This window comes from Suncus etruscus, chromosome 5 (genome assembly GCF_024139225.1).
Source record: "Suncus etruscus isolate mSunEtr1 chromosome 5, mSunEtr1.pri.cur, whole genome shotgun sequence".
NCBI classification, from domain to species: Eukaryota; Metazoa; Chordata; class Mammalia; order Eulipotyphla; family Soricidae; genus Suncus; species Suncus etruscus.
Window position 1 is genome coordinate 136,087,700 of NC_064852.1, and position 72,089 is coordinate 136,159,788.

At 37.3% G+C, this 72,089-nt stretch overlaps 1 non-coding gene and 1 pseudogene across 1 annotated transcript; one reads left to right on the top strand and one right to left on the bottom strand.

The window, feature by feature from the left end:
• The first annotated feature begins 5,845 nt into the window (after positions 1–5,845).
• Positions 5,846–59,035, top strand: LOC126008705 (pre-mRNA-splicing factor RBM22-like; annotated as a pseudogene).
• LOC126010486 (U6 spliceosomal RNA) lies at positions 8,957–9,063 on the bottom strand. The gene has a single exon (XR_007496513.1). It is a non-coding gene; the product is annotated as a U6 spliceosomal RNA (small nuclear RNA).
• Positions 59,036–72,089: the final 13,054 nt, after the last annotated feature.

A 72,089-nucleotide genomic window follows, 5' to 3' on the forward strand; every position in this document is an offset into this window, starting at 1 on the left:
CCCAGCAAATTAAGATAGACATGGGGTTATAAAAATTCAACATTTCTAGAGCAGAAAAAAAATTAACCTTGGAGACCAATTAGGCCTAATATTAGCTTGACCATTGAATTTAGTTATATTCCTTCATCCACATCAAATTCTCAGCTCCTCCTCTATGAAAGGAGGCTAGTGCTGGTCAGCTATGTGATGGAGAGGTCAGTGGCATAAGTCTGAAACTTGATTGCCCAAATTCCAGTTCCTTCTTAGTACATGATTTTGAGAAAATAGTTATAACCTCATCTTATTTTCCCATGTAATATTTGTAAAGTAGGACAAATACTAGTATCTACCTCAAATGAGTTGCTATAAAGATTTGGTGAGTGGAGATTTTCTGTTTGTTTGTTTGTTTAAGGGAGCACTCCTGACCATCATTTCTTGTATTTGTTCAGAATCTACTTTTAGTTTAGCATTTAGAGATCACTCCTGGCAGTACTTCAGGGAATATGTGGTGCTGGGAGTATAGTTCAGAGCTTTCACATGCAAAACTGGTGCTCTGACTTGTTACCTGAACACTCTGGCCCTCAAGGAGAGATTTTAAATCACATAATAAATACTATAAAAAATACCTGTTAACTATTTACCAATAATATCAAAACAGGTAAAGAAGAAACAACAAATGTTGTGGATTATTACTAGATGAGTGAAGAATTAGAACTGAATAGTTTTTTTAATCAAATCATTCTATCTTCTACATATGGCCTTTTTTTTATCACTTGTGCATACATTACTTGGATAATTTTTAAATACTTAAAAAATAAAATCCACAGTAAAAGATATTGGTTGTTCCTTAATCCTGCCAACCCAGATTTTTCTCTCATAAATATTAGGACAATAACTTAGTTTGTTATTTGATCCTTTCATTTTGTTTTGCAGATAGAAACTCTCTTAGTGAAATACATGAGCCAACCAACCAAGTCATGTCCCTTCCTCACCTTGTCTTCACCTGGACTTTTGAAATTCTCCACAAAAAAGGAGACCAATAATGATGCTTTCTTGCTTAGAAAAATACAAGTATAGCAGCCAGTTCTGTAGGTTAATAAGGTATTATTGGACTAAAATCAAGGTGTTCCTTTTTGGAAGTTCCAGGAGAGAATAACTTGACTCCTTTATTTGCTTCTATAAGCTGTTCCACACTCCATGCTTCTAATTTCTTGCCTCTTCGTGTTATTATCTACTGATTCTTCTTTTCTCACAATGTATCACTCTGACTTCCACTTATATTTGTTTTAAATTTTAAGCCCGCACCTACATCTTTTTTATTTCCAAAATTGAATTGAGATGCTATTCATATAATATAAAATTCATTGTATTAAATTGATTATTTCAATGATCCTTGGTTTACTCACCTTATGGGATGCCCCAAACTGCTCATCACTCCAAAAAAAAAAAAAATCTATGTTCAGGGAGCATATGATCCACTTTTCTTGACCTTCCTTTATTGGGGGCCAGGAAAGGAGGGGTCAAGAGTTGGTTCTCTGGCAAACAAACAAAAGAAATTAGGAATGCTCCATTTAACTCTAAATGCTGAACTAGCTGAAAGAAAAGAAAAAGAAAAGGACAGTCCCTAGAATAGGAATGGGCAGTTGGAGAGAAGACTATTGCGATGCATATGCAGGTTGACTGCGTTCCCTTCTACATTGAGGGGGCAGAATATTTGATTCAAATATGGGTTGGTCTTTCTCTGGAAAGCTCCACTCCCTAACCTGGAAACAAATATCTACCCCTTTTCATCCTTTTATGGTTGATTGTGAATTGTCAAGGTTTTTAGGATCGGACACCTGGAAGGTGGAGCAGTCCCTGGTCTGAAGATAAAGGGGAAAAAGTTATCAAGCCTATGTGGTGAGATACTAATTTTTATCATAGAAAAGTGTATTAAGGGCCCGGAGAGATAGCACAGCGGCATTTGCCTTGCAAGCAGCCGATCCAGGACCAAAGGTGGTTGGTTCGAATCCCGGTGTCCCCATATGGTCCCCGTGCCTGCCAGGAGCTATTTCTGAGCATGACAGCCAGGAGTCACCCCATGAGCACCGCCGGGTGTGGCCCCAAACAAAAAAAAAAAAAAAAAGAAAAAGAAAAGAAAAGTGTATTAAAAACTATCAATTAGTGAGCATGAGAAACTTTTGGCACTTTCAGTTTAACAGTCTCCTAGTCTATGGTTTATTTTTTTTTTTTCTGGAGATTAAGATTGAGCAACTCCTCTATACTTAAATTCTTTTGCTGTTTGAGCTAAACAGGACTTATTTTTGCTCAAGGGACCATTTTTCTCTTCCTAACAGCCATCAATTTAGTTTTATTTCTATGGACTTACTTCTGAGTATTTCACAAAAATGGAGACATCTGACTTTTTTCACTGAATATTTTTTTTGATCAGTCGATGTTCTAGCATTCACTGGCACTTAATTTTCTTTGGTGATGGAGTGATATCTCATTGCAAGTAGATAAAAGTTTCTTTACCTATCCAGTAACTGATGCATATTTGGATTTTTATAACTTTCAGATATTGTGAAAGTAGTTATAAACAATGCTGTGGATATATTTGAGTACCTGATTCCAAGGAGTAGAATTTCTCCTAGTCAGATGACTGTTCCATGTTTAACTCTTTAAGGGTCCTTTCAGCTGTTTTCTATAGTAGCTGAAGAAAGTCACCTTTTGTTTTAATACACCTTCAGAGAATTATAGTCCCTCTCTTTCATCAGAGCCCCCTCTTTCTGTAACACCTCTCAGTATTTCAGGGGTCCCTTTGACATTTGCCCAAGTAGGGAGCCCACCTAACAAATGTTCTAATGTGCAAAACTGCCAGAAATGCTTAGAAGTTTGGCAAGGCTTTCTAAAGAGCTTTAGACCTTTAGAAATTTTAATGAAGTTCATCTACAGCAGACACATGCTCAAAATATGTTAGGTGTTTTGTAAATGTGTGAGAAATAGTGTAAGGTCAAATGAGCCAGCTGGTTTTCAGAAGTTGAAAAGCAAAACAACTACAATTTCACAGTCCTTAAAAAGTATTTCTTTATATCAAACCTTTCACTTGACAAAAACGTATTAGCTGGTTGCTATGTTCCTAACATTGGGCACTGATTAAATAACAAAATCCTTGTTATCAGAGAACTCATGATCTAGCTAGGAAAACAGGTGGCAAGAAAATAATCATGTTAAAATGTGACAAGTGCTAAGAATGGGGTGTGGGCACAACTTGAAGTTAAGGAGGACTTTATTATGCTAAGAAGCTGGCTGGCAGGAAAATAAATTTTCAGTGATATAATAAGCACCAGTAGAAATACGGTCAGCAGAGATGGGCTGAGACCTAGACCATTACCATAGGCTTACAAGCAGACAATTACAGTGCTTATTCAGAGATGCCTTAAATAATCCAGCGGGGGTTAGAGAGAGCTCAACAGGCTGCAATGCATGCTTAGTATAGAGGAGTGACCTGACAATGTTCAGCACTACATCGTCTCGTTCATGACACCAAGAGCAAACTCCAAACATGGAAGTGCCCCAGAGCACTGCTGGTGTGGTCCAATAGTCAAAAATAAGGGAATAAAATGTTTCAGTCTATCTGAGAATAATAAAATGTGTGAAGGTGGGTAAAAGGGAGTACATGTAGAGGGATGCTGAAACAATGGCACAAGTGGTAGGGCATCTGCCTTGCATGTGCTAACCTAGGATGGATCGTGGTTCAATTCCGTGGCCCCATATGGTCCCCCAAACTAGGAGCGATTTCTGAGTGCATAACCAGGAGTAACCCCTGTGCATCACTGGGTGTGGCTCAAAAAAAAATCAAAAAAAGGGGGGAATTCATTTAGTAAGGAAATATTTGTCTTATTACCTTCCAGAAAGTACTTCTCTCAGCCTGTGACCACACTTAAGGAGAGACAATGGGTGTCCTCCTGTATATCAGCAGTTCACACTGGTCTATCATTGGTATCAGTTATTCAGTAATGCATGATCTATTTCTGAGGGTTTTGCAGGGAAGATTTCAAGATCTCAGAATGGTATTTTGTAAAATTACCCACACACTATATCTTCAACTCAAGGTGAACATACAAGGGTCATACAAGAAATAATCCAGACCAGGCTGAGGGTGAAATATTTGTAGTCTGACAAACTTCTACCTCAAATGGTGAGCCAACTACCTGCCAGAACTACCATTTTTATTGAGTATAGAGACATCCCTAGGTGGACAATAAGGATAGAGTAAGGACAGATAGCTCAGGCTATCCTGAGCCAGTCCCATCCAAGTTTACATGTAAGACAATCTCTGTTTGGGGGTAAAAGGAAGCTGTAAACAAATAAATACAAAGGGATGATCTTTGTTTTGTGTAAAATAAGGTGTAACCTAACAGTATTTCTCTAAATTTTGATATTTATTTGTCCAAATCTTAAACATCTTTATTTTCATGTGTACAAGAATATGTGTTTTAGAATCAAACATCCTTGAGCAACTACTTTTTGTCTCAAATACCATTCTTCCTACCTGTAAAATGAATGGAACTCAGTGGGGACCAGAGATAAAGCTTTGCATGGGAAGGACCTGAAAGGATCTACCACTGAGGGTCACTCCTAAACACAGACTGAGCACAGAGCCAGAAATAGCCCTGAGAATTTTTGGGTATGCTTCCTCCACACAAAAGGGACTTGGAAAATTTTATGCCTTATAATATGGGCAAGAATGAAATGTGCGGGGTCAGAGAGATGGCATAGAGGTAAGACGTTTGCCTTTTATGCAGAAGGTCATTGGTTCGAATCCTGGCATCCCATATGGTCCCCCGAGCCTGCCAGGAGTGATTTCTGAGCATGGAGCCAGGAGTGATCCTTGAGCACTGCTGGGTGTGACCCAAAAACCAAAAAAAAAAAAAATGAAATGTGCATTTATCAAGGTGGCCCAATGTTATTCTAAGTAAGACATTTTAAGAATGCAAAATTTGGTACCTGAAAAGTAAAACCCACAAACCTAAGTGCATCAACTTTTTTTTTTTATGAACATTCATTCAAAGGGTCAATTTTGGCCTCAGAATTATAATTACCAACATCCTAAAAAGGTCTGGATTTTGTGTCGGTGGGTTTGGGAAGAAAACCCTGTGTTTGGGCAAGATAGATAGCACAATGGGTATAGCTTACATAGAACTAACCTGGATTTGATCCTGGCACCTATGTGTTCCTATAAGAAACCCCAGGAGAAATTCCTGAGCTCAGTTTCAGAAATAAACCTTGAGCAACAAAGGGTGTGATGGTGGTGATGGTAATGGAGGAGGAAGAGATAGAAGGAGAAGGAAAAGAAGAACAAGTAAAAGAATAAAAAAAAAACAAGAAGAACAAGAACAAGAATAAAAAAAAAAAAAACAAGAAAAAGAAAACGAAGAATGAGAAGAAAGAGGAGGAGGAGTAGAAAAAGTAAGAAAAAGAAGAGAGGGGGGAGATCAAGGAGGAAAGGGAGGAAAAATAGAAGGGGGGGTATAAAAGAAAAAGAAGGAAGAGGAAAAATTTTGCTTCTGCTTCCTCTATAGGCCTCTAAATAGACTGTTCCTCTTTATAGTCTTCCAAGATTTTCAGCTGTGGGTGTGATGATATTCCTCTATACTTCACAGGACTCTGAAAAAGGTGAATAGTGACTAGGGGGCATGACTCAAGCTTTTATAATAGGATACTCCTATTGGTGAACAGAAGTTCAAGTATATTCCATTAGTGTTTGTTCTTTAAGTCCTTGAAGCTTTCCAAAGTTTTACCTTCCAGTCTATCAAAATAGCTCAGTAAAAGCTAACCTTGTCTCAATGAAGCTCTATCATCAGGTAAACTGAAATTCAGAACAATGGAGATTATTCTGACACAACCTAACGACCCTTATTCCAAATCTGTCACAAAATTTAACAACCGTGTCCAAGAAGATATTTACTCCTTCTGGTGTGACAAAGAAGTACTTGGACCAAAGAGATCAAGGTCTGACATTGAACATGCCTTGGCTTTCCTCAAAAAAGAACTGGTAAGAACAATATTGTTTTTTGGATTTTGGGGGCCACACTTGGTGATGCTCAGGGGTTACTACTGGTTCTGCATGCAGGAATCACTCCTGGCAGTGCTTAGGAATGATGGTATGTGGGTGTCAGGGATCAAAACTAGGTCAGCCACAGCCTTTCTCACCACATTTTCTCGCCAGCCCTGACATTGGCAATATTATGCAATTAATATATAGACAATATGGTGGGGAAAACCAACAGATCACATGATACTGGGATTTAGGACATATACCTCGTCAATAATAAGTTATAAGTTTCAGAGAATAGAGCACAGTTTACATACTTGCCTACAAAGAGTACCTCTTCCATTGAAAGTATTCTTTGTTTTTTATTTATTTTGCTTTATTTTATTTTACATAAATGGTTGGTTTTACCAAAAATATGATGATTTATATTGCCATTAGCAATGTACAGGAGGATAACTATATTTTCTCCGATAAACCAATAAACTCACAACCACATCTGTATTTTGCTCTAATGCTGTTCCCAGGCTATTCTTAGAATTAAGATCTGTGGGCAGTTTCCTGTGCTCTCAAAATGTCTTAATCTGCCCTTATTAAACGCTGCATTTTCCTCAAATTTTAAAATGGGGCAGATGGTCTTCAGTTTAAAAAATTAAGCAAACACTGTGAGCTTTAGGAACTTCCATACTTTAAATCTTGCCACTGTATTTAGAAAGACTCTCCATTCATTTTGTTTAATAGCCAGTTTCCAAGTGACTGCTCAAAAAAAAAGAGTGTTTCTTTCAGTGTCAGACAAACTGACATTGGATTAGGTCATTTTGAATCTGTTCACAGTATTAGATGACTCCAACTAAAAAAGAAAACTGTACAGAAAGGGGGGGTGTCCTAAAATTAGTTTTCTATTTAATTCTGGTAATTTTTTTTTATTTAAACACCTTGATTACATACATGATTGTGTTTGGGTTTCAGTCATAAAAGGAACACCACCCATCACCAGTGCAACATTCCCATCACCCAAGTCCCAAATCTCCCTCCTCCCCACCCAACCCCCGCCTGTACCCTAAACAGGCTCTACATTTCCCTCATACATTCTCAATATTAGGACAGTTCAAAATGTAGTTATTTCTCTAACTAAACTCATCACTCTTTGTGGTGAGCTTCCTGAGGTGAGCTGTAACTTCCAGCTCTTTTCTCTTTTGTGTCTGAAAATTATTATTACAAGGGTGTCTTTCATTTTTCTTAAAACCCATAGATGAGTGAGACCATTCTGCGTTGGTAATTTATTTTTTTATAATTATCTCTTATTGTAAGAGCTGTTTGTCTTTAAGTGAGAACCATTAACTATCTTAGTAAACAAGTATGAAGTGAGCTGGGATTATTATGACTACAAGTTGATGAATTCATAAGTTTCCACCTTAATTTTCATAGCTAGTCAAAATTATATGGGCAAAATTGCTTCTCTAAAATCTCCTTTGTAAAGATTGTCTTTACTGGTCTAACCTCAAAGTGAATTTCTGATTGTATCTTATTCCTCTTTATAAAATGAACATTGCAGAGTACTTGTCTTGCATAAAATTCACCCAGTTTAATTCATAACAATGCATATTGTCCCCTGAGCACCAGAGAAGCACCAGGAGTGCTCACTGAGCACTGATCCAGATGTAAGAACTGGACCCAGCTGAATATGGCCCCAAAACTCAAGGGATAAAGAAAAAGAAAGCATATATATTCTAAAAACACCAAAATCCCATATGTAGAGTGTAAAAAAATCAACACAACATAGTATAGGGATATCAATGTCAATTTAAGGGTGTTAGTGCTGGCAATATGTCACCCTTTAACTAATAAATAGATACACAATATTTAAGATAATCAAACCATTGCAAAGATTGTACCTGTGAACGGTGCAAACATAGTGAGCAATCTTGGTAAATTACATGGAATTCACCTCAAGGAAACAAATAGCTCAACACATGTATAAGGGACATCAGTCCCAGAGAAAACCATTAAAAATAGCAGTTTTGCCCTTATTAAGCCTTCCTATGTGGTCTGTGTTTAAATGAAAGTGCTTCTTCCTTACAACAAAAAATTATTTTATGATAGTTTATGGGAGAGAAACTAAAATAAAATATAGCATTTGCATGCTAGGAAGTAATAGGTCACGAGGACAAATGAAAACAAGACGTGATGCCTGGTATCCCTTCATTAACAATAATGTAAGCCACAATGAGAGAGAGAGAGAGAGAGAGAGAGAGAGAGAGAGAGAGAGGGAGGGAGGGAGGGAGGGAGGGAGGGAGAGGGAGAGGGAGAGGGAGAGAGGGAGAGAAAGAGAGAGGGAGAGAAAGAGAGAGGGGGAAGTAAAAATGTCTGTCCCAGAAGCAGGCAGGGATGATAAGTGGGAGGGGAGAAGGGTGAGAGGGAAACTTGATATTGATAATGGGAAATGCACGCTGGTGAAGGTTCTTGTATATTGTATGACTAACTCAATCATGAACAACTTTATCTGTGAAAAAAAAAAAAAACCTGTAGTATGAACAACCTTATAACCATAGTGTTTTAATTTTAAAAAAATTTAGAATAAGAAAACAAGTCTTGATTTTCTTTGTGATAAGTGTCTGTCTCAACTTGTCCTTAGTTATATCTTTATTAGACAAAATTATTAATCCTTCAGTAGCTTTAGTCTATTACTTTCTGATTAGAAATGTATATCACAGACATTTTTTATAGGTCTAAAGAAAGACAAGTATCTTCTATATTTTTTCCATCTGCTGAGTTAAATTCAGAGGTGAAAAAATCAGAGGCTTCAGAGATTTTCCAGCTTTCCATAGGCTTAATCAGGTAGATTTTTTTTTCTGCTTCAATAGAAATGAATCCTTCCTTGTAACAATCTTCTTCTTTTTTTTTTTTTTTTTTTTTTTGAGGGGAGAATAAGTTTATTTTACAAAAAATATAGAACACTTCACGAATTTGCATGTCATCCTTGTGCAGGGGACATGCCAATCTTCTCTGTATCGTTCCAATTTTAGTATATGTGCTGCCGAAGCGAGCACGTAACAATCTTCTTACAGCAGTGCTAGTTATGGGAATAAAAACTGAAAGTGTTTCTAATTTAATGAAAGAGAGCCTTCCATATATATCATAAAATCCCCAGGAAAGCACTAAAACTGATCATCTTGCTTTTCTATTTTATTGAATATAACATATTAATATATGTGTATGTATGTATATAAGGTACATGCATGTTTAACATATACATCTTGATATTTTAAATGCATGCACACACCTTGAACACATAATTACTCAGTCACTGGAACATTCTAGCAAGGCTTATACTTAGAAATTGTTCCCTAAGACTGGGGTCAGTAGTGTGTTTGTCCTTTTTATGAAATGTTTATTGTATTCATATTTCAGGGTAGTGGACAAAGTGGTTCTTCATATAAAGCATCAAAAACTTATTAATCAAAAACTTATTAAAATTCTGTGCCTAATATATCTAGAAAGTATCAGTGATTTAGAAATGAGATCATACAAAAATTCTGGCCTTCCTGGAGATCACATCTAATTAATCTACCACTGTTCCTTCAACTTCCTTTACTTCCAACACCAAGAAATCAAATGGTTTTCAACTAACAGGCAATATTCTGTAAGACCAAGATTTATTTCTAAGAAAGTTAAATGCCTAGGGAATAGGAAAATGCCACACACTGCTTTAAATTCTTTGCAAGTTTCTTGTTTAAAATTGAATAATCCTGTGATGTAATTTATCCAAGAAGAAACTTAGGCTCAGAGAGTTTGGACGACGTGCCATGGCCACACTTGGCCCGCGGGCCACGTATTGTATTTGTATCTGTTTTGTTTCTTCATTGCAAAATAAGATATATGCAGTGTGCATAAGAATTCATTCATAAGTTTTGTTTTTACTATAATCAGACCCTCCAATGGTCTGAGGGACAGTGAACTGGCCCCCTGTTTAAAAAGTTTGAGGACCCCTGGAATAAGGTTTGTCCCCTGTTCTCTCTGTTCCAATGCCTACATTTTTTTCACACAGCTTACACCTTTCCCAAAGACAGGCAAACAGACTTAGGAATAGAAAGAAAACCTATTGAAATGTAATAAGAATTTTTTATTTATTTATTTTTATTTTAAATATGACAACAAAGATGCAAAGAAAGAGGACAGGGTAAAGTTACAGTGGAAGCACAATCACCCATAAACAGAATTCTCGGTAGTCCCATCGATGATATCCCAGCCTTGAACTTTCAGCCAAAGAACATTAAGAAAAACAAAACTGAACCCATGTACAATACAATTACTTTGTCCCTCAAATCCCCAGTTGTAGTACATACTATTTCTTAGCAGCACACAATATAATCTAAAGACATTAGACTTATGTAACTCCTTAAACATTGAGGGCAAGGTACATTTATCTAGTTCCATGCACATGCTTACTAGTTTAAGTTAACCTCAAAAGTTTTAGTGGATTTTTATTATTTAGTGGAATTTTATTATTTTATTAAATAGAATTGAACACAAGGAATCACAGTGAAACTCTATGTACAGGTTACCGATAATCACTCCCCTGCCTGGTTTCTCTGCTCTTTTCTATAGCACAGCCATGATCTCTTCACTCAATGTGAACTCAATGTGTACTTACTGAGGGACTATTAAGGGATATATATAATATATAAATAATATAATATATTATATATAATAATATAATATATAAATAAAGAGCAAAATGTTTGGCCCAAACAACTGACATATGTAAAACATTTTCTTTTTTTTTTTTTTTTTTTTTTTGGTTTTTGGGTCACACCCGGCAGTACTCAGGGGTTATTCCTGGCTCCAGGCTCAGAAATTGCTCCTGGCAGGCACGGGAGACCATATGGGATGCCGGGATTCGAACCAATGACCTCCTGCATGAAAGGCAAACGCTTTACCTCCATGCTATCTCTCCGGCCCCGTAAAACATTTTCTATTAAAAATAAAACCTAAAGCCTCATGCAAGTACTTAATAAATTTTTAGCTTAACCAGAATTATGTTTCTGTTTTCAGCAATAGTATTTGAACAATCTTCTACTTTTGGTTTAACTTAGGCCCCAAGAAGGCTTTCTAGTTTATAAGAGGGCCATTAAAGGCAATTTTTCTAACTGTTGTTTTCCCTTGTGCTCACATTTATTGGTAATTGGCTTCTATTATCTTCTACCCGACTTGTGCCTCTTCTTATCTGCCTGGTTCCTGTAAGATTTTAGTCTTAGCCTTTCTAACAGTTATAAATTGTGTATCAGCCCTTAAGTCCTTTGATGGTGTGTGTGTGTGTGTGTGTGTGTGTGTGTGTGTGTGTGTGTGTGTGTGTGTGTGTGTACTAAACCTGATCTAGGATTTCATTGGTCTGACTCTTCTGTACCATATCAAACATTTACAATTTCCAGAATCCATCTTGACTACTTAAACCCATTTTCTCACCATTTCCTCTGCTTAAAACAGTCTTTTAACACAATGTCCCTCTGAGGTTCTTACATAGTCTGTAATAATTGTTTAGCAATTTATTTAACCTAGCACAGTTTTGGGGCCACACTCAGCAGCAGGGGTTACTCCTTGCTCTGTGCTCAGAAATTACTCCTGGCAGGCTTAAAGGACCATGTAGGATGCCAGGGATCAAACATGGTTCAGCTTCATGCAAAGCAAATGCCCTACCCACTGTAGGGCATAGTTTTTTTAAATCAATATCAATAACAATAAATATCAATCAACATAGTTTTATATAAATCAATTCAACTGTTGAAACAAAAAGGTGATCATTACCTATTTCTAGGCATTGCGATGCTGATATAATTCTTTAAAAAAGGGAAACAATAGGATCTGGAAAACCTATCTGTATTCTGTCACCAGGGCATTTCCTATTGCTTTATTGACTGTAATGGTCTTTCATACTGTTCAAATTTCCTTATTTCATAATTTTTCTGTCACTTTAAACCAGAGTGTCAGTTCTACAAGTGAGCAGTCTTTTTTAATTCTTTTAGTGTGGCTGTCAGTTGAGTTACCCTTTTAATCTGGCTTCGGCATTACTTCCATTGGATCTAAAACTCTCTCAGATACAGAATAAGTATTTAACAAATATCTTTTTTAATATCTTTATTTAAAACACAATGATTACAAATATGATTGTAGTTGGGTTTCAGTTATGTAAAGAACACCCCCTTCACTTGTGTAACATTCCCACCACCTATGTCCCAAATATCCTCCTCCCCACCCAACCCCCACCTATACTCTAGACAGGTTTTCCACATCCCTCATTCATTCACATTGTTATGATAGCTCTCAGTGTAGTTATTTCTCTAACTGCACTCACCACTCTTTGTGGTGAGCTTCATGTCATGAGCTAGACCTTCCAGCCCTCCTCTCTTTGTCTCTGAGGATTTTTACAAAAATGTTTTTCATTTTTCTTAAAACCCATAAATGAGTGAGACTATTCTGTGTCTATCTCTCTCCTTCTGACTTATTTCACTCAGAATAATAGATTCTATGTACATCCATGTATAGGAAAATGTCAAGACTTCATCTCTCCTGACGGCTGCATAATATTCCATTGTGTATATGTACCACAGTTTCTTTAGCCATATATATGTTGAAGGGCATCTTGGTTTTTTCCAGAGTCTGGCTATTGTAAATAGCGTGGTAATGAATGTATGTGTGAGAAAGAGATTTTTGTATTGTACTTTTGTGTTCCTAGGGTATATCCCTAGGAGTGGTATAGCTAGATCATATCAGAGCTCAATTTCCAGCTTTTGGAGGAATCTCCATATCACTTTTCATAAAGGTTGGACTAAATGGCATTCCCACCAGCAGTGAATAAGAATTCCTATCTCTCCACATCCCTGCAAGCACTACTTATTGCCATTCTTTGTGATGTGAGCCAATCTCTGTGGTACCGCATACGTGTTTTGATTTGCATCTCCCTGATGATTAGTGATGTAGAACATTTTTCAGGTGCCATTTGTATGTCTTTATCAAAGTGTCTGTTTATTTCTTCTCCTCAATTTTTGATGGGATTATTTTTTTTGTAAAGTTCTGTCAGTGCCTTGTATATTTTGGATAGTAGCCCCTTATCTGATGGGCATTGGGTGAATAGTTTCTCCCACTCAGTGGGTGGCTTTTGTATCCTGGGCATTATTTCCTTTGAGTGCAGAAGCTTCTTAGCTTAATATAGTCCCATCGATTTATCTCTGTTTCCCCTTGTTTGGAGAGTGCTGTTTCCTCCTTAAAGATACCTTTAATCTCAATGTCATGAAGTGTTTTACCTACATGTTGTTCTATATACATTATGGTTTCAGGTCTGATATCAAGGTCTTTAATCCATTTGGATTTACTTTCGTACATGGTTTTAGCTGAGGGTCTTAAATCACTTTTTTTCAAGTGGCTAACCAGTTGTGCCAACACCACTTGTTGAAGAGACTTTCCTTACTCCATTTAGGATTTATTGATTTTTTATCAAACTTCAGGTGATTGTATGTCTGGGGAATGTTCTCTGAGTACTCAAGCCTATTTCACTGATTTGAGGGTCTCTCTTTATTCCAATACCATGCTTTGGGAAGTATTGCCATTTTAATTATGTTAATCCTGCCAATCCATGAGCACGGTATGTGTTTCCATTTTCTAGTGTCCTCTCTTATTTCTTAAAGCAGGGTTTTATAGTTTTCATTGTATAGGTCCTTCACATCTTTAGTCAAGTTGACTCCAAGATATTTGAGTTTGTGTGACACTGATGTGAATGGGGTTGCTTTCTTTTCTTTTTTCTTTTTCTTTTTTTATTTATTGGGCCACACCCAGCAGTGCTCAGGCATTATTCCTGGCTATCTGCACAGAAATAGCCCCTGGCAAGCACGGGGGACCATATGGGACTCCGGGATTTGAACCAACCACCTTAGGTCCTGGGTTGGCTGCTTGCAAGGCAAAAGCAGCTCTGCTATTTGTCTAGCCCATGTTTTCTTAATGTCCATTTCTCTCCTATCATTATTGGTGTATAAAAAGGCCATTGATTTTTGTTTGTTAATTTTGTAGCCTGCCACCTTGCTATATGAATCTATTGTATATACTTGATCGTATTGAATGATCTTCTTGATGAGGCATTGGATCCTAATTGCCAGGATTTTGTTGAGGATCTTTTTGTTTTTGTTTTTGTTTTTGTTTGTTTTTGGGCCACACCCAGTAACGCTCAGGGGTTACTCCTGGCTATGTGCTCAGAAGTTGCTCCTGGCTTGGGGGATCATATGGGACACCGGGGGATCGAACCGCGGTTCGTCCAAGGTTAGCGTAGGCAAGGCAGGCACCTTACCTTTAGCGCCACCGCCCGGCCCCGGTATGTAATTTTCTTTTTTGGCAGCATCTCTGTCTGGTTTTGGTATCAAGGTGATGTTGGCTTCATAAAAGCTATTTGGAAGTGTTTCTGTTTTTTCAATTTCATGAAAGAGCCTGGTCAGAAGTGGTAGTAGTTCCTCTTGAAAGGTTTGAAAGAATGCATTAGTGAATCCATCTGGGCCTGGGCTTTGTTTTGGGGCCAATGTTTGATTACCATTTTAATTTCCTCAATGGTGATGGGGGTGTTTAGATATGCTACATCTTCCTTATTCAACAATGGAAGGTTATAAGAATCCAAGAATTTTTCCATTTCTTCCAGATTCTCATATTTGGTAGCATAGAGTTTCTTAAAGTATTTTCTGATTACCCTTTGAATCTCTGCAATATCTGTAGTGATCTCCCCCTTTTCATTTCTAATACTGGTTATCAAGTTTCTCTCTCTCTTTGTGAGTTTTGCCAATAGTTTATCTTTCTTGTTTATTTTTTCAAAGAACCAACTTCTGCTTTCATTGATCTTTCAGATTGTATTTTGGGTTTCCACTTCATTAATTTCTGATCTAAGCTTTGTTATTTCCTTTTGTCTCCCTATTTTTGGTTTATTTTGTTGATCATTTTCTAATTTATTAGCTGTGTCATTAGGCTATTGAGGTATACCCCTTCTTCCTTCCAGATGTGTGCTTGCAAAGCTATAAATATTCCTTTCAGTACTGCTTTTGCTGTATCCCATAGTTTCTGATAGTTTGAATCTTCATTGTTATTTGTTTCCAGAAAAGTTTTATTTTATCTCTGAGCCACTGATTTTAGTAGCAAGCTGTTTAATTTCTAGTTGTTAACGTACTTCTTCTGTGTCCCTTTGTAGTTCACATCTAATTTCAGAGCCTTGTGTTCAGTGAAGGTAGTCTGCAATATTTCTATCCTCTTGATTTTATAGAGGTATGTTTATGTGTCAGTATGTGTTCTATCCTGGAGGATAACCTATCTACATTGGAGAAGAATGTATATCTAGGTTTCTGTGGATGAAGTGTCCTGTATATATCTACTAGGCCTCTTTCTTCCACTTCTCTTTTCAGGACTAGTATATTTTGATGGATTTCAGTCTGATTGACCTATCAAGTGTTGACAGGGCCATGTTGAGGTCTTCCACAGTTATTGTGTTATTATTGATGTCCTCTATCAAATTTGTCAATAATTGTATTATATAATATATATAATAATATGCTGGTCTCTCATTGGGTGATTATATGTTTAGTAGTGTGAATTCTTCCTGTTACACATATCCTTTGATTAGAATGAAGTGTTCATCTTTGTCCCTTACAACTTTTCTGAGTCTAAAGTTTGTGTTGTCTAATATTACTATGGCCACCCCCACCTTTTTAAAGGTGTTTGCATGGATGATTTTTCTCCAGCCTTTGATATGAGTCTATGTTTTTTCTGACTATTCAGTTGTGTTTCTTGTAGGCAGCAGAAGGTTGGATTCATCTTTTTGATCCATTTAGCCACTCTGAGTCTTTTAATTAGTGCATTTAGTCCATTGACATTGAGGGAGATGATTGTCATAGGATTTAATGTCATCTTTGTTTATAAGTTTGGCATGTCTCTTGCTCTGTCTTATCTTAAAGGAAACCTTTCAGCTTTTTTTGAGGCTGGTTTTGCATCCATAAAGTTTCTGAGCTGTTCCTTATCCATGAAGCTATGTATCCTTCCTTCAAACCTGAATGTTAGTCAGGCTGGGTGCAATATTCTAGGTGAGGCCTCCATTTCATTTAGTCTTGTCACATATCCCACCACTGTTTTCTGGCCTTGAGAGTTTCTTGTGACATGTCTGCTGTAAATCTTATGGATGCTCCTTTGAATATACTTTCCCTTTTGAATCTTCCTGCTCTCAGTATTCTCTCTATGTGTAGAATTTGTCATAGAGACTACAATGTTACTTGGGGTGTTTTTCTTCAGGTCTGTTAGAGCTGGTACTCTTTGGGCATGCAGGATTTGACTGCATGCTGTCTTTAGCTCTGGGAGTTTCTCTGTGATAATGTCTTACATTGTTTCTGTTGAGTTTATCAAAGACTTCTATTTTCATCTGTTTACATTCTTTAAGTACTTTTTCCATTGTCCGGTAGTTTGCCTTAAGGTTCTTTTCCAATCTCTTCTGCTGTATGGTGGTGTTCTGCATTTCATCTTCCAGTTCACTGATTCTGTCTTTGGCTGCTGTTACCCTGCTGGAGAGGCTTTCCATTGAGTTTTTTTTTCAGTTCAGCTATCGTGCTTTTCAGATCTGTTATTTCAGTTTGGAGTTTTCTGATTTCTTTTCTGTGTTCTGTTCAGCTAGAGCTATGTTTTCTTTGATTTCCATGAGAATCCTCCATATTTCTATTCTAAACTCCTTATCTGAGAGATTAATCTGATGATTGGTATTTTTGGGTGATCAGAGCTATCATCTTCATTCTCTGTGCATGGTGCTTGCTTATGATGTTTCCCCATTGTCATGTTTGCAGTGTGATTTTTTTCTGCGTGTTATGGTGGGGTTCATTCATTAGAAAGCACACAGCTGAGAAGACTAGCAGAGTGACCCTGCTCTTCTGGAACCTCTAGGAGAGCTATATTGCTGGGTCCTTCTCAGCCCACTCAGGAGTGGTTCAGGACACAGAACAGTAGAGAAACACGCAGAAGCAACACACACAGTCTCTGCCAATTTGTAATCTCACAGCAGGGCAGATTCCTCCCACCTGACTTCACAGACAAAGGACCTGGCTTTCTGCTGATAGCCGGTTTTCACTCATGGACCCAGTCTTCCTTGGCTTTTTGGCCCCGGGCAATTCTAAGAGAGCGATTTTGCTGTGCCCTTCTAGGCCCACTCTGGAGAGTTTCAGGACACAGAACAGTAGAGAAATATGCACAGGGAACACGCACAGTCTCTCCTAATTGGTAATCACACAGCAGGGGCAGATTCCTCCTGCCTGACTTCATGGACAAAGGACCTGCCTTTCTTAACAAATATCTTAATTGAACAGAAGAACTGTAAACATGAAAACATAAATCTAAACATAAACTCTATTAAAGTGACAGATATTAATATCCATTGGAAGAATAAAGAATCTCTGCATGATTGTATTGGCCAACTTTAAAAACTGAAGCAATAAACATGTAGGCAGCTTAATATTAGAGCAGAAATAAATCCAACCAAATTCATAGGGCTCCAATGACTGCGTTTTTGAATCAGAAACTATACTGGACTGAAGAGTCATCCAATGGTATGGTATATGCCTTGCAAGTATGAGATTTGTGTTCAATATCTAGTATTGCTATAAAACAAAACAAAAACACTTGAGGCATTTATTTTGTTGACTTAGATCATCATGCTTTATATATACATATGTGTGTGAACTAATTTCTTTCCTATATAGCCTATAATGTCTCAAAGGAGACACTATTATTATTCACTTTTTTTTACTATTAAAAATCACAAGCACCGAAAGGAAAATTATTTGAAAGAAAAATACAGCAGCTAATCTCACTGTCAGGATATAAAGCCAGGCACTCTGACAACACTCTTTTTGCCAAATGTTATTATTTTACCCTATTGTGAATATATTAGAGCCCGTCACATAGTATGTGTTAGAAACAGCAATCATTTTAGATCTATTCTAACAGTTGATAAAAGTACCATCACAATGACGAGCTGTAAAATGTTAGGATAAGTGGATGAAAAAGAAAAACTGTTTCTTTAACTATTTTAAGAATCTGGCCTCATGCCATGAAATGAGGAAACCAGTTTCTCTTCAGCCTTAAATGAATTTGTACATTTTAATCTCTTGCTTTGGTACTCATGAAAGACATCTTTTATTGTTTGTAATTTCTGTGTGAATTTATATGAAGTGTCTACTATCTATAGATAGTCCCTATTAAAGTTATGATTATATCTGTTTTCAATGACAAAACAAGAAACAAAGTGTAAACCAGACTTGCAATTATTTGAACACATTTTAATGGAATAAAGACATCAGAGAGATCTATTCATTTGCAGGTCTGCAGCCTCTTTTTTTTACAAACTCTTTCAGTTGAGGTAACCTAAATTTTTATCTCCTAGAGGGTATAGCTCATCCACTATCTGATATATGTTTTTTAGCAAAAAAGAGGGAGCTTTATGAAAGTTCTCTTAATTAAAAAAATGAAACATATATCATCTTCCCTTAGCTGTCGAAGTTTATGTTGTGAATGAATATGACCGAGCACAGGTTAGAAAAAGGTGCTCTCAGCTCCCAAATCCCTAAAAGCTCCCCTCACTCACTTCTAGTCCCTTAGTTGCTCTCTAGAAAGATTTTTAGCTTCATCCCAAATCAGACTCCACCTCAGTATCTATATGGCTGCAATTTAGATTTTTCTTCTGTTGCTCATCATCTCAATTCTTTTCTAAAAGGAACCAAATGCTTCTATTTCATAGACTCTGCATGTTTATGTATATGTATATATATGCATATGTAAGCTAGTCATGTTTAAATATCTGGATCATGCAACTGAAAGGGTAGAATCAAAATACAGAATTTCTGGCAGCCAGAGCAATAGCACAGTAGGTAGGGTGTTTTTCTTACATGCGGCCAACCTGAGTTCAATACCTTGCATCTCATATGATCCTCCTGAGCACCTCAAGGAGTGATTCCTGAGTGCAGAGCAGGTGTAACCTCTGAGTATAGCTGGGTGTGGCTTCAAAGCCAACATCAAACAAGACAGACACAGAATCCCCAGTTTGGGAGTCCTGTGTCTTCCTCCTTCCTCTGCCAGCCTACTAAGGTATTAGATAGTGACTAATTTTATTTTTAAATCTGTGTTTGTTACACCTTTATTATTTCACTTTACCCATATTCTGGGAGCTAAGGTCAACTATCATTATTAATTATTATTATAGTTATTATTAACCTTAATAAGATAGCATGTGTTTACTTTCAGTCACTTCTTTTTATTGGGGGCAAGGGCTTATCAAGCAGTTCTCCGGGCTCAAGCAGTTCTCAGGGTCATTCCCAGGGGGACTCGGCAGGATGGGTTTATCAGGACCACTCCAGGCAATGATCAAAGGATTGTGTAGTGCTAGGAATTGGACTCAAGTTCTAAAAGCATGAAAGGTTTGTGTTCCTAATCCCTAAGACATCTCCCTGGACCCCAGTGTTTATTTTAAAAAGAACTCAATCTAGCTGCAAGCAACTTTAATCATGCCTGTCAAGGTGGCAGATGGGGATAGAGTGGGACACAACATGACTTGGGAAACACTAGTGGAGAGGTTGACAGTGGTGGTGGGATTAATGTTAGAATACTATATGCCTAAAACTCAACCATAATAACTTTTGTAAATCATAGTTTCTTAATAAATTTGAAAATTAAAAAAAGAAAAAGAAACCCAGGCCTCTTTTATAAGGGCCTGGGTTTTCAGAACCATTATCTCTGCATGTTTAGCTTTCTGGCTGACATATATACTAGAAGCACCATAGTTCACCAGGAGGCAAATGAAAACATATTGATAATCTATATCATCCATTTCCCCAGAAAAGTCCAAGTTAAAGATTCTGTAACTATTAAGATCTCCTTCATCAGTTGGATAATAATTATAGCTTTCATTTGCTGTCATTGAAAAGTGGCTGATAATGATAAAGTCATTGTAACATGACCTAGAGTGATCATTTGTTTTCATTTGTCTATATAAACCTAAAGTTTCCAAAAAAAAAAAATTGAAGATAAAATGGGAAAGGAAATTTTAAAAGAGGGATTAAAGTATTTGAAAAAAAAAGATCCTCAGCACCTCCATGTCACCTCACTTAGAAAACACTTAGGTCTATTTTATCTTAGGGATTAAAAAGGTTTCCAGCTTTACTCCCAAGATCTGGGTCTAGCTCTAAGCATATTTATGGTTGTACTTTTTAAGCTGAAAAGTGCTATGAAATATGCCCACAAAGTGAAGGCAGTAAAGGAATACTTTAGTAGTGGGAAAATGGATAAATAAATTTTGCCTGTATATTTTATCCTTTTTCCTACCAAGTAAAAGATTAGAAACCAATCAAAAAAAGGAGATCTAAATAATTTTACAGATTTTGCTCTCTCGCTCATGTTCCAATCTTTTATCTGTAATTACCTATGCTTTGAATGAGAACTATATTATGAGTGGGAATGAAAGATAATTATGCAACAAAGACAGAAAACATTGTATGGAAGCTGCAAATGGCAAAATAACAAAACAAAACACTAAATAAATAAATGTTACTTTGAGCCAGAAGGCCAGTACAGGAGTTAAGAAACTTTCTTTGCATGAGGCTGACCCCTGTTGTATCTCCAACCTACATTGTGTCCTTAATACAACCTAAACACAGAGCCAGGATAGAACCTGAATACCACCAGGTGTAGTTCAAGACCCCTGGGACAGTTATAAACAAAAAAATAAATACTAAAATATCTAACTCCCTGCTTCAATATTACACATTTCTCAACATTTCTCTCCATCCACTAAGCATTCTGAATAATTAAATTTATACTATAGAATCCTTTAAAATGGTTTTAACTCTTAACACTCTTACAAATATTCATAAATCAGATGTTTAAAACATATTCATCAGGGTCTAGAGAGATAGTACAATGGGTAAGGCATTTGCCTTGCATGAGGCCAGCCCCCATTTACTCCCTGTCACTGCTTAGTGTCCCAGTATTGATCAGAGACACTAATGTTTTACTGAATAATTTTAAATGTTTATGATATGGTTATTACTAGCACATATAAAAATTTCAGAAAACTTCTTTTATAAGGTTTAGAGATTCAAGTATTTTATTTTATTTTTCTCCAAAGAAGTCCAACATAATTCCTGGCTTTTTTAATGTACAGTTTTTGTTTATAAATTGTTTTATTTGAGAAAGATAATACAGTGTTATACTTAACATGTCTCTGAGCTACAAAAGTTTTCACACCAGACTCTGACTCAATGAGTCTGAAGTGCTGAAGCAGGCTAGAAATAACTTCTAGGTTCAACACTCCACTTCTCTGTTTCATAGGCTTGGAATGTAAAGAAGGGAAAAGTGTTTCATTTGGCATTAGAACAGGCATCTACTCCTTTGGAAGCTCTCAAACACGGGGCTGGTGCGGTAGCGCAAGCAGTAAGGAATCTTTGCCTTGTGCACGCTAACCTAGGATGGACTGCGGTTCGATCCCCTGTGGTCCCATATGGTCCTCAAAGCCAGGGGCAATTCTGAGAGCATAGCCACCAAAAACCAACAAAACCAACAAAACAAAACAAAACAATCTCTCAAATATTGGGCCACTAGAGGGAACCACTCAAAGAAAGGGCAGAAAGGCAGAGTGGAATAATTTATTTCACTCAAGTAAAAATAGCAAAATTAAAAAAAAATAGTAATCAAGTCTCTTGATTTTTAACAACAGAAAATACATTGTAATTGATCAATCAAAGAAAGAAGTGCTTGGTGTTACTGGAAAATCCAGGCTTCGGGATCCTCTCTAGACAATCCAACATACTGGGATACTCTCTCACTCTCTCTTTTTCATTCCTGCTCTCAGAGCAGTTAGTTTCTCTTCCTATATTACTTTCATTATCTCAGATTATCTCAGATTATCTCATTATCTTAGGTCTGAAGACATACTCAGTAGTGGAGAATAGAATTTGAAGAACCCGTGGCCTGCTGAGATATAAGAAGTCTATAGTTAATTTCAACAGACAGAGCACAAGAAAAGAGTCTTCACAAATAATTTTTCAGAGAGCACCACATAATAATAACAATGTTTATTGCACATTACTTAAATACCAGGCACTTGATTCAACAGTTAAACCTCACCGAAACTAAATGAGATAGTCCCTGAGATTTAAAGTCTGTTAAAAGTTTCACAACTACTAAATCATGCGGCTTCCACATTTTAACCCATAAATCGGTGGTACTCCATTCTCTACACCAGCCCAAATTTCAATATCTGGGTCTCTTTCTAGTCACCCAGATATTTTTCCTCCACAAAGACATTCCCTCAACAAATGGATGTGCCTCACCCAAAGTTATTCCCACTTTATAAAAAGTATCAAGATGCAGCAATTTTACCTCAACCTGAGAGACTACAAAGAACTTCCTATTTGCTCCTCAGAGACCTCTGTTGAAGACCCTCTGTCCAGTTATATTAACCCCTCTTCATGTGGTTCCCTTGTGTATCCCTGGTAAAAATACAAGTACACAAAGCTTCACCCAGGATTCTGTTACTCAATCAAATTTAAAGCGGTGTTCATTGACTAGTATAATAAACTACCTCTTCAAATATAATTTTTGGACTTGCTGCTTGTCTCCAAAGAGATATTGTAAAATAAATTATGTTTTTAAATGAACATTTACCAAACAGAACGAAAAAAATGATCCTATATTATCCTCATAAAATCAGCATAAATTTTTATTTATTTTTTTATTTATTTAATTTTTATTTTTGATCATATTGGCTTACGTGTCTTTCACAGTAGTATTTTAGGTACATATTAACATTGAATCAGGGGAATATCCATCACCAAATTTGTCCTCCCCCCATCCCCGTTCCCTTCCTGCAACCCATATCCCCCACCAACACCCCCCACCCCGGGCTGCTAGAGTAGGTGGCCCCTCTTTGTTTATCTTACTATTAGTGATCATATATCTGTTTGGTCCTGGTGCTCTCCTTTGTTTCCCCTTCTATTTGAGAGGCGGAGCTAGATAATTCGAGTTATGTGGTTTTGTTTGAAGGAAAGAAAAGCAATAGAATGAGGTAAAAAAATAAAAATAAAAATTAATTAAAAAATAAAAAAATCAAATAAGCTGAAAATGGGCAGAGTCCTTCTTGAGGCTTTCAACCTTAGTTTGAGAGAGGACATGAAAAAGGTAATTGAAACACCACAACAATACAGAAAGAAATATCAAATTAAATATCCAGTGAGCTCTACAGCAATAAAGACAAGCACCATACAATAGTCTCGGTTCTGAAATTAAACCAAAAAATCAGCAGAAATTATAATTGTGAACCCAGCTAACAAATTTTCAAAGTGAATATTTTATGTTCTCTATTACAATTCTGAGCAGAAGCTTCAATAATAATGGTTTACTCTTTCCTTCCTTCCTGGAAAATTAAACTATTCGATGAACAGCCTGAATTTTGCAGCCTCTCTTTTATGGAATTTTATATCTAGTTTTCCTGCGCATCCAAAACTGTTGATACAAATTGTTTGTTTGAGGAGTCCATAGAGTCTTAAACTCTTAAACAACTGAAAATGTGTTACCAGGACATATATATATATATATATATATATTTTTTTTTAAGAAGGACACAATGTTGCCAAGGCTAAATCTTTATTTGAGCTGCAATGGAAATCTCATGAAGAAAACAAGAACAGACTTCCTGTCCCCAGTGACAAAGAAAAACACAGCAAAATCAGCACTCATGTGCCTAAACTCAGGTAGGCTTGCCTCTGCCCACAAGGAAGGGGGGCTAATTCCTGCCTGGCTTTGGGCTACAGGAGACTCTTTTAAAAGTTACACCTTGGACTACTTCCTGTTCCCCAGTGACAATCAAAGAAGAACACAGCAAAATCAGCTCTCAAGTACCTAAGCTCAGGTAGGCATGTCTCCATGGCCTCACACTTCTTATAAAACATGAACTTCATCGCAACATGAAGTAAGAATCACACTTCAAGTGTGGCAATGGAGAAACAACGCAGAACAACAGCATGCATAGAGAATGAATATGGCAGCTCTGATGACCCAAAAAATACCAGAAAACAGGATACACATCCCAAGTTCTTTTTATGGTACCAGGAAACTTTCTGGACAGTTGTGGATGATGATATCATGTCTCTGTAGGGAGAGATCTTGTTATTTGCGTAGGTCAACTGATCCTAGGATAGAGACTTTCAGTAAGTTTCCAGAAGTTCTTCTCAGCTGCAGTTGTCGAAGTCAGACCTCTGGAATTAGAGACCTTGGTTTTTGTATAAATCCTAGGCCAAAGCCTCAGCTAGGATTTTTCTCTCAATTTGTTCTGCCTAGTCCATGTTTGTCAAGGTCAGTCTTCTTAATTAGCGATTTTGTTTCTGCATAGAGCAAAATATGTCATGTCTCCTGATTGCTTCTGATGCAATTATGTGATGATATAGGGCAACCCTCTCTTAGATCAAGTTGTTGCTGTTTCCTCATGCCAGGGTGTCATATAAAAACTGTTGCAAGTTGGTGCCAGAGCGGTAATAGGAATTTCCCAGGGAGGAATTTGTTCCTGGTGCTGTTGCTGGGAACTGTGTCAGTTCCATGTCTGGGATCTGGGGTTCTGGGTTGGATAATCACTGTCTAATAACATGGAGAATAAATTGGATCCACATGGCACATGCTCAGGGTGGGAGGCTTCCCTGTATTATGAAATGCATGGGTTCTTATTCCTAGTAGATAAGAGTTCGTTTCTGTGTATAAGATTTCTCCTTATGTGCCTATGCAAAAGAAGATGGTGCCAAATTATATTGCTGGTGGAGTTGGGGGTAAGAATGATAGTGTACACATTCTCTGTGCCTGGACTTTGACCTGGCTTTCATCCTAGGCAAGATTTTTTCTTGTAGGTTTTCGTACCAAGCAGAGCCAAATCTGGTGATGATGAAGAGAAGAAAAAGAAAAAATCCTCCCTTCCCTCTCTCTCTTGTGAGGGTGTAATCCAGGGCACTTTTTCATCATACGTTGTGTTTTGTTGAATTTGAGAAATCTTTTGCAGTCATAAGGGATCAGGTAGTGTCCTTGAAATGGGAGTCCTGGGGCTGAATAGGTAGCATACAACAGTCCACGATTAGGAGGGTTAGAAGAAGGGCCATACAGCATGAGTCAGCAGGAGTGTTGGTTGTAGAGTCTTGCTGGGGCACAAGATGTGGAACTGAGAGGGTGTTTTTTTTAGTTTGGGTGTTGAGTGGTGGTTTATTAGGGCAGAAGGTTGGTCTTGGTACCTAATGGGTTAAGAACAGAGGGTAGAGAGTTTTAAATGAAGAAGAATAATGGATCAGGGTTGGGGGACGAGAGGATAGAAGGATTTCTGGCGGGGCGAGGAGGGATAATATATAGGAGGGTCTATATACACTTTAGCCATGGCTTATTTACAGTTTAGGTTTGGCACTCACAGAGGAATCCACTGTCAACAGACTGATGCCCACATAAAGACAGACAAAGTTCTATTCTTAAGTTGTTGTTGGAGGCCTAACACTCATAGGATGGGTCTGAGATCTTAAGAAATAATTGGTGGGGCCGGGAAGGTGGCGCTAGAGGTAAGGTGTCTGCCTTGCAAGCGCTAGCATAGGACAGACCGCGGTTTGATCTCCCAGCATCCCATATGGTACCCCCAAGCCTGGGGTAACCCCTGAGCGTCAAACGGGTGTGGCCCAAAAACCAAAAAGAAAAAAAAAGAAATAATTGGTATCTGTGGAGTCAGGCGGGAGGAATCTGTCCCTGATGTGATATTACCAATTGGGAGAGACTGAGGGGGTTGTTGCTTATGCGTGTCTCTACTCATCTGTATTCTGAACCTTTCCTGAGTGGGCCAAGAAGGGCCCAGCAATGTAGCTCTCCTAGATGCTCCAAAGAGCAGGGCTGCTCTGCTTCACTTCACAGCTGCGCTATCTTTCTAACTAATGAACCCCACCATAACATGCAGAAAAAAAATCACACTGCAAACATGACAATGGGGAAACATCACAAGCAAACACCATGCACAGAGAATGAAAATGATAGCTCTGATGACCCAAAAATACCAATCATCAGATTAATCTCTCAGATAAGGAGTTTAGAATAGAGATATGAAGGATCCTTATGGAAATCAAGGAACGTTGATCTAGCTGAACAAATACAAAGACAGAAATCAGAAAACTCCAAACTGAAATAGCGGATCTAAAAAGCAAGGTAGCTGAACTGAAAAAAACTCAGAAACAAAATAAAAATTATTGGAGTCCCAGAGGCCCAGGAAAGGGATCCTCATGAAGAAGCAACAGTCAAAAACATCATCACAGAGAAACTCCCAGAGCTAAAGACAGCATGCGATCAAATCCTGCAGGCCCGAAGAGTACCATGTCACTGCATCCAGCGTGGGTGTCTCCTTTATTAAGGGAAGCACACACCAGATGTGTCTATTGGCTTTCTTGGTGCAGTGCCTGATTTTCCCCCAAGAAATATATCAGCCAGAAGGCCCATTGGAGAAGTCATTCATAACCCCTGCGTGGATTACTGGCTATATTCCTGTTATATTCATGACATGTGGTGACATTATATATCTCTTTTATTTGGCTTTATCTCCCTTCCAAAACTACAGAAATTCACCTCAGTCATTGTGCGGTCAAAAGAAATTTCAGTACCAAAGCTGCTAACGTTCCCTGCTGGCTAAGTATATTTGCAACTCAAAGTCCAGCCAGCTACCTGTCTTTCTGTCAGCCTATTTACTTCCAAAGGCTAGTCAAAACATAGCTTCTTCAAGACAATATCTTCTCTCCTTCTCTTTGAACACCACAGCAGGATGCCTTTGCCTCAGGGACTTTCCCTGCCACTTTGAATACCTGCTAACAAACAGGTTCAGCCAGTGTAAAATTAGGCTATTTTACTAGGTATAATTTTGTACCCCTTTCAAAAGTTTTATCTCTTTCTATTATCAGATCATAGGAAGTGGGTCTTAGCTCCTAGCTAGAAAACCTTTCCCTCAGGTTAAGGATTTTGTTATTAGGAAGAAAACCTTAATTTACATCAGTAATGACACCTAGGGCCAGGAACTACTTTGATATGTAAGAAATTAGGCTTCCTTTTATCCTCTGGCTCCTAACTGAAACCTATTCTATTCTAAGGTTACAAATCACCTAAAGATATGTGTACTTGTTTTAAAATCAAACAATGCACATTGATAATTCCTGTACTTTGAAAGAAACAAATGTGGTCATTCCTTTTATGATATGACTGTCTCTTTACCCTTTATATACTCCCTTGCCTAAAGATTAAATTTGTCGCACTCTTGCCAGAAGTGTGTTGACCCCACATACACTGTGTGTGGTATCATTATTTCATATTTTATATTCATCCATTCATGTACCTGCTTTCCTTCGTAAAGGAATTTTTATCCCCACCAGAGATGCTGAGATGCAAGATGCCTACAGCAGTACCAGCTAAAAGAGACCAGAAGAAAAACACCCCAAGACATCCTACTCACAATGATAAATTCTACAGATAGATATAGAATACTGAAAGCAGAAAGATCCAAAAAGGAAATTATATTTAAAGGAGCATCCATAAGATTTACAGCAGACATGTTACAAGAAACTATCAAGGCTATGACAATCATTTCCCTCAATGTCAATGGACTAAATGCACCAATTAAGAGACACAGAGTGGCTAAATGAATCAAAAAGATAAATCCAACCTTCTGTTGCCTACAGAAAACAGCCCACTACTGAACAACCAGTGGGTCTGAGATAAAATAAAAGAGGAGATCAAAACTTTCCTGGAAATAAATGACAATAAAGACAAAAACTATCAGAAACTATGGACACAGCAAAAGCAGTACTGAGAGGAAAACTTATAGCTTTGCAAGAACACATCAGGAAGAAAGAAGGGGCATACCCAAATAGCTTAAGGACACAGCTTATAAAATTCGAAAATGATCAACAAAAGAAACCAAAATTAGGAAGACAGAAGGAAATAACAAAGCTTAGAGCAAAAGTCAATGAAGTGGAAACCCAAAAATCAATCATAAAGATCAACAAAAGCAAAAGTTGGTTCTTTGAAAATATAAACAAGATTGATAGACCATTGGCAACACTCACAAAGAGAGAGAAACATGATAAGCCATATCAGAAATGAAAAGGGGAGATCACTACAGATATTGCAGAGATTCAAAGGGTATTCAAGACTATTTTGAGAAACTCTATACCACTAAACATGAGAACCTGGAAGAAATGGATAAATTCTTAGACACTTATAACATTCCACGGTTCAATAAGGAGGATGTAGCATATCTAAACACTTTCATCAATATTGAGAAAATTAAAACAGTAATCAAATGTCTGCCCCAAAATAAAAACCCAGGCCTAGATGGATTCACTAATGAATTCTTTCAAATCTTTCAAGAGAAACCCCTACTAATCCTGGACAGGCTCTTTCATAAAATTGAAAAAATGGAAACACTTCCAAATAGCTTTTATGAAGCCAACATCACCTTGACACATAAATCAGACAGAGATGCTGCCAAAAAAGAAAATTATATACCAATATCCCTGATGAACACAGATGCAAAGATCCTCAACAAAATCCTAGCAAATAGGATACAATGCCTCATCAAGTAGATCATTCACTACAATCAAATAGGTTCCATTCCAAGAATGCAATGATGGTTTAACATCTGCAAATCTATCAACATAATACACATCATCAACAACAAGAAAAGTTAAAACCACATGATCATATCAATAGATGCTGAGAAAGCATTTGATAAGGTCCAACATCCATTCTTGATAAAAACTCTCAGGAAGACAGGAATAAAAGGATTCTTTCTCAATCTAGTTAAGGCCATTTACCACAAGCCAATGGCAAATATCCTCAATGGAGAAATATAAAAACCTTTCCTCTAAATTCTGGTAAAAGACAAAGCTGGTCCTCTCTCACCACTGCTATTCAACATAGTACTGGAAGTACTTGCTATAGTGATTAGGTATGAAAAAATTATCAAGGGCATCCAGATAGGAAAGGAAGAAGTCAAGCTCTCACTGTTTGCAGATGATATAATACTATACTTAGAGAACCCGAAAGACTCTACCAAAAAGCTTCTAGAAACAATAGATTCATATAGCAATGTGGCAGGCTACAAAATTAACACACCAGAATCAATGGCCTTTTTATACACCAATAATTATAGGGAAGAAATGGACATTAAGAAAACCGCGGCCTTCTTTCTGTGGAAGCCAGCCTAGAGACACCAAGGATCATAATCTTTCTGGAATCCACAACCGGTAAGATGTCCTCACCCAACTAGTGTGGGGCCCATTTCTGCCATGTGATTGGGCACCCAGAGGCATTATAAAGGACTGCTGCCCTGCTCTCTGCCTTCTTTCTCCTGGAGCCAGCCCAGAGACACCAAGGGTCATAATCTCTTCAGGACCCACACCCTGAACCCCACTTCTCCACACTGTAAAAATAGATCTACAACCTTAACAATGGGGAAATTTTGCAGTACAACCCCATGTTTAAAGAATCAAGATGGTTGCTCTGATAATCCAAAAAGTACCAGTTAGGCATCCTCTCAAATAAGATGTTTAGAGTAGAAATATGGAAGATGTTCAGGGAGCTCAAAAAAAGCATAGATAAACTTTAATGGAGCACAAATAAGCATCAAGAGGATTTGACGATTGAAATTAAAAATTTTCACACTGAAATAACAGGTCTGAAAAACTAGGCTTATGAATTGAAAACATCAATGGAATACCTCTCCACTGGAGTAACGGCAGCTGCAAACGAGTTGGTGAGCCAGAGGATGAGATGCAAAACAACTTCATACAACAGAAGAGATCGGAAGAGAACTTTAAAGCAAATTATCAAACAATGTCTAAACAACTCAAAGAATGTGAACCAATGAACATAGAAGTCTTTGATAAACTGAACAGAAACAACATAGGAATCAATGAAGTCGCAGGACAAGAATAATAAGAGGAGTTGGAAGAAGAATGATAACAGAAAACAGAGGAAGAAGAATTTTAAGAAGAAAAAGGCAAAGAAGAAGGGTAAGAAAAATAAGGCAAAAAAAGTAAGAATAAGGTGAAGAGGAGTAAGAAAAATGTTGTGAAGAATAGTAAGAAGAGGGGTAAGATGAAAAGGATTCATTCTTTCCTTCTGAAAAAAAGAGAAGGAAGAAGAGTAAGAAGAGGGCAAAGAATAGTAAGAAAAGAAGAAAAGGAAGAGAAGGAAGAAGAATAAAAGGAGGAAGAAAAAGTAGAGGAAGAAGAGGAGAAAGAGGAAGAAGGAAAAGAAGAGAAGAAAAAGACAAGAAAAGAGGAAGAAGGGAAAGAAGAAGAAGAAGAAGAAGAAGAAGAAGAAAATAAAAAGGAGGAGAAAGAAAAAGAAGAGAAGAAGTAGAAGAGGAGAAGGAAGAATAAGAGAAAGAAGAAGAGGAGAAAGAAGAGTCTACAGTCTTACCACCCTGAATGTGCCCGATCTCGTCTGACCTCAGAACAAGGAAGATGAAAAAGAAGAGGGAAAATAAAGGGAAAAAAAGTGGATTGAAGATATATTTTTAATTTCTTTTCTTATAATAGTATTTTTATTTAAACATAGTGATTATAACATGTTTTAGTTGGGTTTTAGTTACAAAATTTAAAAAATAAAAAAATTAAAAGAAAACAAAGAAAACAACCACATTTACATTAGTGTCACACAAACTCAAATATCTTGAAGTCAACTTGACTAAAGACATGATGGAGCTATACAAGAAAAACTATAAAACCCTGCTCCAAGAACTAAGAGAGGACACACAGAAATGGAAACACATACTCTGCTCATGGGTTGACAGAATTAACATCATTAAAATGGATGTAAATGTACTGTAAAGATTTAATGTCATCCCTCTAAAGATACCCATAACATTCTTCAAAGAACCATTTCTTCTGAAATTCATTTGGATCAATAAACATCCTTGAGTGGCTAAAGCACTCCTTGGGAAAAGGAATATTTGAGGCATTACTTTGTATTACAAAGCAATAGTTGTCAAAACAGCATGCTATTGGAATAAAGACAGACCCTCAGAGCAGTGGAATAGGCTTGAGTATTCAGAGAATATTCCCCAGACATAAAGTCACCTAGTTTTTGATAAAGGAGCAAGAAATTCTAAATGGAGCAAGGAAAGCCTCTTCAACAAGTGTTGTTGGCATGACTGGTTATTCATTTCCCCAAAAAGCCAACTCAGACCCACAGCTAATACCATATATGAAGGTAAAATTCAAATGGAATAAAGACCTTGATATCAGACCTGAAAACGTAAGGTATATAGAATAACATGTAGGTAAAACACTTCATGACATTGAGACTAAAGGCATCTTTAAGGAGAAAAGAGCACTTTTCAAACAAGTGGAAGCACAAATAAACAGATGGGACTATATTAAGCAGAGAAGCTACTGCACCTACAAGGAAATAGTACCCAGGATACAGGGCCACCCACCGAGTGGGAGAAACTATTCACCAATACCCATAAGATAAGGGGCTAATATCCAAAATATACAAGGCACTGACAGAATTTTACAAGAATAAAAAAGCATCTAATCCCATTAAAAAATGGGGAGAAGGAATGAATAGACACTTTGTCAAAGAATACATACAAATGGCCAAAAGGCAAATGAAAAAATGCTCCACATCATTAATCATCGGGGAGATACAAATCAAATAAAAAATCAAATAAAAAAATCACAAAGAATGAGAACAAGCAGTGCTGGTGGGGATGTGGAGAGAAAGGAACTCTTATTCATTGCTGGTGGGAATGCCATGTAGTCCAACTTTTATGGAAAGTGATATAGAGATTCCTCCACAAACTGGAAATTGAGCTCCCATATGATCCAGCTCTACCACTCCTAGGGATATACCCTAGGAACACAAATATACATTACAAAAATTCCTTCCTCACACTGATATTCATTGCAGCACTATTTGCAATATTGCCAGACTCTAGAAACAGCCAAGATGCCCTTCAACGGATGAATGGCTAAAGAAACTGTGGACACAATACACAATGGAATATTATGCAGCTGTCAGGAGAGATGAAGTCATGAAATTTTCCTATACATGGATGTACATGGAATCTATTGTGCTGACTGAAATAAAGTTAATGTTTCATTTAGGGCTCTTATTTCTTTGCTTATTTCTTATTTCTTTGCTAGTTTATTTCTGCTCTGGTTTTCCAACCTTGGGTTTTTTCTCATTTTTTCTGGATTTATAAAGTTGTTTACAATATGCTTTTAGGGATGCAATGGTCCCACCACCCCATGGTCTAATATTTTTACCAATGAACCCAAGTTCCATTCTACTCCCCAACCTTGTTCTTTGACAGCTAAATTTTTTGAAAGTTAAATTTTTTTGATATCTTTACTTAGACACCTTGACTACAAATATGATTCTAGTTGGGTTTCAGTCATGTAAAGAACACCCCCCTTTCACCAGTGCAACATTCCCATCACTAATATCCCAAGTCCACAGGCTCTTCCAAACCATAGTGATCAAAACAGCATGGTATTGGAACAAAGACAGAGCCTCAGATCAGTGGGTTAGAACATAATTAAACCCCCAGATATACAGTCAACTAATATTTGACAAAAGAGCCAAGAACTTGAAATGAAACAAAGAAAGTCTCTTCAACAAATTTTGTTGGTATAACTGGAAAACCACCTGTAAGAGACTGAAAATTGACACATATCTCACTCCTTATATAAAAGTCAACTCAAAATGGATTAAAGACCTTGAAATCAGACTCGAATCTATAAAGTTTATTAAGAAAAAATAGGAAGAACAGTCAAAGACCTATATATCAAAAAAGGCTTCAAGGATGTAGCACCAATGGCAAGAGCTTTAGCATCAAACATAAACAAATGGGACTACATCAAACTAAAAAGTTTCTGTATGGTGAAAGAAACCCTACTTAATACTAGAAGACAGTTAACTGAATGGGAAACAATCTTTTCACTTTACACGTCAAATAAAGGGCTGATATCTAGAATATACAAAGAACTCAAGAAGCTGAGCCCCCCAAAATCTAATAAAGCCATAGAAAAATAAGAAGAAGAAATGAATAGACACTTTACCGAAGAAGAACAAAAGATGGTCAACAGACACATGAAAACATGCTCATCTTCACTCATCATTAGGGAAATCCAAATCAAGACAACAATGAGATACCACCTTATACCAGTGAGGATGGCTCACATCAAAAATAATGGAAATAATCTCTGTTGGCAGGGATGCGGTATGAAAGGAACTCTCATCCACTGCTGGTGGGAATGCTGCCTGGTCAAACCCCTATGGAAAACAGTGTGGAGAGTGCTCAGTAAATGCAGAATTGAGCTGCCATATGTCCAGCAATTGCTCTCCTTGGTATCTACCCCCACGTTGGAAGAACATTCATCCCAAAGTATGTGTGCACCCCACTATTTATCGCAGCACTCAGTATAGTAGCCAAGATTTGAACCAACCTCGATGTCCAACAGGCGATTGGATCATGAAGATGTGGTATTTATATGCAATGGAATACTCCATAGCAGTTAAAAATGATACAATCATAGACTTTGCAGCAATGTGTATATATTTAGAAAATATTATGTTAAATGAAGTGAGCCAGAAGATGAAAGACAAACAGAGAATGATAGCACTATTCTGAAGTACCTAGAATATACACCATATATTCAGATAATACTCCAAGAACAGATAACAGGGGTTAACAGGATAGAAACCCCAAACACTGTAATTGTCAACATATACTGGGGAGTAGTGCCCAAAACAAGTGGAAGAGGAACAACACAAAGTCTCGACTGCACATTGTACCATAAAGAAACCAGCAATGGCAGAAAGAACAGTGTAGAGAGAACAGGTATGTATTCAGTCTTTTACTACAAAGGCCCAAAATAATGTCTTAGGGATCTTATACTGGATAACAGGTAAAGGATAAGTAAGATGGGAAGTCATTGACTCCAATGGAAGCATTTTGTAACAATATGTCCCAATGCCTTAATCTTACTATATTTAAAACAACCTATCAGCTTTTCTGTCTACAGGTGTTCTTGTATACAAAGTGTGAAAGCATTTTGTAACAATATGTCCCAATACCTTAATCTTACTATATTTAAAATAACCTGTCAGCTTTTCTGTCTACAGGCGTTCTTGTATACAAAGTGTTGACAACCTAAGATGGCACCTCGGTGCTCAGTCACACTAGATACCATACTCAACTTGCATTATGAAAATGTCTTGATAAAATACTTCAACATACCCTTTATCTCTTGGTTATGCCCTCTTTTAGGACCTAAAGCATGTGACCAGTCAGACCACTGAAGCAGGCAATTGTAACCCACAGACTTATACTATAGGGCCTACTCATTGAACATGTTCAAGCAAGCTAACGTTCCATTGCTCTTTTCTCCTCTCTTCTCACTACTTCTTTTTTCCCTTTTCTTCTTCTAAGTTTTCCCCCTCACTATCATCAATTCAATCTATGTCAAATAAAAACCACACTGTTACCTTCTCTTTAGGAAAGGAAAGTTGTTATATAAGGTGCTGCAGACACTACTGCATAGGGTAAACACCTAGATGATAGATAGATAGATAGATAGATAGATAGATAGATAGATAGATAGATAGATAGATAGATGATAGATAGATAGATGATAGATAGATAGATAGATAGATAGATAGATAGATAGATAGATAGACCTCACTAACATATTGGAGATGAAAAAATCTATATGTATCCAAAAGTTGGTCGATTAGTTTTTTTTCCCTTACATGTACTATATTTACCTATCTTTCTGTACTCAGCTTATTTCTTGTTCTCCCCTTCTCTTTTTCTTAAGCTATACCTAAGCTAACTACTATATGTTTATATGTGGGCATGAGCAACAAAGATAGGACTACTCCTTGAGAGCCAAACCTAAATTCTAAAGAACCCATACCTATAGTATATATAGCCTATATATATATATATACTATCTCCTCTCCCCCTTCAGAAATCAGACTATCCCATCACCCCAAAATCCCAACCTGATTTCCCACCTTATTAAAACTCTTCACCCTCAGTTCTTTTTTTTTCTTTTTTTTTATTATTTTAATTATGACAACAAAGATGCAAAGAAAGAGGACAGGGTAAAGTTACAGTGGAAGCCCAATCACCCATAAACAGAATTCTTGGTAGTCCCATCAATGATATCCCAGCCTTGAACTTTCAGCCAAAGAACATTAAGAAAAACAAAACTGAACCCATGTACAATACAATTACTTTGTCCCTCAAATCCCCAGTTGTAGTACATACTATTTCTTAGCAGCACACATTATAATCTAAAGACATTAGACTTATGTAACTCCTTAAACATTGAGGGCAAAGTACATTTATCTAGTTCCATGCACATGCTTACTAGTTTAAGTTAACCTCAAAAGTTTTAGTGGGTTGTTTTTCTTAAGGATTGGAGTCAAGGGAACATAGTAAAAAAATGGTGTTAGAGTGGCATTTGTTTGCACAGGCCACCAAAATATAAGGGACATGGAAAGAAAAATTATGGTCTAAATACAAGGAAACCCTACCCCTGAAGTGTCCTGGCACAGGGCTGACTCTAGGCTCCAGGCAAACTAGTTTGTCCAATCCAAGTCATCCTCTGTAGTGGCAATACACCTCCATTCCTCACATAGTCTCTGTTGTTGGTATCATGCTTCTGTATTAAAGATCCTGGAGTCTGCATATCCCATATTGCAATCAGGATGGTGCAGAGCATCCTCTCGTTTCACCTCACACTTAAGGGGCAATAGAGAGAACCATGTCCTGTAGAGCTGGTCGTTGTTGTTGTCAAGTCTTCTCAGTGTAAGCGGAAGTCTCTTTTTAGGAGATCGATGTCAGACCCTTGGTAGTGACTTTCCTGGTAGAGGATTGCTTCCAGCTGTTGCTATAAAATACCTTGGCTGTTTCGTAGATACCTTCCTGGTTCCGGCATGAATGGAGGATGCCCATTCTTCTGAGGCCTGTGCCAGGTCATTATATCAATGTTCAGGGTGTAAGGTACATTGTACTGAGATTTATTAGATATGAATTTATCTGTATGTATAGTGTTTTCCCATTTTAATGTGTCTATGCAAACAAGGATCAATGCCATGAAGCGTTATCGGCGCATCTGGAGGCAATAGGAACAAGACCAGCAATTTCCATGACATAGTTCAATCATAGGCATTAAACTGAGGGACAGTTCCACCAACAATCCTTACTGAACAGCTTACAAAGAAAATACAAGATGAAAAGTGGATAGAAACATCATGGTAGAAGAATATATAGAGAGTTACAGCTGTTAAAGAAAATACCCATAAAATATTCAAAAGATATATGTGTTCAATATGTGTTCAATTTATGTCCTTCTAAATAGTTCTGGGATTGTTAGATCCACTGTATGTCTTTGGTCTGAGATTAGAACTGTGTGTTACTGAAGTTAAGAAGGGTAAATCTGGGGTACTGATGGTTGGGTTTGCAACATGTAGACTGGTATGAAATTGCCAGTGACAGCCTGAATATAGCTGAGCAGCTATCTGCCACCCCCCAGATCAAACTCCACCCCATAAGCCAATCTCCGGAGCCCACCTGGGAGTGGGAAAAACCCAGGGTGCCCCATCAGGTCCTCCCAGGAACCCACCTGGAGATCCGGAGGAAAGAGGGAGAGGGGGGTCGGGTGACCCAGGTCCGGGCCCCCCCTACCCTAGGCCGGGCCAAGAGGCCCCTGGCACATACGTAGGTCTGCCAGGGGCCAGCCTGTGCCGGCTGAAAATCCTGCTCCAGGAAGGGAGGAAGGCCCTCCTCACCCTCAGTTCTTAATCCATTAGGCATCAAGACTGACCTCCTACCCCAATAAGCCAGTACCCAGCACCCAAGCGAAGGGACACCCACTCAGACCCACACCTCATCCTCTGCAAGAAACTACAACTAACACCTCTACTGACTCATGCTGTGTTACTCTCCTTATCACCTCTCCCAAGGTGGACTGTTGTTTTTACCAGACTCAGTTCCAAAAGGATCCCCATTTTAAGAACTCTAACCAAGACCTCTCTGCCAAAATCTTTTCTCAATCTCAAGTTGGCCAGGGTGTGTGATGAAAATGTGTCCTGGATCCCACAACCCACAAGAAAATCTCAAAAGAAAATGGGGAAGCCTATACTTCCTTCACAAGTTTAAGATCTATATAATACTACCTCTTAACTTCTTTTTCCCCAAATGTAAGGTACTCTCCTGCATCACTTTGTTCCTTTAATTACTTTTATAAATTCATTTCAAAAATTAATTTTCCTTATATATATGTGAGCATATGTTTTATATTTTTTGTCTTGTTTCTGTTTTCTTGTCTTTCCACCTCTAAATGCACCAGCAATAAGCAATATAATGTAACACCATTTCTTCCTGCAAAGTCATACTAAAAAAAGGGGAAATCTTATGTGTGTGTATATATATATATATATACAAATATATATATATATATATATATATATATATATATATATATATAATCTGTCGTATATAAAAAGAAGCTCTTATCTACTAGGAATAAGAGCTCATACTTTTTTACAATACAGGAATACCTCCCACCTTGAGCATAGGTTATGTGGAATCAACTTGGACCCCAGGTGATTAGACACTGATTGTCCAGCCTTAAACCCTGTATCCCAGACATAAAAAAGACACAATTCTCCACAACAGCTCCAGAAACCAAATCCCCTCCAGGACGTCCTTAATACTGCTCTGGAACCAACATGTGCCAGTTCTAATAAGATAGCCTGACAAAGAGGAAATGGGAACAACTTGATTTAAGAGCAAGTTGTCCTTCCTAACCAGCCAATGATAAGACAAAATCAGAAGACTTGTCACCCTTTGATCTGTGCAAAAGCCAAGATTGCTATCTACAGACTGTGACAACCATGACTGGGCAGAACATATTCTGGGACCAACAAAAAAGCCCTAGCCTAGGTTTTGGTCTATGATCTGTACAACAACCAAGATCTCTAATTCCAGAGGTCTGACTGAGACAATTGCAACTGTATGGGTCTTCTGGAAACATAATGAAAGACTCTATCCCAGGCTCCATACTAGGATTAGTGCAAGGCCACCAACTACAGAAGATGGATTAAAACGACAGTGAAGGAACAGAACTTCTAGAATCACAAAGAAAGACTTCATCATAAGCTCCATTCCTTGACCTGTGCAGATACCAAGATCTTTGATGAACTGCTGTTCATCCTAGGCTATTGTGCACAAGGCAGACACCTTACCTAAAACCAATCTCTCTAAGAAAAAGGTTCACCATTAATGGCACTGATAGAATGAATACAAAGAAATGAACTCCATTATTCTTGTCTTATCACATCTGCCCTTTTTTTTTGGTTTCAAAAGAAATTCCTCCAGTAATTCATCAGCAATGAATTATTAATTACATTATTTTTTTGGTTTTTGGGTCACACCTGGTAATGCTCAGGGGTTATTTTTGGCTATACGCTCAGAAGTCACTCCTGGCTTGGAAGACCATATGGGAAGCCGGGGGATCGAACAGCGGTCTGTCCTAGGTTAGCGTTGGCAAGGCAGACACCTTACCTCTGGACATTCACACGTCTGAAGTGGGACATTTACACTTCTGGGGTGAATGTAAGAAATTGAAGTGCAAATACTACTACTACTACTACTACTACTACTACTACTACTAATAATAATAATAATAATAATAAAGAAAATAAAAATAAATTGAAATGGATGTTATAAAATCTATTGCATATTTTCTTCTTTTTGGCTTCTGAATGCACAAATGTACAAGCAGGTTTTCAAAAACTGTGTCTCAATTTTGATTCTGGTTATCAGCAGCTTTGGAGGAGTAAATACTACATATATTGTCTTTGCAAAATTGAACTTTGAAAAGTGAACTCTGGTTTAAGGGCATTTCTACCTTGAAGCACTAAAGGCTTTTCTGTTAACCCATTTTATATGGAGAAAACAGAACACACAATGAAGTTAAAAAGGTCATGTTTCCTTTTATTTTTTTAATCTATCCTTCTGATGAAAATACTTTACATGCCATTCCAAAAGCCTCATCCCCATGAAAAAGAGACTTAGATACATGCAAACCATAAGATTATCGGAGCCACCAGGTAATTAAGTTAGTAAAGTACAGCTACCAGTGTGACTGCACCTCATAGAATTCCATGTCTGGTTTTTTTCCAATGTACAAACATAGTTACAAGTGTTTTTAACTAAGGCTATTCAGATTAGAGAGTAGGATCCGGGATTAGGGAAAAAGATTCTCAAAAAGATGTAGGAATTTAGGTAAAGATCCATTTACATTTACAATGTATCTTGATTTTAGCTGTCTTTGTCTCAAACACTAATTTTTCAACCCAGTCTGTAAACCAATTTAACTTATAAACTTAAAATGAACATTTTAGACTAGATAACTTCTGAGTTCCCTTTTAGAATTCAGAGTTGATAACTCTACAAGGTAAAATATTTCCTATTTTCTAGAATCTTTTCTTGAAGAAAAGAAATTTTGAACATAGCAGCCATCTAAGTACACTTGAGTTTCCTGAATTTCTAGTCCAGGAAATTAATCAGCACCCCAGCTTCTCCAACATTCTAGTTTATGTGTCTTCAACCCAAGACAGACACAAACTCCAAGCCCACTTTGACTTAGCTTCTAAGCCTTATGTTAAGTATAAATAAAAGTTTTAAGGTGATTAAATCATGATACACTTAGAACTTATTATGTATGTTTTCTCACCATCATCTCTTGGTCTCTTTCTTCTAATAGCCTTAGTCTCTTCTAAGGAACATAAGCATTTTGCTTTATTTTGTTCATTAATTCTAATTTTATAGCTGTTTTCAACTGAGGGGGGATGATCTGATCTAAGTTTCTCTGTCATTGCAAAATTCCCTCATTAACATTTATCTTTTAGCTTTTCACCAGAACCATACTTCTAATCTTGCCTTGAAAGTTGAAATACACTCAAAGCAAATCAAGGGAAAAGTTGGTGTGACCAGTTTTTCTAAGCTCTGTCACCTTGTTATTTTTGAATCCCTTCTTACATAATTTATACTGAGTTTTACCTATAATATAGTTCATTGATGCAAGTAATTTCAATGCATTTTGGTCGAATAAATCTCCTTAGTGAAATATTCTTAATTAATAACTAATACATAAAAGCCAGCAGTATTTGCCAGAACCATAAATTTTAAGTTCATTTATAGCTGTTGAAGAGCAGAATGTTATTTCAGGCTGTAGATCCACTACTGTCACTCTTCAGGGTCACGAGACACTTATTGAGGAATTAAATGGTCCTTGATATGCATTGGTTGTCATGGCTTCTATGCAATCCTCTGTCCTCATTAGCTACAAACCTTTGCATAGTTTCTTGAGCTTTAAGTCGGAGAAAATACTATATATGTGTCCCAACTTTTAACAGCAGAAAAAGAAAAGATTAAAGAGCCATATTTGCATTTCTTTTACACCAAATATTTTTATTAGATTTAAAGATTAAGCGTCACAACTGAAGTCATGAGGAATAGTGTGCCTGAGTTTTGTAGGTGATTTAAAAGAAAATAGAAAAGTAGACATCTGAAAATGGAGAGATTCTTGATGACAGATTGTGAAATGAATTAAGTAGAGGAAATAAAAGGAAAGGAGGAAAATGTTGTTTGTCCTTTAGAATTACACTTATACACAAGGAATGAAAGGAAAAAAATTTCTAGCTGTTTTGAGAAGAATGAGACTCAAAAGTGGAAGAGTAAATAAGTGACAAATGACCAGTAGCATCATGCCACTGTCTCCTCAGGTAACATCTTTTCTGAAGCCCAATGTTCAGGTGCACATTATTTGCCCCAATTAGGAAAAATACCAAATGGAGATTGAGGATATCTTCAATTGAAGTAGAAAGAGAACACCTACCTGCCAAAATTGAAAAGAAAATTAAAATAAAGTATGTTATTGAAGAGGTAGGGTATTTATTTGATCTGTTTGCTTGATTTTTGTAGATGATGGTGAGATGCCTGGGTCAGATGCTGATTAAACAACTGATGGAACTTCATGCTGGTATTCAAGATCTGAAAGAGCAATATAAAGAATGCATAGGAGTGGAATTCAACTTCCCTAAGTCCAATATTGAAGATGATTATTTTAATCAGCTGTTCTTAACAGAACCACCCCCTTATTATGAAAAGTCTTTCAGAAAAATACCCCATCGAAGAAGTTCTATACCATGATGTAAAGAGAAATTAAATTTTCTGATTTGACCAATATTTATTATTTTTAACTTAATAATCACTTTCTCCTTTATTGATGTGCTGTTTTCAGGAGGGTTCCCCACTTTATATTTGGCTAGAGATGTATTTTTAACACTAATAATATTTACCCTCAAAATTTTTGTGGCATTTTTTTAAAATAAAATTTTATTGTGATTGAAGTGTATTACAAGTCTTTCACAGATTTACAGTACATAGTGACAATGAATGAAGGGCATTCCCACCACCAGTATTGGCCTCCCTCCACCCCTGTTCCCAGCATGTATCCCATATCTCGCTCCTTTACCCCCCAGAATACTAGTGTAACTGGTCTCCACTTTATAACTTGTTGTAGATTAGGTATCTATTCTGTTGTCATTAACTTTTGGTTTGGTTTTCAAGTCTGATCATTTTTTATTTTCACTACATGTTCATACGACTGGTCCTGGTATCATCATTTTTCCCCCTCAATTAATGAGGATGAATGATTCAAGTTATGTGATTCTATTGGAGATAAAAGGGATAAGGAAAAGAGAAGAAAAATTTGGTAGCAACTATGAAAGAAAGAAAGGAAGAAAGAAAGAAAGAAAGAAAGAAAGAAAGAAAGAAAGAAAGAAAGAAAGAAAGAAAGAAAGAAAGAAAGAAAGAAAGAAAGAAAGAAAGAAAGAAAGAAAGAAACAAAGAAAGAAAGAAAGAAAGAAGAAAGAAAGAAGAAAGAAGAAAGAAAGAAAGAAAGAAAGAAAGAAAAGAAAAAGAGAGAAAAGAAAAAATAAAGAAAAGAAAAAATGCACCCAACAAAAAGAAATATCCACATGAGTGAAAAAGAAAGAAAAAAGTAGAAGAAAAAAGAGAAGGAAAATAATATTAAAAACAGACAAAACAAAACAAGAAAAAAAGTGCTAGAGTGGCAGGGTTTGGTGTTACCCCCACTTTTTTTTTTTTTGCATAGGTACATAAGTATTGGGGAATAAAGGGAATTCCCATGGCCTAAGAAATTCAGGGTTTCTCCCCTCTTGAAGCATACTTTCATGGGAACAACCACTGGCTCCATTACCATACCCATTACCATACTCATTACCATAACCCAAAGGTTTTTGTTTTGTTTTGTTTTGTTTTGTTTTTTTGTGGTGCCAGAAAACTTTCTTCTCAGTTATGGATGAGAAAATCAGGCCACTGTAGTGAGCAATCTTGGTAATTGCGCAGGTCATAGGACAAGGTCTAGGATAGAGTCTTTACAGTTCTAGAGGTTCTGTTCCATCTTTGTTGTGTTCAGTCTTCTATATCTTGTGCTCCCTGTTTTTGCTCAGTTCCTACTATATTATGGTTCCAAAGGTTCTCCTCAGTCTCTGTTATCAAAGTTGGGCCTCTGTATTAGGAAATCTTGATTTTTGTAAGAGTCCTGGGCTACAGACTAGGGTAGGGTTTTCCTTATTGGTCCCAAGGTAAGCTTTACCCAGTCACGGTCGTCAAAGTCAGTTTTCTGTAGTTAGTGCTCTTATTTTTCACAGTTCAAAGACGATACATCTTCTGATTTCCACTTAGTGTTAGGTGATGTGATAGGACAACCTGGTCTTAGGTCAAGTTGTCATTTCCACACTGTCCACGTTGTTATATTAACACTGGCACAAGTTGGTGTCAGAGTGATGTTATACATTTCCCAATGGAGCTTAGTTCCTGGTGTTGTTGCAGGGAGCTGTATCAGTTTTCCATCTGGGATCTGGGGTTTGTGATTGAATTAACACTGTTCAATCTCATGGAGACTGGGTTGTATCCACATGACATATGTCCAGGATGAGAGGCACCCTTGTGTTATAAAAAGTGTGAGTTCTTATCCTTAGAAAATAAGATGTAGTTTTTGTTTCCCCCTTTCTTTACTGTGCCTATACAAAGATGTATGGTATCATATTGTATTGCTGGTGCTATTCTGGGTAAGGATACAGATCACAGATACTGAGGTTTGGTTTTGATCTGAGCTTTTATCCCAGGCAAGACACTTTCTTGGTTTTTGTACCAAGCAGCATCAAAACTGGTGAAGATAGAGAAAATAGGTATATATAAAAAGTAGAACAAATAAATAAAACTGAGTTAAAGAAAAAAAAAGGTATTTGAAGAAAACAAGTGATGGAGGAGGCTACCTGTATGTTTAGGAATACACATCTTAAGATGCATTATTATATAGGTATTAAACTTATAAAGACAATATAAGCCTCCCAATTAGGTCTTTTGAGATATTCTTATGGGGAGTGAAAGCCAAGGCACTTTTTCGTATCACAGACCTTGGTTTTGAGAATTTTGTGGTATTTTACCTATCCTTAAAAAGCAAAAGGTGATGAGATAATAACAAAGACACATGAAGCAGAAATTTGTGACTTTCTGAGGTCCACAATTTTTCATAATAATAAACCTCTGTAAAAAAAAGAAACAAATAAAAAACAAATAAAAACCGGAACCAACAACAAATAAAATGTGATGTTTGTGGTGAATCCTATAAATAAATATATGTTTAAAGATATATCCCTGAGCTGACATCACCAGGACTTTTACTAAGTGAATGCTGGCACTCTCCCTATGCCCTCACTTTCTTGTACTTTTTAGAAGCTTGGCAGCTGAAACCCCACTTAGAAATGTGACCACCATGTCTTCATTTAGCCAGCTCCATAGACTTTATTCTTGAAAAAGATACAAAACAAGCTGTGAAAAATCATGGCAACACCAGCCAGATCAGTTGAAGACTGGCAGTCTTGGGAGGAGAGGTGGGCCAAAATTAAACCAACTGCACCCACCACCCATAATCACCACCTCAACTATGATCGTGCTTCACCATTTAATCACTGATCTTCACAGAAATGTCAAACTGACAATGAATCAGGGCCATAATGAAAGACTTTATTCTAGGCTTCAACCTAGGATCTGTGCAAAAACCAAGACCATTAATTACAGAAGACTGACTACAACAAATCTGACGAAACAGATCTTCTAGAACCATAACAAAAGACTCTATACTAGATGTTGTCCTATGAACTGTTGAAATACCAAGATTTCTAGCTATAGAAGATGGATTTTGTCTTCCACAACTGAGCAGAAAGTTTCCTCGCACCAAAAAAAGACCTTAGGGCTTGAGAATGAGTGTGTATGGAGCCTGTAATTGCTCCCATGACATTAATCTTCAAGGGTGGAGAAACTCTGTACCTCCTAGGCTAAGGGAATTCCCTCTAATTTCCCCAATACTTATTGTGCCTATACAAAAACAAGCAAACAAAAAAAACACAAAGCCTTGCTATACCAGACCTTCTTTATATTTTTCTTTCTTTTCTTTCTTGTGGTAGTGGTTTTGGTGATGATTTTTTTTTTTGTTGTTACCACTCCTGTGTTTTTTGTCATTGTTTTTTGTTTTTGTTTTAGTTTTTTGATGATTTTGTTTTTCCTTTTCCTTTTTTCCCTTTCTGCTTCTGAACTGATATTTATAGCTTCTAGACTGATCCCCCAGGGTTTTTTATCCTTTTTTCTTCTTTCTCTCTTTTCTTTTTCCAACAAAATCACAGAACTTGAATCATCTTGTCTCCCTCATAATTTGAGAGGGAAAATGGATGGTATGTCATATGAACATTGAGTTGAAGTAAAAAATGATCAGACTTAAACACCAAATCCAAAGCCAACGACAACAGAATTGACACCCAATCTACAACAAGCTAGACACAGAGGGGACCACTTATACTAGCAGCCTGGGAGAAAAAGAAGTGGGAATTGGTATGCGTGCTGGGAACAGGTGTGGAGGGAGGACAACATTGATGGAGGGAATGACCCTGATTCAATGTCTCTGTGTACCTAAAATATTACTGTGAAAGATTTATAATCCACTGTAGTCAAAATAAAAAGTATTTAAAAAATGATCAGACTTAAGGACCAAACCAAAAGTAAATGACACCAGAATCGATACCCTATCGACAGCAAGCTATACACAAAGAAGACCTTTTACTTTAGTAGTCCATGGGGCAAATGGGGGAGGTATGGAATGAATGCTGGGAACAGGGGTGGAGGGAGGACAACACTGGTGGTGAAAATGACCCTAAATCTTTGTCATTATGTACCTTAAATATTACTGTGAAAGACAAGTAATTCACTTTGATCACAATAAAAATTATTAAAAAAAAAAAAAAGAAATCTCAAACTGACCAAATCTCCAGGCATGCTGGTATGTGGGCTCATATCACTAGAATTTTGTCAAGTGCAGACACCACATCCCAGCCTTCTCATACTTCTGGAAGGCATGGTAGCTGAAACCATGACCCACAAATGCCAAAATATCAGCCACAGAGTGTGGAATTCCTGGACTGCATAGCAGCATATACAACAACTTTAAATTTTTCAATACTGTCATCCCAGTGGAAACATACCAATTGAGACATCAACATGGATTTGAAGCCCACTACTGTACAAAAAAACAAAAGAAATACAAAACAAAATACACATCCTTTAGTAAACCTCCTGGCAATGACTTAATCATTTCATTGAGAGATACAATGATTTTATTCTTGCTGTTTTAAAAAATCATTTCTTTACCACTTACCTGTAAACAAGCAATGTAAAATGTATTATTTCCTGCTTTCAAGGGGAATATGCTTGGAAATGAATGGCAATTCGAAGACAATAATGGAGGGAATTTTACATTGGTGGTAGGATTGATTTTGGGTCTTGAGTGGCAGAAACAAATGTATTATGAGCAACTATGTAAGGCACGGTCTTTAAATAAAGTAATTTAAGACAAAAAAGACATTCCTTGAAATTCCATACCATTTTTTTAAAATTTTGGGCCACACCCAATAATGTTCAGGGTTTGCTCCTGGCTCTGCTTTCAGGAATTCTTTTGGCAGGCTTGGGGGACCATATGGGATACTAGGGATTGAACTTTAGTTAGATGCATACGAAATAAATTCCCTACCCACTGTACTATCATACTAGCCCCTGATATTAACCAATGAAACAGAAAATGTTCGTCAATACACTTTTGCTACGTTGTACTAAAAATTCAGCCTATAACATCTGTTATAAAACTTCTGTGTACCTGCCCTGTCTTTATCCCAGGCTAATACTCTATTTGCCAATGAAGCAAAGAGTATTTTCTATGAAGAGTGTCACTCTAAGCTGTGAAGTTTTCTTGACAGGGATATGATAGCAAATTGATCTTCTGAACAATGCAGGAGGTAATTTGAATTTTTAGTTAGTTTTTAGGTCTACCTGATACCTGTCGATTGATTTCTACTGTAGATAATCAGGGGACATTAAGCACTTTATTTAGTTTTTGAAATTGATTTTTTTCAATTTAATATTATTTAGCTTATTTTTTGTTACATAACTGTAAATTACAAAATCATTCATAATTGGGTTTAAGAATACAATGCTTCAACACCAACCTTTTTACCAAGTCCACATCTTTCCACCAATGCCCCGTTTTTCTCCCACCTAACCCACCAACCTGTCTCTCGAAAAGACACCATTTTTAAATAACATTTATAGCCAATAGGGTTTCATACAAAATGCTTTCCTACCTTTCAGATCTCTCTAGGGGCTTTCCCTGCATGCAGATGATTCCTGTTTGGTTCCCAATTCTCCATCTGGTCTCCCAGGCACTGCCAGTAGTCACTCTTGAACATAGAGCCAGGAAGAACTACCAAGCCTCAAAGTAAGTTGTGGTCCACACTCCACCCCATTTTGAGTTTTTTTTTTCTGTTGTTGTTCCAACTTCTGTAAGGTCCAAAAGGAGAATTATGCTTTTGATCATCATTTATGTTTATCATCATGGATTAGACATGAACCTTTCTGCGGAATCTAGCAGACTCGGTAGATGCCTGTGACTCTGCTCTCTCTGTAGATACCAGTGCCTTAACTAATGACAATTCAATGTAAATAAATAGTAGTTAGATGAACCTAGTTAAGAAGAAATGCTCCAGACAGAAAGAAACCCAAGAGAGATTATCTTCTGGGTGGGGCCAGGAGAGAGTTCAGCACTTAGGGCACATACTCCCATCTGAGTTTGATTGCCAGCACCATATGGTTCCCTGAACATTGCTGTGGGAAGCCCTGAAGTTCCTCCCACACATTCCTGAATACCAACAGATTGTGATCCTGGAGAGACCTCCGGAGCATCACATAGGGATGATACAGACCACAGCATCACATCCTCAAGCACTCACATTGACTGGATAACCCAGAATCATGGGAGGAGGGCCTCAGACTGCTAAGCAATATCTAGGGAACACCCCTCAACCCAAAAACTCTATTACTTGGCATACAGGTATATAATTATATATAAGTACATATACTTATATATAACATACTTATAGATTTATAATATGTTATAGTATTTATTATTATATAATATGTAATTATACTTATATAATTGTAAGTATATACTTATATATAAATATATAATCCATATAAAGTATATTATATTTTGTATAAGTCTATTTATACAAAATATATAAACATAAAATATATAATTATATCAATATAATATATAGATATATACTTATATCTTTATATATATTTATATATAGGTATATATTTGGTATATTCTCTTGACAGACAAGCTTTCTTCAATTGTCAACTCCTAGAGTAGTCACCTTCTCAAACAGTATAATGGGTAGGATATTTCCTAATAAAAATGCTACCAGAAAATCTCATTCTCACCCTCCCTAGCACAGTCAATAAAAAATTGGTGGCTCTCGGGATGTACAACTCACATTAGTTTATTTTAATGCATAGTCACTCATTTCTTTTATGAAAGCTTAACCTATATTCCAAATAATTGGAATTTTATCCAATGAAGCATAACATTGAGTACCTTGGCAACCTTGAAGACACAAACAGGTGCAGGTACTCACCATTTCTATATGGAATCCAGAAAAAAAATAAGAAGAATTTGAGATGAGAATAATTCTCATTTTTCAGATAAACAAAGAATTAAAACCGGAATTATTTCCAGAGTAGGTGACACTGAAAGGGAAATCAGCACTTGCATTCACGGTTAGTAGGAGTGTATTTTGATGCTCTGTTTTTAAAAAGTTGTTTGTTCAGTTCTATCAAAATTATAAAAGAAATAACCTGCTTTCAAAGATTCCATGTCTAAAACTTTACTATTCTTCATAAATATTCATGTGATGATATCTGCAAGAAAATTCATTGTAAAAAAAATAAAACTCTTATAAACATCCTAATTCTCTATTATTAGGAGAAGGGTTATATAAATATGATTTATTTCTGCAGCTATTAAAAATTGTGAGAATTATTTTTTATGTACTGCTGTAAAAGATACAGTAAAAATTTGTTATAAAACGTATATACACAATAGTCCCTTTGGGGATTTAAAATAAATGTGCATATATTCATGTGCATGTGCCTAGATATATCCTAGAAAATTATATAAGAAATAATTGACACAACTATGTCAGAAAATAAAACAAGCAGAAAAGTCATTTATTTCTCCAAATTTTACCATTTCTAAAATTTTTATTTAAAAAATAAATTTATTTATTTATTAATAAAAAATTTTATTTAAAAAATTTGAAGTTTACTTATAAGAATTTATATCATGTGTGCAATATTATCTCCCTTCTAATGTATATATATAATATATACATATGTTATGTATATGTATATAATATATATTATATAATAGATATGTGCCCTTCAGCAAAGTTTACCACTAAAAAAGACATGTATTACACATCATCTAAAAAAAAAACAAGTAAAATAGTTGTATAAAAATATGATACATGGATTGATTTTCTAGTGTAGGTAAAAATAAGGTTTTCCTAAGCAAGATATAATGTCGAGAAGTTTTAAATTAAAAGACCAATATATCTGACCATGTCACTTTTTTTTATTGTGGGGGTCACACACTGTGGTGCTCAGGAGTTATTTCTGGCTATGTGCTCAGAAATCACTCCTAGCAGGCTCAGTGAACCACAGAGGATACCAAGGACAAAACCTGGGTCCATCATGTGCAAGGAAAGCTCTTTACCCACCGTGCTATTGCTCTGGCCCTAAATATAAATCACAAGGAGCAATAAATATTTAAAAGTATTGTCTAGGATTATTAAAGATGTTTAGATTTGATACAAGATTATCATTATCACAAAGCAACACCGAAAAGATTATTAGATTACAACAAGATTAATTTTTCCTGGAGTCATTGATGATAGTACAGGGCATTTTTATTGTACTCATCCTCAATTCAATCCCCAGTACTGCATATGGTCCCCCAAGTATTGCCAGAAGTGATCCCTGAGCAGAGAGCCAGGAATAAGCCTTGAGCATTGCCAGTTGTGCTCTACTTACAAAAAATTTTTTGGTGTGAACCAAATAGAAGTGTATCAAAGAAGAGTGGAGTTAGAGCAAGCATTTTCAGATTACATATAAGATAATTGTGGGGAGAAAGGCTGGGAAATAAGGAGATTTCTGCAAGCTGGCCTCGAATATAAAAGAAAGTCTCTGTTTAGAGACTTGTGTCCCTGCTGTTTTGAGTACAGGAGAAAGTCACCCAGGTCAAACAACCTGTCTAGGCTGATAGTGGCACAGGCATTGCAACCACTATCTTTACATACTTCCTGATTTAATGATGCCATGGGCATTGCTATGCTATCTTTACATGCTTCCTCATTTACTGATGCCATGGGCATTGTAACTGCTATCTTTGCATACCATCCAAATCAATTATGCCATGTACCTTGGGACTGTTGTCTCTGCATACTATCTTGTTACTGTAATATCTAAACTGTATTACCCACATTCTGTTTCCCACCTAAAGTTTATCCTTTAAAGCCTTGTCCCTACCTTCAATAAATGAAGTCCATTGCTCTGACAATGCTTCCTTGTGAGTGGTCTGTGGCTCACAGTCTTTCCTCTCTTTCCCAGAGTTCGGCCTCGAGGCCATGGGCTGGAAGAGACCCTTACCCATCCTTGCATTGGCCTCGTCGGGGGGCCTGGCACCAGAATCCTACAATAATAGTCTAGTAACTGGGACTTATATAAATAGTATTCAAACCTCAACAGTATATAAAAAAAGAGAATCCAATTTGAAAATGGGACTTATAAATAGTATTCAAACCTCAACAGTATATAAAAAAAAGAGAATCCAATTTGAAAATGAGTAAAAAATACAAAATGATATTTTACTGCAGAGGACATACAAGTGGCAAATAAGTATCAGGCAAGATGTTCAACAACATTAGCTATTACGAAAATGTAAATTTAAACTACAGTGAGGTTTGTAGTAGAAAAACTACAATGAAGCATAGTGATTATACCAAAATATAGTGAGCGCATGAATAAATTAAATCATCCCTCTACTACTGATAGAATGAGAAAATGGTACTTCATTCAGGAAATAGTTTGAATATTTCTTTAAAAGCTAACCTTGCAACTACAGTATGTCCCCAAACCTATTCCTGCATATTTATTACATAGGAACAAAAATTTATGTTCACAGAAAAAAAGTTGAGGTGATAACCCAGATATCTAGGATATATACATGTACGGGGAACAATGTCTGAGCCAGATACCATATGTGTCCCCTAAATACCTTCGGACAAGATTGGGCAAGTTCAGAGTATGGCGGTAGCCTAAAAACTTCCAGATGTAGTCCTAAAGTCCCTACAGATGACCTCTGGTATGACTTTAGTGGTTCTTGGCACCACAAGGCCCAAGGAATACTTCCAGGAAGTATTGACTAATCAGTAACTCACCATTCTCCCCAATTCTGGAGAATTTCTCTTTCCCAGAAGGAAGCATTTTTACTTTGGAGTCTATTTATAAACCCAAACCTGCCGATGACAGATTGACCTATAATGAACATTCTTGTTTCAGGATAAATCAACTCTATGATCTGACTTTTGGTCCATAATTTTCTTAAAGACCAGACCAACAGATGTCATGTTTCATTCAGCTGCTATAACAAAGTACCATGGACTCAGTGACTTCTAAACAATTCATTTCCAGAGTTCTAGAGGTTCTATGTTCAACATCATACCATCAGAATGGTTCAGTGATGGTACCTTTCCAGATTCATTCCAGGTGCATTCTTGTTGTGCCCTTACATGGCAGAATCTCAAGATCTCTATAGAGTTATAATGCAATGATTCTTGCTACATTCTCCTTTGGAGATGCCTGTGTTCTCTCTCTCTCTCTCTTTCTCTCTCTCTCTCTCTCTCTCACTCTCTCCTTCTCTCCCTTCATGTTTCTCTTAATAAATGTATTTAAATAAAATGGATTTACTTTGATCAAAAAAATCAAATTATAAATGCACTAATTCTTTTATCCAGGTTCTACCATCATGACTAACATAATCAGTTTTAGGGCCAGGGTTTTAACATAGGAATTTGGAAGAGGAGAATATTCAAGCCAAAACACCACCAAAAATATATATCTACTTGACCTTCCCTCAGCCTGACCAGTTCCTGATCTCCTGACTCTCTCCTAAAAATTTTTCTCAAACAGATCATTTCAAAAAGAATCCTGCTCTCAGGTTTAGTTTCAAAAAAACCCATTGTAGGACAAATATATATATGCTTTTCATAAACAAAACATCCCCAAAGCAAAAAACACAAGTTATAAATATTTTACTGTATACATTTACATTAATGTATATGTTTAAATAAAATCAAGACAATAAATACTTCGTGGAAATTTTAGCAGTAAATTTACAAAATCTTTATTCTAGGTTTTATGAAATTCTTCATTTCTCAAAAAGGACAGTATCCAAAGAAATAACACTTCAGGAGCGATAGCATAGCTGTAAGGTTTGCCTTGTACACGGCCAACACAGGACGGACCTCAGTTCAAATCCCAGCATCCCATATAGTCTCCTGAGCCTGCCAAGAGCACCTTCTGAGCACAGACCTGGGAGTAAACCCTGAGCAATGTCGGGTGTGGCCTAAACACCAAAAAAATTAATAATAATAACATTTCAATACATTGTAGTTTTTCTCATCATCCTAACATCACTTTGTGTATTGATTATTTTATTTTCAAAAAAAATAAATCTTTTCCTTCAGCAATAAGGAAGAGAGGAGAAAAAGAAAGACATAAGGAAGAAAAAGAAGGAAGAGAAAGAAAGAAAGAAAGAAAGAAAGAAAGAAAGAAAGAAAGAAAGAAAGAAAGAAAGAAAGAAAGAAAGAAAGAAAGAAAGAAAGAAAGAAAGAAAGAAAGAAAGAAAGAAAGAAAGAAAGAAAGAAGAAAGAAAGAAAGAAAAAGAAAGAAAGAAAGAAAGAAAGAAAGAAGAAAGAGAAAGAAAGAAAGAAAGAAAGAAAGAAAGAAAGAAAGAAAGAAAGAAAGAAAGAAAGAAAGAAAGAAAGAAAGAAAAGAAAGAAAGAAAGAAAGAAAGAAAGAAAAAAAGAAAGAAAGAAAGAGAGAGAGAGAGAGAGAGAGAAAGAGAGAGAGAGAGAAAGAGAGAGAGAGAGAGAGAATGTCAGCCCCAGAATTAGACAAGGGGGAGTGTAGGAGGGGGAAACTGGGAACATTAGTGGTGAGAAATGTGAAGGGTGTTTTATATCGTATGACTGAAACTCAATCATAAACAACTTTGTAAATGGGAGAGCAACTGTATTATGAACAACTTGTAACCATGCTGTTTAAATAAAGTAATTAATTTGTTAAATGTAAAAAGAAAACTACATTTGATGTTCTTTCTCTTCCTTCTTATAAGAGTTCTCTCCTCTTATAAATGAATCTATCTTCACCTCATAAAAGTTTTTTTTTTAATTATGACAACAAAGATGCAAAGAAAGAGGACAGGGTAAAGTTACAGTGGAAGCCCAATCACCCATAAACAGAATTCTCGGTAGTCCCATCGATGATATCCCAGCCTTGAACTTTCAGCCAAAGAACATTAAGAAAAACAAAACTGAACCCATGTACAATACAATTACTTTGTCCCTCAAATCCCCAGTTGTAGTACATACTATTTCTTAGCAGCACACAATATAATCTAAAGACATTAGACTTATGTAACTCCTTAAATATTGAGGGCAAAGTACATTTCTCTAGTTCCATGCACATGCTTACTAGTTTAAGTTAACCTCAAAAGTTTTAGTGGGTTGTTTTTCTTAAGGATTGGAGTCAAGGGAACATAGTAAAAAACGGTATTAAAGGGGCCGGGCGGTGGCACTGGAGGTAAGGTGCCTGCCTTGCCTGCGCTAGCCTAGGACCGACCGCGGTTCGATCCCCCGGCGTCCCATATGGTCCCCCAAGAAGCCAGGAGCAACTTCTGAGCGCATAGCCAGGAGTAACCCCTGAGCGTCACAGGGTGTGGCCCAAAAACAAAACAAAACAAAAAAAAAAAGGTATTAAAGTGGCACTTGTTTGCATAGGCCCACCAAAACATAAGGAACATGGAAAGAAAAATTGTGGTCTAAATACAAGGAGACCCTACCCCTGAAGTTTCCTGGCACAGGACTGACTCTAGGCTCCATGCAAACTGTAGTGGCAATACACCTCCATTCCTCACATAGTCTCTGTTGTTGGTATCATGCTTCCGTATTAAAGATCCTGGAGTCTGCATATCCCATATTGCAGTCAGGATGGTGCAGAGCATCCTCTCGTTTCACCTCACACTTAAGGGGCAATAGAGAGAACCATGTCCTGTAGAGCAGGTCATTGTTGTTGTCAAGTCTTCTCAGTGTAAACGGAAGTCTCTTTTTAGGAAGTCGATGTCAGACCCTTGGTAGTGTCTTTCCTGGTAGAGGACTGCTTCCAGCTGTTGCTATAACAGACCTTGGATGTTTCGTAGATAGCTTGCCTGGTTCAGGCGTGAATGGAGGATGCCCATTCTTCTGAGGCCTGTGCCAGGTCATTATATCAATGTTCAGGGTGTAAGGTACATTGTACTGAAATTTATTAGATAAGAACTTATCTGTATGTATGGTGTTTTCCCATTTTAATGTGTCTATGCAAACAAGGATCAATGCCATGAAGCGTTATTGGTGCATCTGGAGGCAATAGAAACAAGACCAGCAATTTCCATGACATAGTTCAATCATAGGCATCAAACTGAGGGACAGTTCCAACAACAATCTTTACTGAACAGCTTACAAAGAAAAGACAAGATAAAAAGTGGATAGAAACATCATGGTAGAAGAATATATAGAGAGTTACAGCTGTTAAAGAAAATACCCATAAAATATTCAAAAGATATATGTGTTCAATATGTGTTCAATTTGTGTCCTTCTAAACAGTTCTGGGATTTGTTAGATCTACTGTATGTCTTTGGTCAGAGATTAGAACTATGTGTTACTGAAGTTAAGAAGGGTAAATCTGGGGTACTGATGGTTGGGAGGAGCATATGTTCGCGCGGGGGCTAGCGCCTCCTCACGGTTTGCAAAATGTAGACTGGTATGAAATTGCCAGTGACAGCCTGAGTATAGCTGAGCAGCTATCTGACGCCCACCAGATCAAACTCCACCCCCCTAAGCCCCACCCTAGGCCAGTCTCCGGACCCGGCCTTGGAGTGGGGAAAACCCAAGGTGCCCCATCAGCTCCTTCCAGGAACCCACCTGGAGATCCAGAGGAATGGGGGAGAGGGGGGTCGGGTGACCCAGGTCCGGGCCCCCCTACCCTAGGCCGGGCCAATAGGCCGCTGGCACATGTGGAGGCCTGCCAGCTGCCCGCCCGTGCCGGCTAAAAATCCTGCTCCAGGAAGGGAGAGAGACCCCTCATAAAAGTTTTTAATTTTCTTTTTCATCTTTCCTTCTGCTACTGGAGAATTAACTTTTTGTTTCCTTAGTTCAGTTTCAGTAATCAAATCTTGACAGGAAAGTACAGAGCAGATAACAAACTACTTTTTTTGGGGGGGGGGCACACCCAGTGACACTCAGGGGTTACTCCTGGCTATGTGCTCAGAAATCGCTCCTGGCTTGGGGACCATATGGAACACCAGGGGATTGAACCTCTGTCCATTCTAGGCTAGCTCGCCCAAGGCAGGTGCCTTACTGCTTGCACCACTGCTCCAGCCCCAACAAACTACTTTTACAGGTAAACATATTTTGATAAGTTAATTATTACAGAGATCTTAGAGGGAGAAGCCCATGACTCCGAGACATGCAAGTACATGAAGATTCACTTGGATTGTGCTAGGTGCTTCTATCCTGTGTGTCTTAAGTCTCCTTCACAAATTTAACCATTTTTATTTTCAGCTAGCTGCTGGAACCTTGATCAAATAGCTTTCAAGCCATAGACAAATATCTCCCAGGAATGGGGTTGAGGCCAACTGGTTACCAAAGGCGCATGAAAGAGCCATACTAGGACTATTAATCTCATGCCCAGTCTACTCTCAGTTTACCTACCTGTAAACCTACTTTAGGAAGCAGTTCTTATAACCACATGGGTGAAATCTAGGACTAACACTCTCAGACCTGAATATTAAAAAATAGACAACAGGTAAGGTGCTGGCCTTGAAAGCAGATGACCCAGTGCAATTCCCAAAACCACATATGGTCCTCTAAGCACTTCCAGAAGTGATCCCTGACCAAAAGAAAGTCATGAGCACAGCCAGGTATAACCCAAAAACCAAAACAAGCACACACAAAAAATCCTTTTTGTCTTATCATAAATTAAATAAAATTATACACACAGATACATCCCAAGCAGAATCTTATGCCATCAAGACTAGAAATAATATTGTATAAATAATATTGTATACATATAAGTATAATGATGAGGTGTAATTTTCTAAAGAAACATATCTCAAAAAATCCAAACTAAAACTCTTTTTTAAAAACTTTTTTTCTGCCAGGAGTGACTTCTGAGTGCAGAACCAGGAGGAACCCCTGAGTGCTCCGCAGTGTGACCCCTAAACAAAAAAAGACAAAAAAATTTTTTTCTTTTTTTTTTGGAGGGGCACACCCAGTGATGCTCAGGGGTTATTCCTATGCACTCATAATTGCTTCTGGTTTGGGGGACCATATGGGATGCCCAGGGATCTAACTTCAATTCATCCTATGTCAGCAGTCGAGTGCAAGGCAATCGCCCTACCCCTGCGCCACCACTTCAGGACCCAAATCTAAAACTTTTTTTTTTGTTTGTTTGTTTTTGGATCACACCCGGCAGTGCTCAGGGATTACTCCTGGCTTTACGCTCAGAAATCGCTCCTGGCAGGCTCAGGGGATTATATGGGATGCCGGGATTCAAACCACCGTCCTTTTGCATGTGAGGCAAACGCCCTACCTCCATGCTATCTCTCTGGCCCCGAAATCTAAAACCCTTTTAAAGAAGAAAGCATATAAATAGTTCTTTTCTCACGTGGTACTTTTTTAGTCTGAAATGAACAGTTGTAGAATTTGAGGTAATTTTTCACTATGCTGCTTTTTTATAAAAAGAAAAAGCATTACACAATGAATGTTTTAATTTAAACACTTACTTTTATGTATATGTTAATTTAATTGAACTTTTCTTTAGATAGTAATTTTCTGATATGATCTCCAAGGAATTGGAGACCAAATATTCAAGCGAATCCAAATGTTTTGGGGAGTGGGAGATAGATTGGGATAGTGACTGCTCCATATTTTGCTAGGTTGTTGAGCTTTCTAAAATCAATAAGTAAGTCAAATATATATTAGATGTCTTTCATCTCCTTTTAGATGATATTTTCAAAAGACTAAAGCTACAAAAATAGTGCGAATGTGTTTTTTACTAGGTTATCTGAAAGCTTTATGAAATTCTGGTATATGCAGCAAACATCATCATTCAGTCATGCTTTTGTGTCTGCTTTGAATTAACAACAATTCTCATTTCAGTCTATTAGAATGTTCTGAATAGAGATAAATTAATTAATGGATTTGACAACTAGAATCTCTTGACCCATACTTCAAAAAGATAGCACTTTCTTAAGCATTTGAATAGCTCATTAAGAAAAACAGGTCAAACTGAGAAAAATGAATGCAACTCAGTTTGCCTTCTCTCCTTTTGGGTTATACTAAGACTATAAAAGGTAAACATGTACACAGATATGATTTCATGTAAGTTTGTTAAATATCAAGCTCCTTGCAAACTACACAATAATGAATGTCTGAATATGTAAAACCTTTAATTTACATAAGAACCATTTTGGTAGGCCTTGAAGAAATTTTTTAAAATTCTTAAACCCTAAAAAATAAGTCTTAAACCCTGTAACAATCTTTTGAAATAGGCAAGGAGAATAATTTACCAAGTAGGTGGTAACTTTGAAAGAAATTTGGAGGTATAAAACTGTAATAATGAAATTCTATGGTATTGTAAGCCAAAGAATTAAATAATTTGAAGTAAAAAGAGTAAGCTCAGAAGACTATATAGCTGCAGTATCATTACATTACATTACATTGCATTACATTACAGTTCCATAATAAATTAAATACAAAACGTATTATGACAGAGCAATTCCATTCCTGGTTATATGCTTCAACAATGTTCAGTGAAAACTTGCATACAGATGTTGGCAACACACTACTTGTAAGATTAAAAAAATTGATACAAATATCCAACTAAGAATGAATGGAGGTTATTCACATTGTATGTCTAAAACCCAACTATGAATAACTTTGCAAGTCATGTTGCTTTAATAAAATTAAAATTAAATTTTAAAAGGGTGAGAACTGGGAGGATGCGGACTTCCTGATTATACACCAGACGTGTCTTGGAGAGAACCCCTATATTCGAATGACCAAAGAAAAGTATGGAAAGAAATGCAAAATCTGTGCCAGACCTTTCACAGTATTTTGCTGGTGTCCTGGGTTCTGGATGCATTTTAAAAAGACTGAAGTTTGCCAGACCTGCAGTAAACTGAAGAATGTCTGTCAAACCTGCTTATTGGACCTTGAGTATGGCCTACCTATCCAAGTTCATAATGCAGGGCTATCTATTAAGGATGATATGCCAAAGTAAGATGTGAACAAAGAATACTACACTCAAAATATGGAGAGAGACACATAGAAGCCTATAGATCCAGATGACTCCCTTGCTGATCAGAATAATAAAGATAGTATTATGGGATCAATGACCCTGTGGCAGATAAGCTTCTAAAGCGTGCATCAATAATGCCCCGTCAGGACCCTCCAGAGGATAGATTATCACCACACTCTATGTCGGTGGTCTAGGGGACACCAAATACTGAAACAGATTTAAGGAATCACTTCTACCTGTTTGGAGAGATCAGGATGATTACTGTTATACAAAGGCAACAGTGTACTTTCATCCAGTTTGCCACTAGGCAGGCTGTAGAAGTAGCTGCTGAGTCCTTTAATGCATTGATTGTCAATGGCCATAGACTCGATGTGAAATGGGGACAGTTCCAAGCAGCCAGAAAAAAAAGAAAAGGAAAAGGATGGAACCACAGATTCTGGGGTCAAGCTAGAGCCTGTTCCAGGACTGCCAGGAGCACTTCCATCTCCTGTAGAAGAATAATCCTCTGCCAACTACTTCAACTTACCCCCAAGTGGTCCTCCGGCTGTGGTGAACATTGCCCTGCCACCACCCCTGGTATTGCTCCACCTCCACCCACAGGTTTGGGGCCACACATGTTTTATCCAATGGGACCACCCCCTCATTTAATGAGGGCTCCAGGACCAATCCATTACCCTTCTCAGAACCCTCAGAGAATGAGTGCTCATGCCGGGAAACACAGCAGCCCCTAGCACATTCTTCCCACTCTGAGGATTTGCCGAGGAGAAGGCATTTGAAAATCTCAGTAAATGAACCTTGGAATAAACATAATTTCCCTTCCTTTGTAGTTTTTGTGGTAGTTGAATGTGTTCAGATGTGGGCAGTTGGGAGACAGCCATGCTTTCCTACATGTATTCAAATGATTGATGGACAGCAAATAAGCTGCCATTAACACATCTGGTTACTGCTATTACATTGCTAATTACATTTAATGTTATTTCACCTCATCTCTAAGAGAAACAGAAACTGTATAAATTGCAAAGTCAACTGAGTTACCATCCCAATTAAAATTTGCTTTGTATCATTTCTGGGGAGAGGGTCAGGTTGGAATGAATTGACCTGTACTTAAAAAAATTAAAAAAGAAAAGTTTTGATCACTTTTACATCTACTGGTATTTTCCCTTTTTTATTATCTAAAAAAAGATTCCTAGTACTAATCATTGTAGTGACCTGAGTGTGATTTAATACTTCGGAAGTTACACCCCCAGACAGGCAAGTAGGAACAGGCACTGAGCATGATCAGGTCTTTCCTTGCCTCTCTGCCTCAATTATTAACCACTAAAAGGATTGCTGATGATTTGACTTCTCTATGCTACCAAAAAAAGAGTCAAAAACTAAAATTCTTATTTCTGTCAGTCAAATGGAAATATAAGTGTCTTGGGGTATGTATCATTGAAAAAACCCGGTGTCTAGAATGAAACAGTTTTAAAGAATTTCCTATAAAACACAAACTGACATGAAAAAGCATTGGAGAATATTTGAGCAAAAGACTCGTGACTCAAAGCTGGAACTCTGACCTTTAGCAATCACCTTCATGTGTCTTCAAAATTTCATTTTAATTCCCTGCATCTGGCAGGAGACTGTTTAGTCTTAGACTATTTGGATCTAACTGAAGATGGTAAAGAATTTGATGTGTTGGTTTTGTTTTTTAAAAATTACAATGGGTGAATTTTTCAAATGTAAAAAAAAATATTTAAAAGGGAGGTTATCCAATCATAAAAAATGCATGTAGCCTATGCTGTAATATCCTAAAAATGCCTTAGATTTTACATTATTATACTCAGTTAAATTCTAAAGAAAGTCACATTCCATGTTATGTGTATACTTAAAAACGATCACTCCAGAGTTATAGAAATTTGATTAATTTCAGGAATTAATTTTCCTAGAGTTGGTTTTTGGGAAAAAAAGGAAATAGGGTATGACTATTTAAAGGTAAAATGGTTTCATGATGTCGTGATGGAAATATTCTTTTTTATATCTTTATTTAAGCAGCCTGATTACAAATATAATTGTAGTTGGGTTACAGTCATGCAAAGAACACCACCCTTCATCAGTGCAACATTCCCATCACCAAAGTCACAGATCACCCTCCTCCCAAGCCCACCCCCACCTGTCTAGAGTACAGGCTTTCCTCGTTCATTCACATTGTTATGATAGTTCTCAATGTAGTTATTTCTCTAACAACACTCATCACTCTTTGTGGTGAGCTTCATGATGTGAGCTGGACCTTCCAGCCCTCCTCTCTTTTTGTCTCTGAGAATTACTACAAAAATGCCTTTTATTTTTTACCTTTTTTTTTTTAATTTTTGGGCCACACCCAGCGGTTCTCAGGGCTTACTCCTGGCTGTCTGCTCAGAAATATCTCCTGGCAGGCACGGGGAACCATATGGGCCACCGGGATTCGAACCAACCACCTTAGGTCCTGGGTCGGCTGCTTGCAAGGCAAACGGCACTGTGCTATCTCTCCGGGCCCATCTTTTACTTTTTTTAAAACCCATAAATGAGTGAGACTATTCTAAGTTTTTCTCTCTCTCTCCCTCTGACTTATTTCACTCAGCATAATAGATTCCATGTACATCCATGGAGAGGAAAATTTCATGACTTCATCTCTCCTGATGGCTGCATAATATTCCATTGTGCATGTGTACCACAGTTTCTTTAGCCATTCATCTGTTGAAGGGCATCTTGATAGTTTCCAGAGTCTGGCTATTGTAAATAGCTCTGCAACAAATATAGGTGTGAGGAAGGGATTTTTGTATTGTATTTTTATGTTCCTATGGTATATTTCTAGGAGTGGTATAGCTGGTTTATATGGAAGCTAATTTCCAGTTTTTGGAGGAATCTCCATATTGCTTTCCATAAAGGTTGGATTAGACGGCATTCCCACCAGCAGTGAATAAGAGTTTCTTTCTCTCCACATCCCTGTCAGCACTGCCATTCTTTGTGACGTGTGCCAATCTCTGTGGTGTGAGATTGTACCTCATAGTTGTTTTGATTTGCATCTCCCTGATGATTAATGATGTGGAGCATTTTTTTCATGTGCCTTTTTGCAATTCTTTTTGCATTTCTTCTTTGACAAAGTGTTCACTTCTTCTCCCCAATTTTGATGGGGTTAGATGTTTTATTTTTCTTGCAAAGCTCTGTCAGTGCCTTGTATATTTTGGATATTAGCCCCTTATTTGATGGGTATTGGATGAGTAGTTTTTTCCCATTCAGTGGGTGGCTCTTGTATCCTGGGCACTATTTCCTTTGAAGTGCAGAAGCTTCTGAGCTTAATATAGTCCCATCTGTTCATCTCTGCTTCCAGTTGTTTGGACAGTGCTCTTTCCTCCTTAAAGATGCCTTTAGACTCAATGTCATGGAGTATTTTACCTACATGTTGTTCTATATACCTTATGGTTTCAGATCTGATATCAAGGTCTTTAATCCACTTGATTTTACCTTCGTACATGGTGTTAGCTGGGGGTCTGAGTTTGTTTTTTTTTGTTTTTGTTTTTTGTTTTTTGTTTTGTTTTTGCAAGTGTCTAACCATTTGTGCCAACACCACTTGTTGAAGAGGCTTTCTTTGCACCACTTAGGACAGGGGTCTCTAACTCGCAGCCCGCAGGCCGTTTGTGGCCCTCGGTACAACATATTGTGGCCCGCGGCCGGCCTTCAAATATTGCAGTATTCGTGATTATTCACTTATTGAATAATAGCAATAAAAATCGCATTAATAAGAAAAAATCGTGGGGGGGGGAGAAAAGAAAGAAAAAATTGCATTAAACATTTGCATACCCTGAGCAGTTCCATTCGAGGTATGCAAATGTTTAATGCGATTTTTTCTTACTAATGTGATTTTTTTATTGCAAATAATCGCAAATACTTTGCGCCTAGCACAGATGTAATTTCCACTGCTCCTGCCCACTGTCCCTTGCATTATCGGAGACCTAAGGGAGAGAAGTTTATTACAGAATTAGATTTTGTCATACCTTCATCATGACTTCATCAAAGCCTGCAGTGAAGAGAAAGATTGATGACGAGCACAGACAATTTCAGGAAAAGTGGGAGACACAGTATTTCTTTGTTGAGCACAGGGGCATCCCCGCATGTCTTATTTGCTCAGAGAAAGTTGCAGTGCACAAGGAATACAACTCGAAACACCATTATTCAACTAAGCATGCTGTGGAATGTGCAAAATATCAAAGAAATGAGAGAGCCAAGCAGGTTGCCAGTCTTAAAGCATGTCTAATGAGGCAACAAAATTTCTTCAAGAAAGCAACCAAAGAGAATGTTGCATCAGTCGAAGCTAGTTACATGGTTAGTGAGATGATTGCTAAGGCAGGGAAACCATTCACAGAAGGGGAGTTTGTTAAAAAAAAATGCATGTTACAGACTGCAAGTATTATCTGTCTGGAAAAGAAAGGTTAGTTTAGCAAAATCAGCCTTTCTGCCAACACTGTGGCAGAGCACATTTCTGACATGTCAAGTGACATTTATCATCAACTCTGTGAGGAAGCCAAATGTTTTGATGCATACTCAGTTGCTCTTGACGAGGACACAGATATAACAGACACTGCGCAGCTCACAACTTATGTCCGTGGTGTTGATTGCAATTTTGAATTGACAGAGGAGCTGCTCACAATAATTCCAATGCATGGCCAGACCACCACTAATGAGATATTTCACCATCTGTGTGATGCCATTGAGAATGCAGGTTTGCCATAGAAGAGGTTTGTTGGAATAATAACCAATGGAGCTCCATCAATGATAGGGAGAAAAAATGGACTGATGGCACTTGTTCAAAAAAAAAGTTGAAGAGGAGGGTGTAGAGAAGGCCATTGCTTTTCACTGCATTATCCATCAGCCGGCCCTTTGCAGTAAAAGTCTGCCGTGTGACAATGTGATGTCTGTTGTTGTGAAATGCATCAACCAAATCAGATCCAGGGGCTTAAAGCATAGGTTTTGTGCTTTTTTTTTTTTTTTTTTTTTAGAGGAAATGGAGTCAGAATATGGAGATATGCTCTACTTCACTCAGGTACATTGGCTCAGCAAGGGAAATGTCCTGAAAAGATTTTTTGAGTTGAGAGAAGAAGTGAAAGCCTTCATGGAGAAGGATGGGAATGCTGTTTCTCAGTTGAGTGATCACAAATGGCTCATGGACTTAGCTTTTCTTGTTGACATCACACATAAGCTGAATGTACGAAACAAGAAGTTACAAGGCCCGGGGCAGCTTATCAGTGCTGCCGATGACAACGTGAGAGCATTCTCCACAAAACTTGTGTTATGGAAATTCCAGCTCTCTCAGACAAACCTTTGCCATTTCCCAGCATGCAAGGAACTTGTGGATGCAAGCATACCATTCAGTGGTGAGAAATATGTTGATGTTATTTTTAAGCTAGAGAAGGAATTTGATCACAGATTGACAGACTTCAAAAAGCACAGAGCCGGGGCCGGGCGGTGGCGCTAGAGGTAAGGTGCCTGCCTTGCCTGTGCTAGCCTAGGACGGACCGCGGTTCGATCCCCCGGTGTCCCATATAGTCCCCCAAGCCAGGAGCAACTTCTGAGCGCATAGTCAGGAGTAACCCCTGAGCGTCACCGGGTGTGGCCCAAAAACCAAAAAAAAAAAAAAAAGCACAGAGCCACTTTCCAAATTTTTGTGGACCCCTTTTCCTTTAATGTGTAAGATGCTTCAAATGGAGTTCATTGACCTGCAATGCAACTTTGATCTCAAAGCCAAGTTCAGGAAGATTAGTGTAAAAGCAGACATGCATGAGCAATTTTTGAGAGAATTGCCCCCCAGCTTCCCTGAGCTGTCCCGAATGTTCAAGAGCACCATGTGCCTTTTTGGGAGCACATATTTGTGTGAAAAGTTATTCTCCACATTGAACTTCAATAAGTCAAAGTACAGGTCTAAACTTAATGATGATCATTTTCAAGCCATACTGAGGGTCTCAACTGCTTCCTCTCTAAAGCCAAATGTGGTTCAGATTTGTGAGAAGAAGTGCTGTCAGGTCTCTGGCAACAAGAAATAGGCAAAAGATGCCATGTTCAGAAGAACTGTTCATGATCTTCACTCAATGTTCTATTCATGTTCAGAAGAAATCATTAAAACTGTTAATAATGACATTTGAGGACCTTTTTTGTGAAATCCCTTATGCGGCCCTACCTCACCCCAACTTTGCCTCCAGCGGCCCCCAGGTATTTGAGTTTAAGACCCCTGAAAATTTCAAAATGGCAATTGGTTTACTCAATGACCAATTTGCTGAACACAATGAACAGAATCCTCACGAATTATTAATGTTTCTTATAGAAGGACTACATCAGGAATTGCTTAAAAATTCAATAACAGATGAAACTATACACCTTATAGACAATGAAAATATGAACAATTTAGGGCTTGTAAATCTATTATCTATGATCTCTTTCAAGGACAGTTTAAATCTATATTACAGTGTCTAACATGTTACCAAAAGTCTGAGGTTTATGAAACATTTGTTCATTTGTCCCTGTCAAGTCTGTAGATAAATGTACTTTACAGGAATGCCTCATTGAATTTTTTAAAGAAGATTTGAGAGATAACAATAGAATTCACTGTAATAACTGCAACACTAAAGGATTTTTCAAAGAAAACATATTTATGGAAAATACCTCCTGTATTGATAATTCATTTGAAACGTTTTACTTTTGATGGAAAACAAATTAAGAAACTATACACTTATGTGGATTTTCCTTTAGAAGACCTCAATTTAGCAGAATTCACTCAGGAAGATAATAACAAGACTGAAAAATACAATTTATCATCAGTATCAAATCATCTTGGTCAAGTTTACTATGGACATTGTACTTCATGTTGTAAAATTACTACAGAACAATATTGGATCAATTTTGATGACAAGAAGATCAAGAAAATCCCTATTACATTGGTAAAATCCACAGCAGTATGTGTCCTGTTTTATACTTCCAAGAGATCTACTATGAATACCTAATAATTATTTACTTTATTTGTCAATTGTCATTATGTTTTATTGGCCATTTTTTAAGTACGATTGCTTAATAGGAATGAATACGATGAATCCCCATTGTGGATGCTTGCATGGTGTATTTATGCCTTAATTTCAGTATTGTTTTGGGTCATTATTAATAAGAAAAATTTGTAATATAGTGATGTTACTTAAGGTATATGAGAGATTCTTAATCATGTTAATGTTGCTTTATGATTGTGTATTGAGATATATTCATTTGGCAACTTTTGACTTTTCATTGTAACATCATTGTCTTATTGCCCTCAATGTAGATTTTAGGCTGGAGGTATAATCATAGTCTTGATATAACCATACTTTTTGGGTAGACTCTTTTCACAGTGCTCATCATCGATGACTGATTATGATAGATTTACTGTTTCATATTTGCATTATAGTACTTCACGGTTATGTTGCCCATAAAATTATTTTTCAGATTTACTCGACTCTGCTTTAAAAATAGTTTTTTATTATTGTGAATTTGAATCGATCCATCTAAACAGTTTTTCCGCTATTGTATTTTTAAAGCATTTTTTGTTGATTCAGCTGAATTTTTTCTTTAGCTCTATTTTAATTTCTTCCCAATAGATATTTTTGGTAATTATGAGTGAGCGTTATTCCCATAATTTTGTATAGTATGTATTTGCATGTCTTATTGTGTGTCTGTCTTGTATGTTTTGTATATGGCTCCCTTTTCATGACATTTTATCCCCTAATTTCTTATTCCTCGTTATTCCCTCTTTCTTCCTAGTCCTTAACATTTTATTTGTAGGAATCCCTTCATATGTGCAGATCGCCTCCTTCACCCACAATTGCAAGCCTTTTGATCTTGGATTGAAGAATACATCATTAACTGTTCCAGTGCTGTATCCTATATCAAGTTACAACTTGTCTTCTCTGATTCACCAAATGCCTCTGGTCGGATTTTTGGGAGTTCTATACTCCCTAACTTCTTAGAGTGATTTTGGACTTTGTAAAAAATTTTAGCTTTCATACTTGTATTTTTTATCATTGGAATCCTTTGATTCTATATATTTTGATTACTGTAATTAATATTTTTATATTTTAGTTTTTAATCTTATAAAATTGATGTATTTCATTAAAGTTTGGCTTTTGTAACTATGGGTTTGGAAGTTAGATATTGTTACATTATTATTATTATTCAGCTTCCCCCAACAGTTAGCCAGTCTTCTGTAGATAGAGAGCTTGGCTTTTGTACAAATCAAAGGATAATATGTCTTCTGATTTCATCTTATCGTTAGGAGGTGAGGTAAAACAACCTGATCTTAGATCAAGTTGTTGCACTTCCTCATTGTCAGGATGTCATATCAAAACTTCCACATATTGGTGTCAGGGCTGTATTAATAATGTCCCAGAGGGAGATTGGTTCCTGGGGCTATTTCAGAGAACTGTGTCAGTTCTATGTCTGAGATCTAGGGATCAGCGTTATACATATATTAGCAGCCCTGGGGGCAAAGGAGGGATGCATGCTGGTAATGGGGGGGGCGGGGGGGAGAGGACAACATTGGTGGTGGGAATGCCCCTGATTCAATGTCACTAGTGTGAAAGATTTGTAATAAAAATTATTAATAAAAAAGAAAATAGTATTTAACAAAATAAAAAGATATATCAGTTTTTATCCCTAGTAGATAAGAGCTTGTCTCTATACATAAAATTTCCCCTTATTTAGTATGCCTTTGCAGAAAGGAATTGTGCCATATTATATTGCTGGTGCATTTGGGGGTGAGAGTGTCAGGCTCCATCATCTCTGTGCCCTGGTTTTGACCTGAGCTATTATCCCAGGCAAGACTTTTTCATGTAGGTTTTTGTACTAAGCAGAACCAAGACAGGTGAAGTTAAAGAAGAGAAGAAAACAAAAACAAGACACACACATATATATACACACACACATATATATACACACACACACATATATATAGAAAGAAACAAAAAATGAAACTTAAGACAACCGATCATACAATGGAAAAAGTACTCAAGGAATGTGAACAGATGAAAATAAAAGTCTTTGATAAACTCAACAAAAACAACATAAGAAATATTGGAGCCACAGAGGCCCAGGTAGGAGATCTCCAGGAAGAATCAACCATCAAAGACATCATCACAGAAATACTCCCAGAGGTAAAGAATACATGCAATCAAATCCTGCATGCCCAAAAAATACCAGCTAAAAGAGACCCGAAGAAAAACACCCCAAGACACATCCTAGTTACAATGACAAATCAAACAGAGATAGAATACTGAAAGTAGCAAGATCAAAAAGGAAAATTACATTCAAAGAAGTTTCCTTAAGACTTACAGCAGACATGTCACAACAAACCCTCAAGGCCAGAAGACAGTGGTGGGATATTGTGACAAGACTAAATGAAATGGATGCACACCGAAAATACTGCACCCAGCCCTACTCACATTCAGGTTTGAAGCAAAGATACATAGCTTTATGGATAAGCAACAGCTCAGAAACTTCACAGATGCAAAACCAGCCCTAAATGAAAAACAGAAAGGTCTACTTTAAGACAAGAGAGACCAACAAACACAGCAAACTTATCTACAAAGATGACATTAAATCCTATGAAAATCATCTCCCTCAATGTCAATGGACTAAATGCACCAATTAAAAGACACAGAGTGGCAAAGTGGATCAAAAAGATGAACCCAACCTTCTGCTGCCTACAAGAAATACACCTGAATAGTCAGAACAAACATAGACTCAAAATCAAAGGCTGGAGGAAAATCATCCAAGCAAACAACACCCTTAAAAAAGCTGGGGTGGCCCATATTAATATCTGATGACACCAAAGTTAGACTCAGAAAAGTTGTAAAGGACAAAGATGGACACTTTGTACTAACAAGGGATATGTGCAATAGGAAGAAATCAAACTCCTAAACATATATGCACTCAATAAGAGACCAGCAAATTTTCTAATACAATTATTGACAAATCTAAAAGAAGACATCAATAAAAACACAATAATTGTGGAGGACCTCAACAAAGTCTTGTCAACACTTGATAGGTCAACCAAACTGAAACCCAACAAAAATTTACTAGCCCTGAAAGAGAACTGGAAGAAAGAGGAGTAGTAGATATATGTAGGACACTACATCCTCAAAAACCTGGATGCACATTCTTCTCCAATGTACACGGGTCATTCTCAAGGATAGACCACATGCTGGCACATTAAACATACCTATAAAAAAACAAGAAAATAAAAATTTTGCAGGCTACCTTTGTTGACCATAGGGCTCTGAAATTATATGTAAACTACAAAGGGTCACAGAAGAATAACTTTAACAATTTGAAATTAAACAGCCTGCTACTGAACAACCAGTGGGTCTGAGATAAAATTAAAGAGGAAATCAAAACTTTCCTGGAAACAAATAAGAATGAAGACACAAACTACCAGAATCTATGGGATATAGCAAAAGCGATTCTGAAAGGAAATTTTATAGCTTTGCAAGCACACATCAGGAAGGAAGAAGGGTCAAACCTGAATAGCTTAATGATGCAGCTCATGTAATTAGAAAATGATCAACAAAACGAAAGAAAAATAGAGAGACAGAAGGAAATAACAAAGCTGAAAGAAGAAATCAATGAAGTAGAAACCCAAAAAACAATCCAAAAGATCAACGAAAGCAGAAGTTGCTTCTTTGAAAAAATAAACAAGATTGATAGACCACTGGCAAAATTCACACAGAGAGAGAGAGAGAGAGAGAGAGAGAGAGAGAGAAACCTGATAACCCATATTTGAAGTGAAAAGGGAGAGATCACAACAAATATTGCAGAGATCCAAAGGATATTCAGAGACTACTTTGAGAAACTCTATGCTACTAAACATGAGAACCTGGAAGAAATATATTAATTTTTGGACACATAACCTTCTACAGTTAAGTAAGGAGGATATAGCATATCTAAACACCCCCATCACTATTGAGGAAATTGAAACTGTAATCAAATGTCTGCCTAAAAAGAAAAGCCCAGGCCCAGATGGAATTACTAATGAATTTTATCAAACCTTTCAAGAGGAACTACTACCAACCCTAGCCAGGCTCTTCATGTAATTGAAAAAACGGGAACACTTCCAAACAGCTTTTATGAAGCCAACATCACCTTGATACCAAAACCAGACAGAGATGTTACCAAAAAAGAAAATTAGAGACCAATATTCCTGATGAATTCAGATGCAAAGATTTTCAACAAAATCCTAGCAAATAGGATCCAATGCCTCATCAAGAAGATCGTTCACTACAATCAAGTAGGTTTCATTTCAAAAATGCAAGTATGGTTTAACATCCGCAAATTTATCAACATAATACACAACATCAACAACAAGAAAAATAAAAATCACATAATCATATAAATAGAGGCAAAGAAAGCATTTGATAAGGTCCAACACTCATTCTTTTTTGTTTGTTTGTTTTTTTAGTTTTTTTGGGCCACACCCATTTGATGCTCAGGGGTTACTCCTGGCTAAGCGCTCAGAAATTGCCCCTGACTTGGGGAACCATATGGTATGCCGGAGCATCGAATCGTGATCCTTCCTTGGCTAGCACTTGCAAGGCAGACACCTTACCTCTAGTGCCACCTCACCTGCCTCCCAACACCCATTCGTGACAAAAATAATAATAATAATAATAATAATAACTCTCAGCAAGATGGGAATGAAAGGAACCTTTCTCAATATAGTTAAGGCTATCTACCACAAGCCAATGAAAAATATTATCCTCAATGGAGAAAAGCTAAGAGCCTTCCCTCTAAATTCAGGTACAACACAAGGCTGTCCGCTCTCACCAATCCTCTTTAACATAGTATGGAAGTACTTGCTATAGCTATTAGGCAAGAAAAAATATCAAGGGAATCTAGATAGGAAAGGAAGAAGTCAAGCTCACACTGTTTGCAGATGACATGACACTCTACTTAGAAAACCCTAAAGACTCTACCAAAAAGCTTCTAGATACAATAGATTTATATAGCAAAGTGGCAGATTACAAAATTAACACACAAAATCAATGGCCTTTTTATACACCAATAATGATAGGGAGAGTTTGATGGTAAAAAGGCAATCCCATTCACATTAGTGCCACACAAACTCAAATAACTTGAAGTCAACTTTTTTTTTTAGGGGGGTCACACCCAGCGGTACTCAGGGGTCACTCCTGGCTGTCTGCTCAGAAATAGCTCCTGGCAGGCACGGGGGACCATATGGGACACCGGGATTCAAACCAACCACCTTTGGTCCTGGATCAGCTGCTTGCAAGGCAAACACCACTGTGCTATCTCTCTGGGCCCCAACTTTTAACCAAACATGTGAAGGATCTATACAAAGAAAACTATAAAGCCCTGCTCCAAGAAATAAGAGAGGACACACGAAAATAAAAACACATACCCTGCTCATGGATTGGCAGGATTAACATCATTAAAATGTCAATACTCCCCAAGCATTATACAGATGTAATGCGATCCTCTAAAGATACCCAGGACATTCTTCAAAGAATTGGATCAATCACTTTTGAAATTCATTTGGAACAATAAACACCCTCGAACAGCTAAAGTACTCCTAGGGAAAAGGAATATGAGAGGCATTACTTTCCCCATTTAAACTGTATTACAAAGCAATAGATATCAAAACAGCATGGTATTGGAATAACGACATGTCACACCTCACTCAGGAAGGGCACACATCAGAAGTGCTTTTTAGCCTTCTTAGGTGTAGTGCACTCCTGAAAAAGAATTATTTGCCAAAAAGGCCCGCTTAGAGTAGTCAAATCAGTTGACCCTTTGCGTGGACTGTTTGGCTATAATTCTAAACGTGGCTGTGACTATCTCTCTCTTTATTTTTGACCATTATTAGAAATCAGGCCTCAGTATTTCTTTCTAACAAAGGAGGACAGTATCAAATCCCACCAAAAGTCTCCCACTGACCAGTTCTTTGTGATCTCTGCTACCTTGGCACCAAGATCATGTTTTTTCCAAAACTTAGCTCATGATGAAAGCAACTTTTGGTTTTCCCCAAAACTCTAAAACATTTCTCTCTCTTCCCACTTCCCTGAAAATTACCTGGTTTCTCCTGCTTACCCAAAACAAAAGCTAACCCACAACAGAACTTCTTTTTACCTTCAGTATCCGTTCTTTAATATGCAGATTTTAGCCATGTCCTTCCATTCTGCTTCTCTGACCATCTCCCACTTTCTTTGATCTCCAAAATTACACCCCGCATTCCAGAGCTCACCCCTTAAAAGTCACCCAGCTCAAAAAATAAATTTGTCTTCGTCTTTCCAGATGCAAGTCCCCATGCATTGTGTGTGGTAATTTATTTCTACAATATTGTTCCGTTTTTCCGTCCATTTTGTGTTCTCACTCTCTTCCTGTAAAAGGTTTTTCATACTCCAGGAAGAGGCTGCTAAGAGGTGCTGGAGTCTGCAGCAACGACAGACCCTCAGATCAGTGAAATAGGCTTGAGTACTCAGAGAATGTTCCCCAGAGATAGTCACCTAATTTTTGACAAAGGAGCAAGAAATCCTAAGTGGAGCAGGGAAAGCCTCTTCAACAAGTGGTGTTGGCAGAACTGGTTAGCTACTTGCGAAAAAGCAAACATAGACTCCCAGTTAACATCGTGTATGAAGGTAAAATCCAAATGGATTAAAGACCTAGATATCAGACCTGATACCATAAGGTATATAGAATAACACGTAGGTAAAACACTCCATGACATTGAGTCTAAAGGCATCT